The 71,566-nt window shown below is 41.5% G+C and overlaps 3 protein-coding genes, 1 long non-coding RNA gene and 1 pseudogene across 5 annotated transcripts; 4 read left to right on the top strand and 1 right to left on the bottom strand.

Moving 5' to 3' along the window:
• Nucleotides 1–1,492: 1,492 nt before the first annotated feature.
• On the bottom strand, nt 1,493–2,359 carry LOC146575786 (uncharacterized). The gene is made up of 2 exons (XR_014892327.1): nt 1,738–2,359; nt 1,493–1,658 (listed from the first exon to the last, which is right to left on the bottom strand). It is a non-coding gene; the product is annotated as an uncharacterized LOC146575786 (long non-coding RNA).
• Nucleotides 2,360–5,294: 2,935 nt separating this feature from the next.
• Nucleotides 5,295–14,408, top strand: LOC146575785 (adenylosuccinate lyase-like). The gene is made up of 12 exons (XM_085270652.1): nt 5,295–5,449; nt 6,977–7,180; nt 7,268–7,312; nt 7,619–7,698; nt 7,810–7,981; nt 8,080–8,126; nt 8,238–8,328; nt 9,237–9,306; nt 9,385–9,523; nt 13,262–13,442; nt 13,754–13,930; nt 14,076–14,408. The coding sequence occupies exons 1-12, from the start codon at nt 5,330–5,332 to the stop codon at nt 14,160–14,162; spliced, it is 1,413 nt and encodes a 470-aa protein (XP_085126778.1). The 5' UTR covers nt 5,295–5,329; the 3' UTR covers nt 14,163–14,408.
• Nucleotides 14,409–41,407: 26,999 nt separating this feature from the next.
• On the top strand, nt 41,408–47,204 carry LOC146575784 (adenylosuccinate lyase-like). The gene is made up of 12 exons (XM_085270651.1): nt 41,408–41,623; nt 43,100–43,303; nt 43,391–43,435; nt 43,750–43,829; nt 43,941–44,112; nt 44,211–44,257; nt 44,369–44,459; nt 44,570–44,639; nt 44,718–44,865; nt 46,056–46,236; nt 46,551–46,727; nt 46,872–47,204. The coding sequence occupies exons 1-12, from the start codon at nt 41,480–41,482 to the stop codon at nt 46,956–46,958; spliced, it is 1,446 nt and encodes a 481-aa protein (XP_085126777.1). The 5' UTR covers nt 41,408–41,479; the 3' UTR covers nt 46,959–47,204.
• A 2,852-nt stretch (nt 47,205–50,056) lies between these two features.
• On the top strand, nt 50,057–58,916 carry LOC146575783 (adenylosuccinate lyase-like; annotated as a pseudogene). Its single transcript, XR_014892326.1, has 12 exons — nt 50,057–50,228; nt 52,026–52,229; nt 52,317–52,361; nt 52,656–52,735; nt 52,847–53,018; nt 53,117–53,163; nt 53,275–53,365; nt 53,469–53,538; nt 53,617–53,764; nt 57,980–58,160; nt 58,475–58,651; nt 58,800–58,916. The product of XR_014892326.1 is annotated as an adenylosuccinate lyase-like (transcript).
• A 3,641-nt stretch (nt 58,917–62,557) lies between these two features.
• Nucleotides 62,558–69,080, top strand: adsl (adenylosuccinate lyase). Its single transcript, XM_085270649.1, has 12 exons — nt 62,558–62,768; nt 63,662–63,865; nt 63,953–63,997; nt 64,313–64,392; nt 64,504–64,675; nt 64,774–64,820; nt 64,932–65,022; nt 65,134–65,203; nt 65,282–65,429; nt 67,934–68,114; nt 68,426–68,602; nt 68,748–69,080. The coding sequence occupies exons 1-12, from the start codon at nt 62,625–62,627 to the stop codon at nt 68,832–68,834; spliced, it is 1,446 nt and encodes a 481-aa protein (XP_085126775.1). The 5' UTR covers nt 62,558–62,624; the 3' UTR covers nt 68,835–69,080.
• Nucleotides 69,081–71,566: the final 2,486 nt, after the last annotated feature.

The following is a 71,566-nucleotide window of genomic DNA, read 5'->3' as shown; positions in this document are numbered from 1 at the left end:
GGAGAATATGATAAAATTTGATAAATGATAAAATGATATATACATATATACATATGCATATACATTTTTTATTTAAGAAATGAATTCCACTGATGTGTTATTTAATTGGAATTTTGATTTTGCATGTGTGCAATATTAAGTTATATATACATTTATATAAGTTATATATATTGTTTAGTATTAAGCTTTGCTTGTTCCATATTCAGTTTTTCAGCAAAACTTGTTTGAGTCCATAAGAAAAGATTCCTTGTTATATTTGGAGGAAGATTTTTTTTCAATAAATATTAATGTTAGCCCGCGACTTTGATCCAGTTTTGAATTTTGGCCCACTGTGTATTTGCAAAACCCGGTATTTGAGTTTGACACCCCTGCTCTAGCAGATCATTACATGAAGGAGCCTTTTAAAAACAAGCGCATCCATGCTCACAGGTGTACACACGGGTGCTCACACACCCTTTTTGGCTCCTACCCCAAAGCCCATGCGCTGTCGATTTTACGTGCTGCACAATAATGTTTAATATTTAGTATTTACTGTTATTTTCCCATGTTATATTCGTGATGTTGTTTATTGTATTGCTCTCGTTTTCTTCTGCTTGTTTTCTTTTTTCTTTCTCAACAGGTGATCCAGGTGATTGATATATGTATTTTTGTTGTCTGCTTATTTAGTTGGTTTTTGTTTTTTTGCCCTTTATCTCTATCCCTCTTCTCCACTGTTTTTCCCCCCTCTTCCTTTCTCCCTTTTCTTTTCCTCATTCAAGTCTGTCCCGTATCTAGCAAGTGAAAATGAAAAATAAATAAAATAAACAATAAAAGGTGAAACAAATACACCATTACAGCAAGGCTGGGATGGTCAATTTGGTAAAGTAAATCCGTTGGGCATCTTTCTTTGCCTTTAGACAATAATTCTGATGGCAAAAGAACCAAACGGGACAGGCAAAAAAAAAAGAAAAGAAAAAGATACTAATAACGATTAGAGGGGTTGTTGACTCCTCCTCGATGTACAAGACCGTTTTCTTTTAGAGTTTCTGTCTGTCGACAGTTTTCTGCTACTGAGAAAACCTGTTGGAAAAGTAGCTCAAAAACTGAAGAAAAACTCTTTACTTTGGTCTGAGAAGGAGTGGCTGCACAAAACCAAAATACCTCACCGGGGTGTTTTAATGGTTTAAGTAGGACCGAGTTCTGAATATGTGCGCGGTGCTCTTTTCACTAAGGGATATTATTTTTTTTAAACACATACAAGGATGTAGCCTGCCTCCACCAAGCGCTATATAAATGCAATCCGTTATTAGTCGGATAATCTTAAAGGTTTTTTATTGCGTCTGTAATATAAGAAAGCAAAATAAATCCGCTATTGTAAAAGCACACAAAACCAAAATTACCTCATCCGAGGGTGTTTTAATAAAATCATTCGGGGCTGATTTCTGAATATGTGTGTCACGGTCTGGCTGGCAGACGGTGGGGATGTGGGGAAAGGAGGACCCAAAACGCAGAATCTGCGATGCAAACAGTGCTCTTTATTTACAGTGAAAAGCTGTAAACACAATAACTCCCCGTTGCTCCCTTGAACCCCGTGTGCGTGCTTCCGTCTGTGCTCGTGCTCCCCGCTGTTGTGTTTCCGCACACCCCGTGCGTGCTGCCTTTCTGGACCACTCTTCCTCCTGCAGGGAAACCGTAGAAGCAGCCGTCAACACTAACCCTCGGCGGGTATACAGCACTGACATATGCTGACACACTAACTTGGTACGATAACTCAATGATCCCGCGGCGGTGGGAGCTCCAACACTCTCCTAAGTAGCTCCCCCGACGAGCCTGATCACCAACAGGTGTGGCAGGAACTTCAGGTGTGGCCAGTCCTCCCGCAGGGCCACACCCATCAGGCCTGCAGGTGGCTGTGCTCCATCCTCCAGCCTCACCCGCAGACATACACACGTACACACCCACACCCTGCCTATACAGGGACACAGACTAACACAGCATTGTGCAGAAAAACACACACATCACCAAAAAATAATAATACTAATAACAACAACAACAACGGTCAAAACTGCTCACGGACCCCCGAGTCCTCCAGAGCCGGGTCCGTGACAATGTGCGCGGCGCTTCTTTTTTGTACACATACAAGGATGTAGCCTGCCTCCACCAAGCGCTATATGAATGCAATCCGTTACTAGTCAGATAATCTTAAAGGTTTTTATTGGGTCTGTAATATAAGAAAGCAAAATAAAGCCACTATTGAAAAAAGAAATAGTTATTTACTGTGGAAAAAAAGATCACATTGTCATAATAATGAAACAGAATTCTGACTGCTGTCTGTGGAAAACTAACTGCTGCTCTGTCTCTCTATACAGCACTGACTCAACAGAAATCTGCTGCGTCACCCCCATGCCTCAGGAACCCCTCCCTCTCTGATCCCCCCAGGAACCATACCCCTCCCCTCATGCTTATGGAACATATTACACACATCTGAAAACGACTAGACACTTCCGGAGTATTTCTGGTAGGGTCAAAAGGTCTAGGCTGAGGCCATCAATCATAAATATGTCCAATCTCGCCATTGCTGTTTATTGCAGCAACAGAAATGCTTTCCATACTGATTAAAAATGCTGAGTTTGGTAAGATATCTATCCTGGGTAAAGGATTTGGATTTGGGAATCAAAGCACCCCCAAAGATTTCTTACTTTTTTTGACAATATTTGCTGTTTGTGGGACACACTACTAAAATTATAAAAAGCATACAGTACATAATTGAGATGCAACATTTTAACAACAAAAGTTTAGATAACCCCTCCTCCCTCCCAAAATGGTTTGTTCCAGCTCGGCTCTCCCCTGCTCTGGCTCTAGCACCGTTGCTGCCAGAGAGATGGTGGCTGAGACGCAGCGAAGCGGAGGTGGAAGCACCTGCCTTAACACAGGACATATTAACTGCATTTAACCTTCAGTTACTCTTTATATAGTTAGGTAGGAGTCAGGCCATGTTTCTTTTTAGCTGAAAAACATTACACCCAGGTAACCTGCTGTGTTGAAAACGACTATGTTTGCTACCCTACAATCCGTCCTGCTCTGTAGTGAAATCAGCGACATTTGACCGTCCTGTTGCTCCCATTGAAATGTATATAGCCTATTTAAAGTCTGAAACTTAACACTGTCTGTAGCCTGCTGTTGTTACCACTGTCCTGTTTGAAATGGAATGAGAGAAACTGGTTAATTTGTCCTATGTGTATGTGCCGATATTGAACCCAAGGTACTAACTGCTAACTGGCTGGTGGCCCATTAACCTTATAACTCCTGGTGTGTGTGTGTGTGTGTGTGTGTGTGTACAGAGAGACACCCAGATTCATAATGGATATGAGGAAGTTTTTTAAAAAAAAAAAGGAGCCACATTTAGGTAAAAGTGTAAGATCAAATGATTCGTGAATAAAGGATAATGTTGATTCAATATTTATATCCTTTATTAGATGTACATGTGGTTTGGTTATTTGCCTTTTGGTTGAAAGTACACTGAGAGAGGACTTTTTTATTAGTGATCTTAATAGTATTTTCTAATCAATTTGAATACAATCTATTTGTGTATGATTGTCAGTCCAAAGAAAGAGAGAGGAAAGAGGGGGATGTACAAGGTCAGGAAAAACCAGGTAAGAAAACAGACAGGGAGTACTAACAGGCAAAACAGAAACTGTTAAACTGGCAAAGAAAAAAAACAACAACTAATTTTACTCATGCAATCTGGAAGTTGTGTTCTCCCTATATTAAAGCTGCTATACAGAATCTGCAAAACAAACTGGGTTGTCAGTCCTGGCACTGCATTACCATATTGAGCTTCAGTCAGAGGAAGTCACGGTTGCCAAAAACCTTTTGAAGCTCAAGAGTGAGGCTGGTGCCATTCCAGATATGCTAACATTGTACAATCTTCTGGATAATCAGATCTTCCCCACACTGAAAACTGTTATTCAGGTTGCCCTAACAAAACCAGTTAGCAGCTGTAGCTGTGAGAGGTCATTTAGTGTCTTGAGTCAGCTCCATACCTGGCTGAGAAGGACCATGGGTCAAAGCAGACTCCAGCACCTGGCTGTGATGTCAGTTGAGAAAGAGATGCTTGAGAGACTTGACCACCAAAATGTGATAGACAGATTTGCCAACCTCAAGGTGAGGCGACATAGGTTAAAATAAAAGAAAAAAATCTGGAGAGCCATAGTAGTATCTGCAGTAAAGATCTTTTCATACATTGTATACATTGTACCAGAGGCCAAGGTGTCTCAATTTTTCTAATTTTTTAATAATATTTTGTACATTTCAAGGACTCTTCTATTTTTGGAGTGTATTTTTTATGTATCTGCATTATATTATACATTCACTTTAAAAGTGAATCTCTGTCCAAAAAATGCACTCTGTTTACTTTTTACTCACTATGAGCATCATTCATTATTCTCCCACAATAATTAAGGTTGGGATATGTATTTTTTTAAAATTCCAATCCATTCTTCTTTTGCAGTAGTAGTCTTTAGCAGCATTTAAATAACCTTTATCAGATTTGATGGTTTTGTTACAGACTTTTCAAAAAAGTGTTTTGCTTTTCTTTCCCAAATGTGGGGATTAAATTGTGTTAAAATGTACAAAACAGTGATGCCATGTTTTGTGACGAGGACCCAGGCACAGAGAGACTTGATGAATTTAAGAATCTTATGATTTAATAAAGAAATTTGCAGACTTGCACAGAGAGGGTAAAATTATGATGACTGATAATGGAGATGAAGACAACAGACGATGAGGACAGGGAGGAACAGGGGTTTAAATGCACCAAGGAGACAGTCAGAGGGAACTCGGGAGAACGGGAGACATTTAAGGATGCAGGGACTAACAGAGACAGGGAAGAAGTCTCATCATGACGAGTAAAGTTTACCTTGCCTGGATGGGCAGCTCTCTGGGTGCTCAGCACCCCCAAAGCTCTGATCCTAGAATCGCCCCTGGGGTTAAATCTGAAATTAAACAAATGGGAGATCTTACCCTTAACACTAGATTTACCATTGTTGTGAGTGCGCGCTAGTGATGTGCATTTATACAGCCGTATTTCGCACATGACTATGAAAGGCGGAAGAGAAAGTAGTTCCTTTGAATGTAGACAATCCGAATGTTATAGTTTCTTTCCACTGTGTTCCTGTTAATGATAAACTACAAATTTACTGTAAATTACTAAAATATCGATATTTTAATGTGAGAATTGATTCCAGAACATAAATGATTGGTATCGGAGGAATCGATATTTCAGGATCGATCCGCACATCACTACTTAATATCCTGTCGCTACCCCGCAGTGTTCACTTTTCTAGCAACCATGGCCGGAGTCGGAGAGCTGTCCAGCTACGCCAGCGAAGAAATGCACTACAACTTCAGCGACAAAAAGAAGTTCATCACCTGGAGGAGGCTGTGGATTTTCCTCGCCAAAGCGGAAAAGGTTTGATATAATGATCTGCTGATACAAGCTTATGAAAGAAGTCCGCGACCTTTACAGAGCCCTATCAAGTTTCCTGCTCTAAACATAGTTATAAGGAGGTCTTACGAGTCGTGTGGATGCTACCCGGTGCTGACTGAGCAGACTGTTACCGTCTTTGTCTGGAGGTCATAGGTCATATTTTAAATGAACATTTGGCTACGTCCACACGTACCCGGGTATTTTTTAAAATGCAGATTTTTCTATGCGTTTGCACCTTTTGTCCACACGTAAACGGCGTTTTCGGTCATTGAAAACGGAGATTTTTTTTTTAAAAAAAACGCCTGCCAGGGTGGATATTTTCAAAAACTCAGTTTTTGCATTTAGGTGTGGATGAAGAAAACGGGAGAAAATGCAACATCAAAGTGTGCGCCACGTTATTTCGGTGAAATGAATTTCTACAATACTGTTAATTGTACTCTCTGCAGTGTCTAAATGCTTAAATATACACAGTTACTGCCCCTCTACACATAGGACTCGGTTCTGCTTCTATGCCCCATCTTTGTTTACTTCTAGACTTCTGATTGGCCAACATTTCTACACGGTAGGAATATATCGCCAACTGTTGCTTTGGCATGTTCCTAGCAGCGTTTTCCTTCATTTTTGCGTTTACGTGTGGACGGGATTATTTTTTTTGAAAACGGAAAATCTGTTTTCAAAAATACCCGTCAACATTATTATGAGATTCTAAAATTGAAAATCTGCAGTTCGTATTTTCTATCGCAGAGCCACGTGAGCTTCGACACGCATGCGTACATGTTCTGAATCATTTGAACAGCTGCTGCTCTCTCGACAGCGAATGTTCCTGTGAACGAAAAGCTCTTCAAGTGGGAAAATTAGTAACAGTTACTCTGGCTAAATGCTGTTGTGTTTGTGCTCTCTTCTCTACTGAGGTTTTATTTGACCAGTCTGACCTATGACCCCTTTGACTGGACAGAGGTACTTTATTATCTGGAACCTTTCTGTACTGCTGTAGGAATCACGTGACTACGGTGTCCCAACAGAATACAGTCCAGTCTAATCAGCATATTGAGCGCCTGTGCCGCCTCATGAGGACAGCACATGATGATCAAAACTGGAGAATAGAGATGCTAATAGACAGACTAATGACTAATGAACAGCAGGCTGTTTGCTATCAGCTTAGCAATGCAAGTCACTGACTTTTACCCAAACATCCTTTCCATCAACAGAAGAGCCAATACCGCAAATACATGTATTTATAATAAAACATGTATTTACATAAAAACGTATTTGCATTTGTAACTGTTGATAAATATCTTAAAAGTAAAGAACTGTATTATCAAGAGTCAAAAAGCTCCACATAAAAAGCTTATAAGTAAACTCTGAAAATGAAACTCTGCAGGAAATGGTTCAGAATTCATTCTGTAACTACAAGCACTTTTGTTTTGCCAGCTCTAAACTTTACGAGTTGCTTGTAGGAACTCTTCCTGTTTGTCATCATGTCTCTGTGTTCAATGTTCTCCTCCTCAGGCTCTGGGTCTGCCCATCACTGATGCTCAGATTGCAGAGATGGAGAGCCATGCAGAGGACATTGACTTTGCCGTGGCGGCTGAAGAAGAGCGAAAGCTGAGGCACGATGTCATGGCGCACGTCCACACCTTTGCACACTGCTGCCCCACAGCTGCTCCCATCATCCACCTCGGAGCTACGTCATGCTATGTGGGAGACAATACTGTAAGTAGGACTATTGCATAAATAAACCCAGCAGTGATGAGTTTTGACTCTTTAAAGCTTCTCATGTTTGTCGTTTCTCTTCTTCAGGATCTCATTGCCTTGCGTGATGGCTTCAACATCCTCTTGCCTAAGGTGAGACTCACCTGTTTGTCCAGAAATTCTATGAAAACAGTGCAAATTAATATCAAACAAGCTTGTCGGCTAGTTTTTTGTTTTTACAGTGAGTCCATTAAAAAAAACAGGGCATTTTCATTGAATTGAATTCATGAAAAAATATATTTAAAGATGACAGGACAGGCTATCCAACATATTGGTCACATTTATTATGCATCTTCACTGCTTCTGGGAGCTAAAGATCAAAGCTGGCTGTTTGTAGCCCACGATGTAAAATAAGTTTGACACCCTGATTTGATCATTAAAGGCTTGTTTTTCCTGCAGCTGGCCAGAGTCATCGACCGGCTGGCAAACTTTGCAGAGGAATACGCCGACCTCCCCACGCTCGGCTTTACACACTTCCAGTGAGTCCGACTGCAGCTGCAGTGTTTTCATAGGCCTTCATCAGACTGATGGAGCTGTCTAACTTTGATGTCAAACACACCCACTGTGCCCCTCTCCTGCTCTCTGTACAGGCCTGCCCAGTTGACCACAGTGGGGAAGCGAGCGTGTCTGTGGCTGCAGGATTTGGTGATGGATGTGAGGAACCTGGAGCAAGCCCGCGATGATCTTCGTTTCCGTGGAGTCAAGGGGACCACAGGCACCCAGGCCAGCTTCCTGCAGCTCTTTAAAGGGGACCATGACAAGGTATAAACAACCATAAGAACCATGTGGGTGATTTCTGAAGTCCCACAGCACCGTATTGTGATGACTTTTTAATGTCAGTTTTCCTTTTGTGCCACCAGGTGGAAGAGCTTGACAAGATGGTGACAGAGATGGCTGGCTTTAAGAAGTGAGTATCAAACTCCTGTCTCCAATGTTGACTGACATGTTTTTATAACATGGTCCAAGCAGGAACAGTTTGAAACACAGGCTATAACTCATTTGTTCCATTCTTATCCAGAGCCTACCTGGTGACTGGACAGACATACAGTCGCAAAGTGGACGTAGACTGCCTGTCCACCCTCACTAGGTTGGGAGCTTCTGTTCACAAGGTGAGGAAATGTCTCCATTTAGTGGTGGTTAAAGAAACTTGGGCCTTGAGCTCAAGCTTTTCAAAAAGCTGATGTAACTGAGTCTAGGGCTGCACGATAATCGTTAGAAAATCGCGATCTTGATTCATACTTATGTGCGATCTCATTTCCAAATGACAACGATTTAAAAAGGAAAAAAAAAAGACGACGACGATTGTATCGCATTTTGATCCGGGACGTAATCTGCATGAAAACAAGCGCTCACTCTTCCTGCTCAACACATGACAAGGGCGGAGCCTTATACCACGTGATACAGAAGCTGTGCCGTGTGATGCTAAAATTAGCAGGGAAAAAACAGCAGAGTGCACGTCAGGGATGACGAGAAAGTGACAGAAAATCCGTCCCGGTCAACCACCCAAACATCAATAGCGAGAACCTTATACAGCGCTTCCCTATACACATCGAACTCCCGCAGGCACAAAGAAATTACGGAGGCTATCACTTATCACCTGACCAAAGATATGGCTCCCATCAACACTGTGCAAAACGAGGGATTTAGGAAAATGATCAACACCCTAGACAAACGCTACACAGTGCCGTCCCGCAACTATTTTTCTATTGTTGCACTACCTGCTCTGTACACGCAGCGTCGAGCAACGGTGGAGACGGAATTTCAAGCAGTACAACAGTTTGCAGCAACAACAAAACGTGAGACATTTGTTGTTTTGTTTATTTATTGTTTTTATGTTCAGTCTCAACTGTTATGAAGTTGATGTGCAGTTAAAAAGTGCAATAAATATTTATACTGGAAAAGAAAATTGTGAGAGAATCGTGATCTCAATTCCAAGCCAAAAAAATCGTGATTATAATTTTATGCAAAATCGTGCAGCCCTACCTGAGTCTAAACTTTTTGCTGTCATCTGCTGTAGATCTGCACAGACATCTGCCTGCTGGCCAACCTAAAAGAGATCGAGGAACCTTTTGAGAAGGAGCAGATTGGTACGTTCGCTCATTCAAAAGCACTTTTTACCTGTTAAACTGTGCCTCAGCCTAAAGCTTTGCCCGCTCCTCTTCCAGGTTCCAGTGCTATGCCCTACAAGATGCATGCAGAACGCTCCTGTAGCTTGGCCCAACATCTGATTGCGTTGATGGCCGACCCCCTGCAGACTGCCTCGGGCCAGTGGCTGGAGAGGACACTGGATGACAGCGCCAACAGGTCAGCCCACACAGACACACTTACACTGCTGTGAATTTGGTATGATGCAGTTCTCCTCTGTGAAGTAGATATCACATCAGTGTGGAAGCGTACAATAAATAGTAGTGAACAATGATTCCCAATTACAGGGTTTGTACGGGTGCTTGAAATCCTTAAATGCTTGAATTTTAATATTGTCTTTTCAAGGTTTGAAAAGTGCTTGAACTTCAGATGTGGAGCTTAAACGTTCTTGAAACTGTATTTCACTCACCACAAATAACTCTGGATAGTTTTCTTATCAGATAGAGAAATTAAATGAGTTGCAAAGTGTAAAAGTAACATTTCTCCGCCCGGGCTGCCGTGCACCTCTGCATGTCAGTCCGTTTCTAATGTCTGACTCCGCCCCGCACAGTCAGGGATGAGTGCACTAACATGTTGGTGTTTTAATGAGTGTTCGATGGAAAACGACAATGGCGGAGTTTGCGCTCTTGAGACACATGACAGGAGAGTCCTAGTTAATAATTTTCGAGAATGTATACATGACATATGCCAATTTTTTTTTAAACTATTATTATTTTGCTGGCTTTCAAATTTTCTGGAGAAATGATTGAAATGCACTGAGTGTAATGCAGTATGGCAGCGCTATTACAGTAGTTATGGCATTGTGATTTATGGAATATGCTGTAAACTTAGCTAACATTACTTGGCAGTAGCAGTAATGTGAGTTTCTTCACTCAAGTGAAAGCTTTAAACATTAGCCTGATACTTAACTAGCCAGCTTAAGGAAATAATGGTAATAAGAGGCACTGATCCATATGGGCACAAAGAATGGCCACTTTTTTTTGTGCTACTGAAGTTCCCTGGCTTTCATTTAATCTGTTTATTGTGAACACCTACACTGGCTTCAAGCTCAGACTGAGGTCTGTGGGGCACTATCAGCCACTGAGACAACAGACAAATATGTTTTAATATATGAATATTTCATACTCTAAGGCTGCCTGTTTATTAAAGGGAGATGAACAATTCATTATGTTCAAAGCGTCTCCCAGTCAGTGCTGTTCTCCATGACTGTCTTACTGTGTATGATGTTATTAGCACAAACACTTTAAAGATAATCATTTAGGACTTTAACAATTATACAGACAACAATGTAGTTAAACAACTTACAGTTAGTTTTATTGGGAATTCACTTTAACCTGTTAGGCCTCCAGGGGTTTTCTGAGCTTTCTGCTTGAAAATGAAATGACTAAAATAAATGGAGTATTTCTCCACAGTTACAAACTGTGTGTATGCAATCTTGCTATCAAAATAAAGCTAACACTTGTGAGATGTCATCAGAGGTGTAAATATTACTGCAGATGATACTATGTTATAAGTTACTGTGACTCAAACATAGAAAAAAATGATTTTTAAAATTTTTTTTTTATATCTCACACCTAATTAAAGTATTTTAAAGCATTTAACACCTTTGAAAATATGCTTTGGTTCACATTCAACCCCAGAAAATCATATATCAATATGGATATTACCTGTCCACAGATTCATGGTGAGGTAACTGCTCTTTTAACGGTTTGGTGTCTTCACTTTGTTTGGTGGTTTTAGAAAATGGTCTGAAATTCAGGTTTCTGTGGACACTACTCATGTCAGCATTTATATAGTCGTATCCCTCATGTTAACCGATTAAACGCGATCTCCTCCCTTTTGCCCTCGTTTTGGGGGCATGAGTGCTTAACTAGTTAAAATAGTGTGTGTGTGTGTGTGTGTGTGTGTGTGTGTGTGTGTGACAAATGTCAATATCTGATGAGAAGACCTATTAATTTGGCCTTGCTCTGTATTATTGTGGTGTTTGGTGGGGGGGGGGTTTGGTTTGTTTTTTTTCTTAAAGTGGAAATGAATATCTCTAACAAGTCGATTTGTTCACATTTGCACTTCTTTTGGACATGACTGCTTCTATTCTCTCTTTTTAACATTTATATTTTTAATTTTATTCAACTTTTTTCAACAAAAATTTCCCATGTATTTCAATGGGGAGACCCTTCAAATTCTCCTACTTCCACATAGTTGACAAAGAGCCACCATTCAAACTTTAAAACGAAGCCAAGACATTGAACTATTCAACTTGTATTTATCTTTTCAATATCTATTATACTTTGACTTCAGTTCCAGTTTAAGTTTTATGTTTTTTCACCCGTTTCAGAGTTTATAATGGGTGTGTATGGGACGGAATGTTGGGGCTAGAGTGAGACAGCTCAACTGCTAGAGTGAGAGGAGCAAAAAAATTCATCTTAAAATCTTTTTTTAAAACTGCTGCTGTGTCCACAGCGTTTGCTCTACAGGTATAATTTTACCCTTAAAACGTGGCCATCGCTGTCCTTTCACCCAATGTGTTATTGTAATAGGTGTTATGGTTCTTTCATAAATGTCACCAATGCACAGCCTCCTCCCTCCAACTCTTCCATAGACTCTAATGTTAAAAGGCTCAGAAAGTTTGTCTGAAAACCAGAAGTACAGGCCGTCTTTACACTGTCACCACGTCCATATAATAAACTCCACAGGCATGAAAACTGAGAATTCAGTAGACTAGACATTGCTGCCGCTCACGGTGAAAGAATTTTGTCAATACGACTTGTACTTTTTAATTTCGGAACAATTCATTTGGGGCTGACTTTTCTGTTCATTTTAAGCAGCAAAAGTGAGGCGCATGTCTGTGTACGTGTGTATGGAGCCATTGGGTGCAGTCACTATAGCAACCAGGCTCACACCTGCCTGCCTAACGAGCTCTGTCTCACTGTGCCAAGATTCATCTGAAACACTTCTTTCAACTGCTGCTGTGTTTGCTCTACAGCCACATTTTACCCTCAAAACATAGACAATGTTGTTCTCTGTCCAACACAGTGTCTTTCAAAGCTCAGAGATGTAAACCTTGTAAACTGTGTGGATCAAAGTGGAGGGATCACATTTTAGTCATTCAGTGATTCAAAGAATAGGAACTTTTAATATTCATTCAGATGTTTTCTGACTCCAAATAGTCTTTTCTCATTTCTTAGGTTTATCTAATTTACATTTTAAACATTTTCAGCTCTTTTCCAACTTCTCTGTGGATGTCAGCTTTTAGCAGTTCAGCTTTTTTGTTTTTCATCTCATTCAACATTTTTAACTTCAGCAATTAATTCATTTCAGTGCATACATTAAGATTCAAGCATTCATACTGCAGTTTCTTCAGAAAATTCACTTTCTAGTTATTAAATGGTCTTCCTAAGGTGGTGCTAAGTGAAACATGCATTAATTTATTTATTTATCTATTTTTTTTTTTTTTTTTTTTGGTAATGTACTGGAAACGCTTTAAAATGGACCTAGAAAGTGCTTAAAGTGTTTGAATTTGACCCTGAAAAATGCATATGAACCCTGCAATTAGGAGTGAGTAGCCCACGTGGAGTGCCACAGTGACTGCCCACTGTTTTTAAAAGGGGATTTCTCCTTCATTTTCCCACTGACACTTAAGGAAATCCATGAGAGTTTGAGGCCTTGAACCAAGTCAAACAGCTAAGAGGAATTGTGGCCATAAAGGGAAAACTGAGGGGGGGAGAAAAGAAATCAAGAGTAAAAGACGATGTACATAATTGCGTTTAATGGTTAAAGAACTACACATCCTACAATGCATTGCACATTGTTACCCAGGATTCAGTGGTTGAGTAAAAAGCTGTTACTTGTGATTACTGATGGTTTCTTTCCTCTCTTCTCTGCCTTGCTCCTGTGCAGGAGGATCTCCCTGCCCGAGTCCTTCCTGACAGCAGACATCATCCTCAGCACACTGCAGAACATCACAGAGGGTCTTGTGGTCTACCCCAAAGTCATCGAGAGACACATCCGCCACGAGCTGCCCTTCATGGCCACAGAGAACAATATTATGGCGATAGTGAAGGCAGGAGGCAACAGACAGGTAGGAGAAAATACCCTGTGAGGAATTCTCTGTGAGTCAGAATGGACACATTAATAATAGTTTTGAACATAACTGGATGAATGCATTTTTGCTTGATCAGGAGAGATGGTTTACTGGGCAGAAGATGCCAGTGGTAACCAGAAAAACAGATGACTGAAGTGAGATCATCTTACTGACTAGTAACCAGTGTTTTGACCATTTAAATGAAGAAGCTGATTACCAATAACCAGACCTGACATGGAGACCTAACAACATGGCTGTTAAAGTCAGCTCCACCTTAATGTTTCTGTTTTTTCCTGTGTCTCCTTCAGGAGTGTCACGAGAAAATCCGTGTTCTCTCCCAAGAGGCAGCAGCTGTGGTCAAACAGGAAGGTGGAGACAATGACCTGCTGGCCAGAATCCAGCGAGACCCCTACTTTGCACCCATTCTAGGGCAGCTGGATGCTTTGCTGGACCCCAAGACCTTTATTGGGCGTGCTCCACAGCAGGTACAGCATGAACAGCCTTATTTTTGTTCAGTCTGACAACAGATGAATGTTTACAGCCAAGCTGCAGCTCCCCTATTACTGCAGCTGTGTCTGTTGCCCCCCTTTGATGATAGTTTGTTTTCTTGTTCCTGCTCCTCTTCTTCAGGTGAAAACGTTCCTGGCTGAAGAAGTACGCCCCCTACTGGAGCCGTATAAGGCCAATATGGACGTCAAGGTTGAGCTTGTGCTTTAAAACATCAGTGATGTCTTAAGCTGGTTTTATGGTCGAGCAGAGTTTGCTGTCCACTCCACTCTAGGGACTGACCGTCTGTCAGCCTGGAGCGAGCTCTGTTGTCAGATGGAGGCAGCGCACAAAGTGTGTGGTACAACCAGCGTGTGGGCCGCTCTTGCTTGTACTGTTGTTGGTCAACCAGCCGCGGTGGAGAGTGAAGTTATAACAGATGAGATGAAGCGAGAGCATTAAAAACAGTAAAATGTCCACTGCAGCCACTGTGTGTGTTTGTTTTTATCTTTGAAGTTTACACAGACGGGCCATGAGACCAGCATTACTCACACTGACATGGGGAACACTTTGAGTGGCACATTTTGCAAATATTCTGAAGTAAATTCTGCGACCTTTAAATAGCCCTATCAAGTCCCCTGGTCTTAATAGACTGTTAGCGCACAGTAAAAAGAAATGGTGTATAAGTCAGGAAACACTCAGCAGTTCCAGAGTTGGATTTTATCAAAATAATATCAAGAAAAAATCATAAGGAACCCCATGTGTACCCTATACAGCAATACACTGAAAATTCGAAAAATTTTCATGAGGTTTTTTAATATTAGATAAATGCAACTGATAAGCACAGATTTTTCATTATTCTTATATGCTTGGGTCAGCGCTAATGGTAGCAAAGCTCTTTCTCTGCAGGGGTCTGGAAAGGATTTTCCATGGTGTGGAGCTGGGTCTCCAATTCAGTGAGCCTGACCTCCAGAACTGTAAATACACAACATTCCTTTCAAGTATCATTATTGCCTAACAAGGCAGAGAAGTAGCAAAAGATCTGACACACTGAGGAAAATACAGGACAAACAAGTGAAGGAGCCACTGGCTCAACTACAATCTGTGATAAGCTAGAAAATTCAAAAGGACAAAGTGAATGAATAATGTGAATATAATTACCAGGTGATTGAACAAGTTTGACTTTTTGCTGGCAATGTGGACCAAGCTCTCATAACGTGCCAGAATATCTTTTGGAGCGACCTCAGAGCTGTGGCATCACTCGGCATCATTTCATGGACTCTCCATAAACAGCTGTGAGAGCTTGTCAGCTTGGTGCTGAGGCCACAAAGAAGAAGCAGAGCCGTTTCACATAGAGAAGTCTACGAGATCAAAGGCTGACTTGTTGGCAAAAATGGATTAAAATTACACGAAATAACACTGAGGTGTTATTTTTGCAGTCCAGTACAAGAGCACCTGGCTGCAGCCACTGGGAGCATCATATTGCGACCTCCACACTAACCGGAATCACGTAACTTCGAAATAAATTTGGTTCTAAGTGTTTTTGTTTTGCTTTTCTATAATTGTACAAACTAACAATTACAGCGCATATCTTACTAATTGAAAAGATATGTACACGTATAGGTGGTTAAGAACAAAGCGGCCATCGAACAAAAGAACACTATAGGTCAGAAATAAAATAAAGCAGCATCAAAAATTCAAGTAAGGTGTGAGCTTTAAGTTACACTTGTCTAATGAAACCTTCAATAGAAGGACTTCATTTTTAAAGCCAGCAAAAAATCAGAGTAATTTTCAAGAAGCGACATTTATGAATGAAAAATTTTGCAACTATAAATAAGTTAAGTTTTTTATTTTCTGTTTGTAGGCAAAATCTAATTACTTGAAAGGTTATAGAAGGGCGGTCAATATTTTTAGAGGTTAACCAGTACTGAAAATCATCCCAAAAAGATCTGGAACTTTCACATGAATAAAAAAGGTGCTCTGTAAAGAGTGCATGCGTTCGTATCTACAGGGTGGGCCATTTATATGGATACACGGTAATAACATGGGAATGGTTGGTGATATTAAAGTCCTGTTTGTGGCACATTAGTATATGTGAGGGGGCAAACTCCTCAAGATGGGTGGTGACCATGGTGACCATTAAGAAGTCGGCCATCTTGGATACAGCTTTTGTTTTTTCAATAGGAAGAGGGCCATGTGACACATCAAACTTATTGGTAATGTCACAAGAAAAACAATGGTGTGCTTGCTATTGTTAAAGTGATTTTCTTTTGCTTTAGGTGGAATTGGAAAAGAAAGATACTTAGTCAAAAACCTCGAGTTCTAATCTTTAAACAAATATTTTCTTTTTAATTGAGAAGGAAAAAGTTGTTTGGTTAGAATTGTCCTTAAAAATGTATTATTGCATGTCTTTCCTTTAAATTGACGATCATCAATAATTAATGACGGTTCACGAATTATAGAGGAAGAAGAGGTTAAACTGGCTTAAGCCATCTGAGTCATTGCAGGGGGAATGGCTTTCACAACTTCAATGAATTTACTTTGAGTACATGATAAGCCATAATTATCTATGAATTTATTATACGATACTACATTGCCGTCATTGTCTAAAAGGTGTAAAACCGTCCAAATTCCATGATCCATCCAATTCTTATATAGTTCTATACTGTGTATTGTGTATTTTGTTGTACAGTTATTTTATTTTCAACTTTAATTTATATATCTTATCTTATTCTTTCCCAGTTAATTTTACCCTTCATTCTCATTTGTGTTGTACAGTTATTTCATTTATAACCTTAATTTTTTATATTTTATTCCTTCCTAGTTAAATTTACACTTTTTAATTTTTCATATTTATTTCCTATCTTATTCATAGCCTTTTCCTTTTTTTTTTTCTTTAGGTCACGAGCAGTTGTCTAAGCATTTCATTGCATATCGTACTGTGTATGACTGTGTACGTGACAAATAAAAATTTGAATTTGATTCCTCGACTGATGTTAAATCGTTTAGACCAGGGGTCTGCAACCTTTAACACCCAAAGAGCCATTTGGACCCGGGTTCCACGCAAAAGAAAACACTGGGAGCCGCAAATACTTTTTGACATCTAAAATGAAGATAACACTGTATATATTGTTTTTTACCTTTATGCTTTGTGTGAACAACCAAGGTGTGTTACTTATGAAATCCATGAAGTGCTACAGAGAAAATTACATTTTATTTATGTAATTAACACATTTTGAACTCCTAAAGAAATATAACAAAAGGAAAGACACCAGCTGAACTAAAATGATCCAGCAAATAAAAACTGTTGTGAGCCGCCACCCTCATATAGCCTTTGGGCTTTTGGAGCCTTGACCTGACTTTTAAAAAATAATTGGAAAAAAGCACTATGCTGCTAAAAGATGAAAAATAGATATTTGCAAAATTCTGCCTAAATATGTATTTTACCTGGTTAATGTGTGTGGAGGGCGTGGTCTGCAGCGCCACTGCAGGGGAGGCGGACGCACCTGAGCGGGACCCGCAATCACGCCTCGCCGCCTTAACATCTGTGCTATCTATGCTGTTGTGTTGGTATGTGTCGGGCTGTGAGCTGCAAAGCTACAGCCGGCTGTATGCGTAAAGCAACCGTGTGTGAAAAGTGGTCAATAAAGAGATGCTGAAAAGTGTGTTTATACAAACATCGTCGGGTCTGCCGTGATATGTTTACAATGGGACTTCTGCTCCTGAACCTCTGCGCACAGCGTCTGCAAATCCGGGCTGTACGAAGTCAGTTTCATCTTTACGCAGGACAGTAAGCTGTCATCTGTGAGGCGTGAGCGGTGTTTGTTTTTAACATAGTTCACGGTGGAGAATAGCTGCTGACATAATGTGGATCCGAAGATAATTGGCCTACCTGGGGTTGAAAGTCTCGATAAATGCACAGCGTTTCGGCAGGTATGTCGGGTTCCGCCAGTGTGACGCTTATTTTGAGCGATGAAAAAATAATAGAATATAATTTTATTTTTATATTTCAATATCACAATAATCTTCCAGAACTACAAGTTAAAAAAGAACTAACATAATCCATGATCCATGATCCATGAATCCATGATCCAAGATGGCGCCGCGTATGGATGCCCTGGTGCTTCAGTGCGTTACTTCTGTTTTGTTTTTGTGCATAACTTCTGTGTCTGGGCACTCCTCTGGATATTCTTACACCAGAGAAGAGCTTCTTAACCACAGGACTACAACACCTGTGGATTTACTTCCAATATTTGTCGCATTTGCGGCAGATTTACTGCAGACTCTGATCAGGTAAGCGAGCCGGCGCACTCGTGCGTCTGAGGAGACGTGGACTGCGAACTGCTCTTCCTGGGATCTTCCTTTCCAATGTACGCTCACTCAGGAATAAGATAGATGAGCTGGCCCTGATGAGAAGCATGAACAGAGACTTTGCCTCCTCCTGTGTCTTATGTTTTACGGAGTCGTGGCTCTGTGAGGACATCCCGGACAGCACGCTAAAGCTGGAGGGCTTTCATCTGCTGTGCACGGACCGGCAGGCCTCTCTCTCTGGTAAGACCAAAGGTGGAGGTGTCTGCTTCTACATTAATAGTGGCTGGTGCACAGATGTAACAGTGATTGCTCAGCACTGCTCTTCCTCTCTGGAATACCTTTTTATTCACTGCAAGCCGTTTTATTCTCCGCGGGAGTTTGCTTCATTCATCCTGGCCGCTGTTTACATCCCGCCAGATGCGGATGCGCAGGCAGCTCAGTGCGCACTCGCGGAGCAGATACTGCACATGGAGCGGACATTCCCGGACTCTCTCATCATTGCTCTTGGGGACTTTAACAAAGCCAATCTGAGCCATGAGCTTCCCAAATACAAGCAGTATATTAAATGCCCGACCAGAGAGGAGAGGACATTAGACCACTGTTACAGCACGATCAGCGGGGCCTATCGTGCGGTGCCCCGCGCTTCACTTGGACTTTCTGACCACGTCATGATCCACCTAATCCCCGCGTACAGACAGAGGCTGAAGCTCTCCAAACCTGTCGTGAGGACCAAAAAACTGTGGAGCAACGAGGCTGTGGAGGAGCTTCGCACGTGTTTGGAGTCTACAGACTGGGACACAATGAAGGCTGCTTCTAACAGCTTGGACGAGTTTACGGACACTGTCACCTCCTATATCCACTTCTGTGAGGACAGCATTGTGCCATCACGCACCAGGGTGAGTTATAACAATGACAAACCCTGGTTTACTCCTAAACTCAAAAAGCTGTGGCTGGAAAAGAGAAAGGCGTTCAGAAGCGGAGACAGGGACTGCTACAGAGAGGCCAAGTACAGGTTCACTAAAGAAGTGGACATTGCTAAACATCAGCACTCTGAGAAGATGCAGCAGCAGATTTCAGAGAATGACTCGGCCTCTGTGTGGAAAGGTTTTAGGAATATCACAAACTACAAGCCTAAAACCCCCCACTCCACTGATGACTTGCTCTTGGCCAACTCCCTCAACGACTTCTACTGCCGTTTTGACGAGCCATCAGGCAGCCTTCACACCTCCAACGGCCCCAACAATAGAGGCACTTTGGACACTAATTCCCCCACCTCTCCCCCCTCCATAGAGCCATCACCACCTTCAAACACTTCACCTACAACACCCCCCTCCTCACCCCACACAAAAGAGGATTTCACACCACCTCCTCCCACCACAACTCTTCATATTCATGAAGCAGATGTGAGGAAGCAGTTTAAGAGTCTGAATGCTCGGAAAGCTCCCGGCCCAGACGGTGTGTCTCCTGCCACCCTCAGACACTGTGCACACGAGCTGGCCCCAGTGTTTTCTGGCATTTTCAACTCCTCACTGCAGGCATGTCATGTGCCTGCCTGCTTCAAGTCCTCCACCATAATCCCTGTCCCCAAGAAACCTAGGATCACTGGACTAAATGACTACAGACCCGTGGCTCTGACATCTGTGGTCATGAAGTCATTTGAGCGCCTGGTTCTCTCCTATCTCAAGACCCTCACGGCCCCCCTCCTGGATCCCCTGCAGTTTGCATACAGAGCCAACAGATCTGTAGATGACGCCATCAACATGGCCCTACACTTCATCCTGCAGCATCTGGACTCTCCAGGAACCTACGCCAGGATCCTGTTTGTGGACTTCAGCTCTGCCTTCAACACCATCCTTCCAGACCATCTCCGAGGCAAGCTTTCCCAGATGAATGTGCCTGATCCCATCTGCCGGTGGATCACTGACTTCCTGACGGACAGGAAGCAGCATGTGAGGCTGGGAAAGAATGTCTCGGACTCTCGGACCATCAGCACCAGCTCCCCTCAGGGCTGTGTTCTTTCTCCTCTGCTCTTCTCCCTGTACACCAACTGCTGCACCTCCACCCACCAGTCTGTCAAGCTAATCAAGTTTGCAGATGACACCACCGTTATTGGACTCATCTCGGACGGGGATGAGTCTGCCTACAGGAGGGAGGTTGAACGTCTGGTGTCCTGGTGCAGCCACAACAACCTGGTGCTGAATGCCCAGAAGACAGTGGAGATTATTGTGGACTTCAGGAAGCACACAGCTCCACTCCCCCCCATCATCCTGTCTGACACCCCCATCACCTCTGTGGACTCATTCCGCTTCCTGGGTACCACCATCACTCAGGACCTGAAGTGGGAGCCCACCATCACCTCCGTCGTTAAGAAAGCCCAGCAGAGGATGTACTTCCTGAGGCAGCTGAAGAAATTCAACCTGCCAACACGGACGATGATGCAGTTCTACACCGCAATCATCGAGTCCATCCTCACCTCCTTCATCACTGTGTGGTACGCTGGAGCCACTATCAGGGACAAACAGAGACTGCAGCATGTTGTGCGCTCTGCTGAGAAGGTGATTGGCTGCAGACTCCCATCTCTGCAGGACCTGTACACCTCCAGGACACTGGGGCGTGCAGCTCGGATCTTAGCTGACCCTTCTCACCCTGGACACAGTCTGTTTGACCTGCTCCCCTCAGGAAGGAGGCTCCGGTCCATTCGCACCAGAACCTCTCGCCATAAGAACAGTTTCTTCCCCTCTGCTGTTGGACACATGAACAATAAACGTACGACTGTTCCCACCACTAACACATGACCCTACGCTGTGTTCACTGCATCATTCCATGTTTGGCACTGATCACCACCTGCACTCATGTATATATCATGTATATATCTATCTACTTAGCACTTTTAATTCTTATTCTTATTTTTATTTTCATGTCTATTTAAGCGTAATTTATGACAGTATGTTTGCACTGAAGCACCGCAGCAATTTCCTAATGTTGTAAACCTGCTCAACATTTGGCAATAAAACCCTTTCTGATTCTGATTCTGATTCTGATTCTGAAAATACACCTCAGCTAAATACTTCTAATTTATTTTCCCAAACCACGCGGAGCCGCGCTATAAGGACTAAAGAGCCGCATGTGGCTCCAGGGCCGCAGGTTGCCGACCCCTGGTTTAGACGTTCCAAAAGGTAAAGAAATAGAACTATTGATGTCAGAGTATAATAAAGAAATTAAATCTATGAATTTTTTTTACCAAAACCAAAATACTGTAAAGCTTTTAAAATGAAAGGATGTTCAACCGTATCAAATGCTTTATAAAAGTCTAAAAAAAGAATCACACCATCATCTTCAATTAAGTGATTATAATCCAGTAGATCTAAACCAATCTAATATTATTGTGGACAGAACGATTCTTAAGGAACTAATAATCTGATCTAATCCGTCCTTTAATCAGTTTGCAATAACATGAGCAAGAATTTTATAGTCTGTATTCAATAGAGTAATTGGTCGTAGATTATCGATTAATCTTTTATCTTTACAAGGTTTGTGAATAAGGGAGATAAGACCCTGTTTCATTGTCGTTGCTAATGTTTCATTACTAATGATTTCCCTAATAGAAAAATTATTTTATTTCTTTCCGGAAGAATTTATAAAATACAGGGAGTGCAGAATTATTAGGCAAATGAGTATTTTGTCCACATCATCCTCTTCATGCATGTTGTCTTACTCCAAGCTGTATAGGCTCGAAAGCCTACTACCAATTAAGCATATTAGGTGATGTGCATCTCTGTAATGAGAAGGGGTGTGGTCTAATGACATCAACACCCTATATCAGGTGTGCATAATTATTAGGCAACGTCCTTTCCTTTGGCAAAATGGGTCAAAAGAAGGACTTGACAGGCTCAGAAAAGTCAAAAATAGTGAGATATCATGCAGAGGGATGCAGCAGTCTCAAAATTGCAAAGCTTCTGAAGCGTGATCATCGAACAATCAAGCGTTTCATTCAAAATAGTCAACAGGGTCGCAAGAAGCGTGTGGAAAAACCAAGGCGCAAAATAACTGCCCATGAACTGAGAAAAGTCAAGCGTGCAGCTGCCAAGATGCCACTTGCCACCAGTTTGGCCATATTTCAGAGCTGCAACATCACTGGAGTGCCCAAAAGCACAAGGTGTGCAATACTCAGAGACATGGCCAAGGTAAGAAAGGCTGAAAGACGACCACCACTGAACAAGACACACAAGCTGAAACGTCAAGACTGGGCCAAGAAATATCTCAAGACTGGTTTTTCTAAGGTTTTATGGACTGATGAAATGAGAGTGAGTCTTGATGGGCCAGATGGATGGGCCCGTGGCTGGATTGGTAAAGGGCAGAGAGCTCCAGTCCGACTCAGACGCCAGCAAGGTGGAGGTGGAGTACTGGTTTGGGCTGGTATCATCAAAGATGAGCTTGTGGGGCCTTTTCGGGTTGAGGATGGAGTCAAGCTCAACTCCCAGTCCTACTGCCAGTTTCTGGAAGACACCTTCTTCAAGTCGCTGATTTGTTTTTGTTTTGTTTTTGAATGTTAGAAATGTATATTTGTGAATGTGGAGATGTTATATTGGTTTCACTGATAAAAATAAATCATTGAAATGGGTATATATTTGTTTTTTGTTAAGTTGCCTAATAATTATACACAGTAATAGTCACCTGCACACAGATATCCCCCTAAAATAGCTAAAACTAAAAACAAACTAAAAACTACTTCCAACAACATTCAGCTTTGATATTAATGAGTTTTTCTGGGTTCATTGAGAACATGGTTGTTGTTCAATAATAAAATTATTCCTCAAAAATACAACTTGCCTAATAATTCTGCACTCCCTGTATGGCAGTCAAGCCATCCTGACCAGGAGCTTTGTCCATTTTCAGTTTGTTTAAGGCTTGATCTAAGTCATCCAATGATATATCAGAATCACAAATTTCTCTGAATACAGAATTGATTTTTGGAATATAAGGTTCAATCTGATAAAAAAAGTAAGCGAATCAGTAATATTTATAAATAAATATTTAGATGAGTATAAATTAGAATAAAATTTATGTATTTCTTCTGCTATAGTCTTATGATTTGTGCATTCTTCCCCATTTAAAATTAATGTATTAATAGATTTCTTCTCTTGCCTCCATTTCTCCAGATTGTAGAAATATGAAGTACTTTTTTCACCTTCTTCTATCCATTTTGTACGAGCTCTAATGTATGCTCCACGAGCCTTTTTCTTGTATAAATCATCTAATTGAGCCTGTAAAGACAAAAAGGATTTCTTATCAGCCTCTGACATAAACTGTCTATTACAATAGTTATTTATATTGTAAAGTAATTTACTTTCAAATTCCTTTTGTTGTCTACTTTTCATTTTACTAAACGTAATTGAAAATTCTCTAACTTTAAATTTAAAAAATTCCCATCTGTGTGTGTAAGTACCAATTGGTCCATCATTGCAAATTTTATGGAGGAGCTCTTTAACTATCTTACAGTTTTTTTTTAATTGGTTTGGCGCAGTTTTCACAAGTAATTGGTACATTTTCAAAACTCTCAGTACTTATATCACAACATATCATCAAAAGTGCACCTTTTTCTTCACACCTCCTCTATTCACCCTGCTCACTCCTCCCCACCCCCAACAACAGCATCCAATACACACTCAACACAAGGCTCCAGTCTGTGTCTCTCAACCACCCAGGTTAGGAGGGAACTGAGGAGGATTAAAGCCAAGAAGGCAGCGGGTCCAGACGGCATCAGCTCAAGGGTCGTCAGGTCCTGCGCAGACCAACTGTGTGGGGTGATGGAGCATCTCTTCAACCTGAGCCTGAGGCTGGGAAGAGTCCCACAGCTCTGGAAAACCTCCTGTGTTGTACCAGTGCCAAAGACTTCACGCCCCAAGGACCTCAACAGCTTTTCTTCTCTTATGTCAGAGCCAGCTACAGGTGGCTCTGACATCCCCCCTGATGAAGACCCTGGAGCAGTTGGTCCTGGCTCAGCTTCGGCGCCTGGTGAGCTCATCATTGGACCCACTTCAGTTTGCCTACCAACCTGGCATTGGAGCGGATGATGCCGTCATCCACCTCCTACATCGTTCCCTCTCTCACCTGGAGACCGCTGGGAGCACTGTGAGAATTATGTTCTTTGATTTCTCCAGTGCCTTCAACACCATTCTTCCCATGGTCCTGAAGGACAAGCTGGAGAACTCTGGAGTGGACCATCACCTCACTACCTGGATTTTGGACTACCTCACCGACTGACCACAGTATGCGAGGGCTCAGGGCTGTATGTCGGACAGGGTCGTCTGCAGTACGGGGGCCCCACAGGGAACGGTCTGGCGCCGTTCCTCTTCACCATCTACACTGCAGACTTCTCCCACAATTCCACCCAGTGCTTCCTGCAGAAGTTCTCTGATGACTCTGCAATAGTCGGCCTCATCACTGATGGGGACGACAAGGAGTACAGAGGAATGACCCAAGACTTTGTGGACTGGTGCCAGCTGAACTACCTCCAGATCAACGCCAGTAAAACCAAGGAACTGGTGGTAGACTTCCGCAGGCACAAGCATTCTCCACTGCAAACACTGAACATCCAAGGTATGGACATTGAGGCTGTGGAGAGCTACAGGTACCTTTGTTCATCTGAACAACAAACTGGACTGGACTCATAACTCAGACGCCCTCTACAGGAAAGGGCAGAGCAGGCTGTACCTGCTGCGGAGACTCAGGTCATTTGGAGTGGAGGGCCCACTCCTGAAGACCTTCTATGACTCTGTGGTGGCCTCAGCCATCTTTTATGGAGTGGTCTGCTGGGGCGGCAGCATCTCTGCTGGGGACAGGAAGAGACTGAACAGGCTGATCTGAAGGGCCAGCTCTGTTCTAGGATGCCCTCTGGACCCAGTGGAGGTGGTGAGTGACAGGAGAATGGCAGCTAAGCTGTCATCCCTGTTGGACAACATCTCCCACCCCATGCAGCAGACTGTGACAGCACTGAGCAGCTCCTTCAGTGGGACGGAGAGATTTCGCAGGTCTTTCCTCCCCACTGCTGTCAGACTCCACAACAAAGACTTTTGCGGCTGATCAAACCCTCATACGTGCAATAAGACTGCTATATGTGCAATTCTTTCTCTGACAAAGTTGTATTTTTGTATTTTCTTAATCAGTTGTATATAGTATTGGTATTCTATTTTATTCTATTGTATATATTATTCTATTTTTATTCTATTATATATAGTATTTTATTTTTTACTTTATTTTATTGCATTCCAGTGTTTTCTAATTTCTGCTGCATAACTTTGCACTTTTGCTGTAACAAAACAAATTTCCCACCTGTGGGACTAATAAAGGTCATCTTTATCTTTTATCTTTTCAAACATTTCAGCATGTTTTCAATTGTGTTAGTACAATTCACATAATGACAAAATATCCTTTTCACTACACAAAATAAGTGTTTCATCTAAATAAATGTTTCGTTCACAGTTATTGCCTTTCATAATGTTATCACTATAAAATTTTTGATTTGCATCTCTTATTAGTCAGTTTAATACAGTTGTCTGTCATTTAATGCAACTGATCTTAATGTTTAATCAATGAATCATTCATTATGTCCATGGATTTTCAACTTGACTGATTGTTGTCTGGTCATTTGTAAGTTACACATTGCTGTAATAGCTTTCAATATAGAAATACTAATTCCTAATTGTTTCCCCCTGATCATCACAATTAGTTACCATATACAGTTTTTTTTAATTGGTTTGGTACTATTTTCATAACTAAAGTGTGCATTTTTAAATCTCTCAGTACAAAACTCACATGTGATCACATTTGTAACACCACTAGTCATTCTTTAAAATCTGATGTCATGATTTCATTGTATTTGCACATATTTTCATTCCACTTAATCATTGTTTCAGAACACATGATCATTGTGATATATTTTGAGAACATTTGCTTTAATCACCCAAACAAAACAGTAAGATCTTTTTTCAACTTAGTACTTTTACCAATCATTTCATTCAGGAGCAAATAATACAAGGTAAGGGTTTCAAATTGTCCTTGGTGATGAATGAGTGTAACTGAACTGTAAAACTTTACACAGCAAATATTACACTTATGTTCAGACATAAAATATATATATATATAAATATATTTTTATATTTATCACTTTTATACAATTAATCAAGCCGGTCATTAACATTGGGCCATAAGTTTTCATCAACATCACAGTGGATGTCTTCGTTGTTCAGGCACCGTGGGAAAAATCTCCTGACATGACGAATCCAGGCTTGACATTGCTCAGCAGTTATATCACCACAAGCTTCACACATGGCTTGAAGAAGGGAGACATGCTCATGGGGATGGCGATCATACACCTTCCACCTCCATGTAGAGAAGAATTCCTCAATTGGGTTGAGGAAAGGGGAATATGGTGGAAGATAGAGGGTCATGAAGCGAGGATATGTTTGAAACCATTCCTGAACCAGCTGTGCATGGTGGAAGCTGACATTGTCCCATACAACAACATAGACGATGTCTTCTCCCTGACAGGCCTGCCCCAGTTCATTTAAAAAAAAAACTATCAGGTGTTCAGTGTTGTATGACCCTAGAACTGGTCTACAGCCTACCACACCATCTTCAGATATAGCTGCACACATTGAGATGTTCCCCCCACGTTGTCCAGGGACGTGGATGGTAGCCCAATAAGGTTACGTCCTCTGTGCCTAGTTTTTGCCAGATTGAAACCGGCCTCATCAACAAAAATATACTTGTGATGATTCACAGCAGCGTCCAGCTCCATCACCCTCTGTTACAGTAATTGCATGCCAGTTTAGTGTTGTACCTGAATATATTCTGAACGCAGTTGTTTCACCTGGACATTGTTCCTCTCAAAAGGAACTTACAAATGACCAGACAACAATCAGTCAAGTTGAAAATCCATGGACATAATGAATGAGTCATTGATTAAACATTAAGATCGGTTGAATTAAATGACAGAAAAATGTATTAAACTGACTAATAAGAGATGCAAATCAAAAATTTTATAGTGATAACATTATGAAAGGCAATAACTGTGAACGAAACATTTATTTAGATGAAACACTTATTTTGTGTAGTGAAAATGATATTTTGTCATTATGTGTATTGTACTAACACAATTGAAAATATGCTGAAATGTTTGGAAAAGGTGCACTTTTGATGATCTGTTGTGATATAAGTACTAAGAGTTTTGAAAATGTACCAATTGCTTGTGGAAACTGTGCCAAACCAATAAAAAAAAAACTGTAAGTAGAACTGTGTTTGAGACTTTGCACTGTTCAAATATGGAGCAGGATAGACTTGTAGGGAGAGGAAATCTTCATCGAAGAGGTGGTGGTGCTCCTCGACAGAGAGGTGGGCATAGACAAAGCGAAAGAGGTGGTGGTGCTCCTCAACAGAGAGGTGGTCTTCAGAGAAATGTAGGCAGAAGACAACCCACCATCATCTCTAATGAAGTCTGGCCCATCATTGTTGACCATGTGGTTAACAGAGGCTTTACCATGGCTGACGCTGCCAGGTTGGTACTAGAGGTGGGAATCATCATACATCCCACGATACGATATTATCACAATACTTAATGCACGATACGATATTATTGCAATTTTTTTTTAAATATTTTGCGATATTCAGATTCTGTACATAAAGGTAAACTTTATCAATATTCATTTTATCTAATATCAAAGTCTCGCACTCAGTCTTTCTCTCATTTCAGTCAGTTTTATTGTTGACAAACTGAACGGTTTGTATTACAGTCTAGTCCAACTTAACTGAATGCAACCGTCTGGTACAATTATAGCTATTCTGAACTATGCAATTTATGAAAACTATGCAGCTCATTCAGCAACTGAAGAATTTGAAAGTAAATTAAAACAAAATATAATTTTACATTAAATAAATTAAAACACATTTGGACAGTGAAGGGAATGTCAGGATTCTTGCTCAGAAAAAGGAGCTGATCAACATGCTCTGAAGTCGGAGCATGTTCCAGTCCGCAAAAACTTTTTTTGTAACAAAATATCGATTTCTGCTGTCCCTGTATCGATACATTTTTAGCAAACAAAATATCATGATACTACACAGTATCGATTTTTTCCCCCACCCCTAGTTGGTACAGCCTAATTTACAAAGGTCAACTGTCAGCTCTATCATTAGAACTTTTCGCCAAGAAAACCGGTATGTCTGCTATAGCAACTTCACTTCTAAAATATAGTACTCTATTGTATAGATGAACAACATGTAATTGTCAGTTTACAGTAATGTAATTTGTAATACTTCAATATTGACAGTATATGATTGTCCTCAGAATTAACAGGAAACAACCTGGTGGTGGTCGCCCACGTGTTTTGACTGACCAGCAGGAGTTGGCTGTGGTGGAAATGGTCAGGGCAAGGAATGACATACGGCTGTCTGAAATCAAACAGGCTATTGAGAACAGCAATGACACCTTTGCCAATGTGCCATCAATTAGCCTTCCAACCATTGCCCGGCTTTTGAAGAAGCCCCTAACCCTCAAGAAACTGACAACTATTAGTTGTAAAAAAAAAAACCTAACTAAATTATCACTTAAGAGGGTGATGGAGCTGGACGCTGCTGTGAATCATCACAAGTATATTTTTGTTGATGTTAGGTGTGGCTGTGTGCAGGCAGGAATAGGACCCAAGGTGCAGACTCCGGAGACAGACGTGAACTTAAAAAGGCTTTAATTTGATACTCCAAATATAACATAACTGAAAAAACTCAAAACAAACTTAAACTAGAGAAATGACAGAACACACAGCTAAGAAAACAGTAGATCGCGACACAGACACAGAGAAACACTGGGCTTAAATACACAGAGGGAGCAATCATTCATTTCATTCATTCATTCATTTATTTATTCATTTTCAGGCACAACAAATACCTATATTGAACATAAAATACACAAAACAAAAAACAAAACTTGCCTGAAAAAGGAGTGGGACGAAGAAAACTTATTAAATCCCACCCCTATACTCACTCATCAACAAAAAAAAAACAATAAACTTCCCGCAGCTACGCCCATCATTGCATACAGACCCATCAACAGCCCCGGGCAGATACAAGCATCTAAGCGGCAGCTCGCAACCAACAATTAGAGCCTTCATAACTGAATACAGAATATATAAATTATAAATTGCATTACCACAGGTAACAGGCAGTAATAACTACAAGTAACAAACACACATACATATACATACATATATATCTACACACACAAGTACATATATGTACATACATACGCACACTTTATTTTTTATTTTTTATTTTGGAATCCATACCAGCAATGGTAAGAGGACAGACATTACAGAGCACACTAAAACCCATCATTGAGTATACTGTGACCAGACCAACTGTTTGTAGAGAAATTTAAATCTATGAATATTTTTGCATTGTTTCAATTGTAAACTCAGACTGTTCCAGATTTTCACACCACATACAGTCACACAAAAGCCTTTACGGGTTGTTCGAGTTCTGGGTAATTTGAATTCTCCAAAGCCTCTCACATTATAAACCTTTTCTCGAATTTCAAATCTAGTTTGTAAATTTGCCGGTAAAAGTTTAGTAAAAGCTTTATACAAAATTATGGATGTATTGTAATTAACCAGATCCTGGAATTTAAGTAACTTTGCCTGAAGAAAGAATTTGTGAGTATGATCTAGATAACCAGCCTTGTGAATAATACGCAGTGCTCGTTTCTGTACTGTGACTAATGGATTAGTTGTATTTTTATATGTATTTCCCCACACTTCCACACAATATGTAAGATATGGAAGAACCAGGGTACAGTACAGAGTACGAAGTGCATCTTTATCAAGGAATTGTTTCACTTTGTTCAAAACTGCGAGGCTTCTGGAAATTTTGGTTTTTATGTGTCTGACGTGGGGTTTCCATGAAATTTTGTTATCAATTATAACTCCCAAAAATTTGTTTTCACTCACATTATCAATTGGTACACCTTCAATGATAATTGGTAATTCTATATTATATTTTAAATTACCAAAAAACATTGCTTTAGTTTTATTTATATTTAATGATAATTTATTTATGTCCATCCATTTTTTTATTAATTTTAGCTCCCTGTTTACAGTCATTACAAGATCAGTATAATCATCGCTACTGAAAAATATGTTGGTGTCATCTGCGAACAGTATGAGTTTAAGTACTTGAGAAACATCAAAAATATCATTTATGTATACATTGAAAAGTTTTGGTCCCAACACTGACCCTTGGGGAACACCACATGTAATACCAAGTTTCTCTGAATGGTAATGCCCTATGCTAACATATTGTTCCCGACCTGTTAGGTAACTTTTTAACCAGTTACCAGCTTTCCCTCGAATACCATATCTTTCCAATTTATCCAGTAAAATTGAGTGATTGATTGTGTCGAAGGCCTTTTTGAGGTCAACAAAAATACCAACTGCATATTTATTTTTATCCAGTGTATCAGTAATTTCTTCTACTGCCTCAATTATCGCCATTGAAGTGGTTCTTTGCGTTCTGAAACCATACTGACCAACATTTATTATTTGATGTTTTTCAAGGAATTTTTCTAATCTTGAATTAAAAAGTTTTTCTAGAATTTTTGAGAATTGAGGCAGTAGAGAAATAGGCCTATAATTGGTAAAACTGTGTTTGTCATTACTTTTATATAGTGGTATTACTTTCGCAATTTTCATTTTTTTTGGAAAACAACCGGACTGAAATGATAAATTACAGATATATGTTAAGGGACTAGCAATATTCAGAATAACCTGTTTAACTACAGACATATTTATGTCATGATAATCCATTGAAGACTTACTTTTACATTTTAATGTGATATTTATTACTTCTTGCTCATTTGTAGCTGAGAGGAACAGTGAAAAGGGATTTGATTTTATATTACTGATATTTTCATTTTTATGACACGGGATGTCCGCTGCTAGTTCAGGGCCAACATTTATGAAGAATTTATTGAACCCATCGACAATATTACTCATGTTGTGATTTTCACCATTTGCATCAGTAAAATATTCAGGATATGATGTTCCAGAAGATCCTTGTTTAATTAAGTTGTTTAACACATCCCAAGTTCCTTTTATATTGTTTTTATTTTCATATAATCTTCTTCTATAATAAAGTTGTTTGCTCGTTCTTATAATATCAGTCAATTTATTTCTATATGCTTTATATCTTTGTTCCACTTCTTTTGTTTTTACTTTGATAAACTGTTTATACAGATTGTTTTTCTTTTTGCAAGCATTAATAATTCCTTTTGTGAGCCAAGGACTTTTTATCTTTTTTTTCTTTGTCATGTGTTCGTTTACAGGACAATGTTTATTGTACCACATAGTAAAAATATCTAGAAAATTATCATAAGCCTTGTCCACATCTGACTCTTCATACACATACGAGCGCGGCTTGATTTTAATACCGCTGATGACCACGTCGTTCGTACGGGTGTACTGCTCCAGCTCATCCACCCGCCGCTCGAGATCCATGATCCGTCTGTCCTTCTCGGCATTTTGGAGGCGTAGCTGTTTTACCTCCTCCAGAAGCCCCAGAAGCAGCTCCTGCTGTGCCCTGACTGCGGCCACATCTCCGCACAGCGCTCCGAGGGAGGTTTTAATGTCCTCAACCTCCTCTGGTGTTGGGCCTTTCTTGGGTGGCATACTGAAGCGAGAGCACGAGGCGGCCACCACGAGGGACCCGGAAGCGGAATTTCTGATGATGGCGCCTGGCTAGGCCTGCTGGCTGATGGTGGAGCCTGGCTGGGTCTGCTGGATGTGGCCTGCTGGCTGATGGTGGAGCCTGGCTGTGGCCTACTGGCTGATGGTGGAGCCTGGCTGACTGATCACCACTACCAAGTGCAATCAGGGAATGGGTAACAGGAGGGAAACACAGCTGGGACAAATCAGAACTGACGAGACCAAAGAAGCATAAACTGAACACACTGAGATAAGACACAGACCTTCAAAGTAAAACAGGAAACGCATAACACAGACTGAACAAAGACACAGGCTCATAAGCAGGCACTACAAAGGGAACAGAGACGTGGGAACAGGGCAGACACAAACACTGACTGAACACGGGGATATAGGAACTTAGGATACACATAGACGCGAATTAGACAAGGGGATGCAGGTGATAGGGGAGACAGAGCAACTAAAGAAGACAGAGACATAAGCCATAAGACAGAACTCAAAGAAACCAAAAACTAGGAAGTATAAATAATATCATAAACTCAAAAACCCTGGGTCGACGACCCAGGCATCCTAACAGTTGATGAGGCTGGTTTCAATCTTGCAAAAACTAGATGCAGAGGACGTAACCTTATTGGACAAAGGGCTACCATCCTAGTCCCTGGACAACGTGGGGGAAACATCTCAATGTGTGCAGCTATATCTGAAGATGGTGTGGTAGGCTGTAGACCAGTTCTAGGGTCATACAACACTGAACACCTGATAGTTTTTTTTTTAAAAATGAACTGGAGCAGGCCTGTCAGGGAGAAGATATCGTCTATGTTGTTGTGTGGGACAATGTCATCTTCCACCATGCACAGCTGGTTCAGGAATGGTTTCAAACATATCCTCGCTTCATGACCCTCTATCTTCCACCATATTCCCCTTTCCTCAACCCAATTGAGGAATTCTTCTCTACATGGAGGTGGAAGGTGTATGATCGCCATCCCCATGAGCATGTCTCCCTTCTTCAAGCCATGTGTGAAGCTTGTGGTGATATAACTGCTGAGCAATGTCAAGCCTGGATTCGTCATGCCAAGAGATTTTTCCCACGGTGCCTGAACAACGAAGACATCCACTGTGATGTTGATGAAAATTTATGGCCCAATGTTAATGACCGGCTTGATTAATTGTGTAAAAGTGATCAAAATAAAATAAAATAAAAATATATTTTGCTTATGTAAATGACTTGTTGTTTTTCTCCCTTTTTCATGTGTGTGTGTGTGTGTATGTGTATGTATATGTGTGTATATGTATATATATAAAAAAAAACACCCAGCACGCCCCTGCGGGCGGTTTATCCTTCAAGCTCGGGTCCTCTACCAGAGGCCTGGGAGCTTGAGGGTCCTGCGCAGTATCTTAGCTGTTCCCAGGACTGCGCTCTTCTGGACAGAGATCTCCAATGTTGTTCCCGGGATCTGCTGGAGCCACCCGCCTAGCTTGGGAGTCACCGCACCTAGTGCTCCGATTACCACAGTGATATATACATATATATATATCTATATCTATATATCTATATACCGGCATATATATATATATATATATATATATATATATATATATATATATATATATATATATATATATATATATATATATATATATATATTTTTTTTTTTATGTCTGAACATAAGTGTAATATTTGCTGTGTAAAGTTTTACAGTTCAGTTACACTCATTCATCACCAAGGACAATTTGAAACGCTTACCTTGTATTATTTGCTCCTGAATGAAATGATTGGTAAAAGTACTAAGTTGAAAAAAGATCTTACTGTTTTGTTTGGGTGATTAAAGCAAATGTTCTCAAACTATATCACAATGACCATATGTTCTGAAACAATGATTAAGTGGAATGAAAATATGTGCAAATACAATGAAATCATGACATCAGATTTGAAAGAATGACTAGTGGTGTTACAAATGTGATCAAATGTGGGTTTTGTACTGAGAGACTTGAAAATGCACACTTTAGTTATGAAAATAGTACCAAACCAATTAAAAAAAACTGTAACATACCCATCATCAATTAACAGATCTGCATTGAATTTCCAAAAATCTTTTTTAAATTGTGTTTTATTTTCAGGGTGAAGTTTAAGAGTAATAATACTGTGATCTGTCAACGAAATTTGGTTCATAAGTGTTTTTTAACACTCTGGGTTTAGTAAAAAAAAAAAAATCACCATCCCTTCAGCTTGTTCGTGGCCAAAAGTGTCCATGTGTTATGTATTTGTTTCTTTACATTTACTGCATAAAGGTTTTTTCATAAATATAAACTAGTCATTACTAGTACAATGCACTTATTTGAAGACAACCTCAAAACTCACCACCACTACTGGAAATTATTGTACAGTGGTCCCTCACAATGACGCGGTTCACCTTTCGCGGACTGTTTCAATTATTTATTTATTTATTTATTTTTACAGTACATTGTGTTGTGCGTTGATTGCTGTGGACCATTGTCAATCAACCTAGTACAGTGTCTCCTGTACAGCAGCGGTCCCCAACAGGGCCACGGACAGTACCGGTCCGTTGAGTTGGTTTCCCTGGGTCTTTTCCCGTGTTGTGGTCGTGTGTTTTATTTTGAAAGAACTATTTACACGTTACCATAGCGACCAGAGAGTATCAAGAAGCTGAGAGGAGGATGTTACTCTCAATGTTGTTGGCGCGTTTCAGGAGGACGCTGCTCATACAGTTACACAAGTACACAGCCGAATTCGTGTTTATTATTGTATTTACAAAATACCACCGTTTTTGTTTGTATCATTTTATTTTGTTGTATTTATCTGCAACACCTTAAAGGCCGGTCCGTGAAAATATTGTCTGACATTAAACTGGTCCGTGTTGCAAAAAAGGTTGGGGACCACTGCTGTACACTCAGGGCTGGACTGGGACAAAAAATCGGCCTGGGCATTTCGACTAGAGACCGGCCCACCAGGTATTATAGGAAAAACCATAAAGCCTTTGAATGAAAGCAAACGCTGTTGTCACAGTGATGTACACTGTCTTGTTGGTATATATGTATCAATCTAATAAACTTAAACCTACACCATCCTCCCTATTCTGGTATTCTAAACAGTACCCGAAAGTAGTCTGCTTGAGTCTGCTTGAGTTAACCTCCTGAACTATGTAGAACACATGGTGAAAACCTGAAATTAAGACAGAGAAGACTAGAGGTGAGACATGATAATTACTAACTACTGATGACAGATTTAGATATGTTTTCATAAACCATTCATTTGCCACATCTATAAACAGCATGGCAGGGCAAAATATTTTTTCTAACATGGCAACCTTTAAAAAGTGAAAGGAGACAGAAAGACAGGTGAGAAAGAAAAACTTAATTGACTTTTTGATGGCATTTTACACACAGTACTGGTACAGTATCTAGAAAATGTGGGGAAATGCTGGCATCATAAACAGTACTTAGCTACTTCTGAAGAAATTATGATGGGACCCTAAAAAAAATTACTATGTACAATAATGGATTTCTATACATTTTACATCAGGTGAAAACGTTTGTTGTAAGATTCAGAGCGATAAACAAACAAGAGAGAAAAGCCGATCAGCTGATCACTGATCAGTTTCATGATTGAAGTAGAAATAGGAGAGGGAGGGCGAGAGACTGAGAGAAGAAGAGGCAGCTGTGCAGCAAAGACACAGAATAACTCCAGCTTTGTGTCTTTTTCATTGTAGCTGAATTACGGGACAAACTGTTCCTTTTCACCTCAATACGAAACGTGCAATATTTTCTCTGAATACGAAACGATTCCGTTTTTTACGGGACGGTTGGAAACTCTAATAACTAACCTTATAAATAAGATAAAACAAGTTCAACATCAGTAATATCATAGCACCCGCCCAGCAGTATAGAAACTCCGTCGTGCTAGCTAGTACGCAGTACGAGTTATTGTAACTGACTGTAAAAAGTCAGCACAACGAAAATAAACTCCACCTAAACTTGGTTTATATCTGACCCAGACAGACTGCAGGTCGTAACTTCTTACCTGAAGTTCAGTTCACCGCCTCGGGTCTCTGCTCCTCCTGCCTTTCTGTCATCCACCTGCCAGTGTGTTGCATCTGCTGGCCTCCACCACTTGCTAATGTTACTGAATCTGTAGAAACTCCGCAATAGCCACCACCAAACAATTGAGTTATTTTTACACATCTCCCTTCATCTGGCCAATCCACCACCTTTCAGTGTTTATACCGTTACGGAAAAAAACGAAGAAAAAAACCCCATCGGCCCATAAAAACAAAAAATCACCATCGGCCCACCGGGCAAATGCCCGGTATGCCCAATGGCCAGTCCAGCTATGCAGGAGGGTCAGATGAGTGGAGACTATTATTGAGTTTCCTGTTTCTGATGTGTGGGGGAGGTCTTATCATGGCACACATCTGGTTGCATGGGGGAAAACAAAAAACTCATCATCTAATAGAATATTGCTGATGTGTGAGGAGTGTGACTGGTGGATGAAAGTTTTGGAGATTTACTGATGCATTTTCCTTTGGTACCACGTTGAACCTGCGAATTAGTTGTGTTTTGATCTATCATTCTAAGAGAGTATGCTTAGACAACTTCTAAAAAGAGGCCTTCATATTTTTTGATTTTTAACAGTGCACTGAGATTTTTTGTTTGGCAATTTTCTCTTTTTCAAGCAGGCCTGCAAGATCGGAATCGAAAGCGCTACACAACCTGTTGAAGAATCGCAAGTGAGTTTCTCCAAAATTAAAATGGGCTCGGGAGAAAGCCACTTTTTTGGGACAATCAGAAAACAAGTCCCTGTCAAAAAGGATTCAGCGAGGTAATCCAGTCTAAATTTTTTTTTAATTTGAAATGGCGTCACTGCTGGCAGTAGAAACTTATTGCGTCACGAGAGGTTCTACTGTCAGCAAAAAAAAAAAAAAAAAAAATAGGGACTGACTGGACTGACAAAAGCTTGACTGACTTGACACCAGTATGCAAGATTGCACCTCCACCCAGAGTGACAAAAGGGTGGATGTATGTATGTATGTTTCTTTTTACAGGAGCGGAAAGGTGATAGCAACAGGTTGCATGGGCTTTTGGGCCGTGCTGACTGAAGCTTTTAATTGCCACTTTCTGTGTCTGTGAATTTACCAGCAGTGTGTTATTCATGAACTTGTATTGTTTACAATGCAAATGTCACTGTGAGAAAGTGTGCATACAGATGCGCTGCGCTAACATCTACATCACTTTTTCCACAGCAAAGGGTTAATCGTGGGATCTAATCACATGATCTACAGCAGGACACACCACTGGCTAATGTTTTCTTCTTACGACGGGGCCTGGAGTGAAGCTACCCGAGGGGAGAGGTCCTGGAATTTTTAAGAGACAATGCGCAACTTTATTGTGCATATCTAATTGTGTTAAGTTAACATATGGTAAAAGAGGGTTTTCCGGGGAGCTTTCATTTTTAAATTGCAGAGACTGTGACATGAGGAATATGGAAGAAGCGACTGGGGTGCAAATGCAGACCATGACTGGGAGAGAAGGCTTCAAGAGGACCAGTGAGAAGCAGGGACCATCTCCAGGACAACTGACAAACGACAGTGGGCTGCACCACTGGGTTTCCAAAAGATTGTCACGAGGAGATTTTGAACAGCAAAATCTTAAAATAAAATGAAAGAGTTTCTACATTGACGTTGAGGAAGACTACAGGAGTGTACGACTTGCTCTGCTCCTAATCTACAGCCGCGTTGGAACAGAAATCGAGGGATGGAGAGAGCATGCCAAGCTCCAAAGGTGACAGCACAGAGGGAGATCAGTGTTGGAATTATGACTCTGTAAATGGCACAGACACCAGGAGCCATGACCATGACTGGGAATGACCACCTAATGCTGTCTCACTTTGCCATGCAAAGTACTTTGACACTCTGGAGAAGGCCTTTCCTCTGTGTCATTGTTGTTTCCATTTGCATGTGAGAGCTTAGATTGTGGGGATGATTAAAGATGAACAAAGGGTGGTGGGAGAAAAGTGAAGTGAGGATACACAGTGTGAAACTCCTTTAAGTGAACAATAATGTTGATGTGATATACAGAATGTCAGGAAAGAAATTCTGGTATTAATGTGATTCTTTGATTTAAGAATCAAAGGGTGGGATTGTATAGGAATTTATTTTACTTATGTATTAATCACATTATTTTATTGTATGATGCCTTGGTGCCACTGGATTTTAACATGTCTCACACTCATACAGTAAGACAAATGGTGGGGGTCTAGTAAGGAAGTTGGGGGAAGCAGACAACTCCACAGGAAGAATCTTTTGTGTCTTTAAGGACTCTGGTAGGTAGCAAGAGAGTGTGAACCTTAAGGTGTGAAACAGCTGTGTACTGTCTTTTGTTCCTGGAGAAGATATTTAACTGAGAGCCATGCTAGGCTCAGGGAGACTGCTGACCGTCTGCCCCACGGTCATGCAGGCTCTCCACCAACTTGGTTGTCTGTTTCTTTGTGTTTTGATTAAAGAATGTTAGCTACCGCTCACCGCTCGTCTGCAGGCTTTATTTAATCGAAAACTTCCACAACAGCAGTCAACCTCTTTTTATTTTGCGCTCTCACTTCCTTTTAATGTCATTCCTTAGTTCCAATGTCTTTAAATACTAGGGGCTTAAGAGACAGTGTTAAAAAAAAGATCAATATTTTTGTTCTGTAAAAATGTAAATGCAAACTGTATACTGCTACAAGAAACACACTCTGTGGAGGCAGATGAAAATTTTTGGTCTAGTCAGTGTGGGGAAAGAATAATTTTTTGTCACGGTACGAACAAATCAGCTGGGGTAGCCTTACTATTTAAAAACTTTCGTAATAAAATTGAAACTCATAGGAAAGACAGTCTGGGCCATTGGCTAATTTGTGTACTCAAAGTGGATAATAGCTTTTTGATCTTATGTAATGTTTATGGTTACAACAATGTAGCTCAGAACAAACTTTTATTAACTGAGATCACCAGTCACCTAAAAGAACTATTCACAAATACTCCACAAACAATCTTATATTAGGTGGAGATTACAATATGGTTCATGACGAATGGCTTGATAGATCACCCTCTAAATTCCATTCCCATCATATAAATTCATTTTTACACAACTTCTGTCTAAATCTCAACCTAATAGATCCTTGGAGATTAGCAAACCCACTTGTTCCGTCCTTTTCGTGGTTCAAGCCTGATGGTTCGGCTAAATCGAGTATCGATTTCTGGCTAATCTCAGACAGTTTAATGCAGAATAGTGTAGATGTGGGTGTCTCAGCTGCGCCTTTAACCGACCACTGTGTGACACATTTCAGTGTTACTCCTCAAATTAAAAACTCTCATAATAAAGGTTACTGGAAGTTTAACTCATCCCTGCTTACCAATGAAAATTTTAGTAACGAAATACTTTGACAACTAGAACTTATTTCAGCTAATGGAAACACAAGTTCTTACACAGAAAAGTGGGAATTCTTTAAGTTTCAAGTACGTCAAATCTCAATTAAACACAGTAAAATAATAGCTCATCATAACAAGCAAAAAGAAACTGAAGTTATCAGAGAACTTAATCACATCTGCTCGAAACCCTTTTTTAATGACGATATTTATACTAAAAAGGCTAAAGGAGCATATCTGAGATCCCGAGCCAAGTGGATGGAGGATGGCGAAAAAAGTACAGCATATTTCTGTAGATTAGAAAAGATAAGACAAGAGAGAAACGCCAAAAACAGTCTATCAATTGATAGTCGGCTATGCACTCACCCTCAATTAGTATCTAAAGAAATCTTTACCTTTTACAGTAATTTGTACTCCTCTTCATACTCTAGACCAGACCTTCCCAAAGTGTGGGGCCCACTAGGGGGGGGGGGGGGGGGGGCGCAGCATGAAAAGGGCAATAAAAAACAAAAAACGCTAGGACACTGCTAGCAGGGGCGCCTCTACAAACGCAAAGCAGGAGATGAAGCATAGCTGAATATGTTTCCAAACCAACTTCATTCTAAGCCAAAGACTAGAAAATATGGTGAAGCATATCTTCCCTTTGGTTTCACCTGCACAAGTGCCGAGGTAGGTCTCCCCTGCAGAATTGGTTTTCCCTGCATCGGGAGCAGCACTGGGCTGTTCAAATCACGGACAAACAGTATCCCACATTCTTGGTTTTTAGTTCACAAACACTTGTTGTAATGACTAACTACTCCTGACATTTTGGAGATGTTAGCTCTTTATACAGTGAAGTTACAGTGGGATACAAATAACATCAGGCTGATCCTGCCACGATTTGTTTCCCCGGTTCAAATCACGGACAAACAGCATCCAACAGTTGCGCGAGCATTTTTCTTGTAAAACAAGGGGGGCCCAGCAGAAAAAGTTTGGGAACCACTGCTCTAGACCATTGGCTGAGGCATTTTTTCAATCTATCAAACACCTGATTCCTAAAATTGATGAAAATTTTAAAAAGACCTGTGAGGGCAAAATTACCATTGAAGAGTTAGATAAAGCCTTAAGTGCTTTACCCAAAGATAAAGGCCCAGGTTGTGATGGTTTGACCAATAACTTTTACAAACATTTTTGGGTTCATATTAGAACCCTTGTGTTTGGAATGCTTACAGAAATATTAGAAAATGGTTCTCTCACACACACTATGAAACAATGTGTAATTACACTCATACCAAAACCTGGGAAAGATCCGACTCTTCTTGATAATTTAAGACCAATTACTCTATTAAATAATGATTAGAAACTTCTAACACATATTTTTGCAAACAGGTTAAAATCAGGCATAACTCAAATTATTTCTGACACTCAGTCTGGATTTATAAAAGGCCGCTCAATCCATAATAATATCCGCCTTATTTTGGACTTGATTGACTATCTCGCCATTGCTGTTTATTGCAGCAACAGAAATGCTTTCCATACTGATTAAAAATGCTGAGTTTGGTAAGATATCTATCCTGGGTAAAGAGCTCTCCATCAGCCAGTTAGCTGATGATACAACCATTTTTCTAAATAACCTGAATAAAATCCCCAAAATTCTGCAGATTATTGAAACTTTCTCAAAAGCTTCAGGGTTAAATCTGAATTTAAACAAATGTGAGATCTTACCCTTAACACTAGATTTACCATTGTTGTGAGTGCGCGCTAGTGATGTGCGGATCGATCCTGAAATATCGATTCCTCCGATACCAATCATTTATGTTCTAGAATCGATTCTCACATTAAAATATTGATATTTTAGTAATTTACAGTAAATTTGTAGTTTATCATTAACAGGAACACAGTGGAAAGAAACTATAACATTCGGATTGTCTACATTCAAAGGAACTACTTTCTCTTCCGCATTTCATAGTCATGTGCGAAATACGGCTGTATAAATGTGGAGGAATCGCTATTTCAGGATCGATCCGCACATCACTACTTAAGATCCTGTCGCTACCCGCCGGTCTGTAGCCTCACAGTGTTCACTTTTCTAGCAACCATGGCTGGAGCCGAAGAGATGAATAGGTATCGCTCACCTCTGGTGTCCAGATACGCCAGCAAAGAAATGAGCTACAACTTCAGCGAGAAAAAGAAGTTCACCACCTGGAGGAAGCTGTGGATTTTCCTCGCCAAAGCTGAGAAGGTTTGATATAATGATCTGCTGCTACAAGCTTATGAAAGAAATCCGCGACCTTTATCAAGTTTCCTGCTCTAAACATAGTTATAAGGAGGTCTTACGAGTCGTGTGGATGCTACCCGGTGCTGACTGAGCAGACTGCTACCGTACAGTAATCAGTGTCTTTGTCTGGAAGTCATAGGTCATATTTTAAATGAACATTTGGCTGTGTCCACACGTACTCGGGTGTTTTTGAAAACGGAGATTTTTCTATGCGTTTGCACCTTTTGTCCACACGAAAACGGCGTTTTCGGTCATTGAAAAATGAGATTTTATTTGCGTGTGGACGAGGAAAACCGACAGAACGCAGCGTCAAAGGTGTGCGCCACGTTATTGTTTCGGGAAAATGAATTTCAACAATCCTGTTACTGTTAATTGTACTCTCTGCAGTGTCTAAATGCTTAAATATACACAGTTACTGCCCCTCTACACATAGGACTCGGTTCTGCTTCTATGCCCCATCTTTGTTTACTATTTCCCACCGAGGCTTCTAGACTTCTGATTGGCCAACATTTCTATCGCCAACTGTTGCTTTGGCATGTTCCTAGCAGCGTTTTCCTTCATTTTTGCGTTTACGTGTGGACGGGATTATGTTTTTGAAAACGAAAAATCTGTTTTCAAAAATACCCGTCAACATTGTTATGAGACTCTGAAACTCTGCAGTTCGTATTTTCTATCGCAGAGTCACGTGAGCTTCGACACGCATGCGTACATGTTCTGAATCATTTGAACAGCTGCTGCTCTCTCGAAAGCGAATGTTCCTGTGAACGAAAAGCTCTTCAAGTGGGAAAATTGGTAACAGTTAATCTGGCTAAATGCTGTTGTGTTTGTGGTATATTCTCTACTGAGGTTTTATTTGACCAGTCTGACCTATGACCCCTTTGACTGGCGCGAGGTACTTGACTATCTGGAACCTTTCTGTAGTGCTGTAGGAATCACGTGACTACGGTGTCCCAACAGAATACAGTCCAGTCTAATCAGCATATTGAGCGCCTGTGCCTCCTCACGAGGACAGCACATGATGATCAAAACTGGAGAAAAGACATGCTGACAGACTAATGACTAATAAACAGCAGGCTGTTTGCTATCAGCTTAGCAATGCAAGTCACTGTGACTTTTACCCAAACATCCTTTCCATCAACAGAAGAGCCAATGCTGCAAATATGTGTATTTATAATAAAACATGTATTTACATAAAAAACGTATTTGCATTTGTAACTGTTGATAAATATCTTAAAAGTAAAGAACTGTATTATCAAGAGTCAAAAAGCTCCACATAAAAAGCTTATAAGTAAACTCTGAAAATGAAACCCTGCAGGAAATGGTTCAGAATTCATTCTGTAACTACAAGCACTTTTGTTTTGCCAGCTCTAAACTTTACGAGTTGCTTGTAGGAACTCTTCCTGTTTGTCATGTCTCTGTGTTCAATGTTCTCCTCCTCAGGCTCTGGGTCTGCCCATCACTGATGCTCAGATTGCAGAGATGGAGAGCCATGCAGAGGACATTGACTTTGCCGTGGCGGCTGAAGAAGAGCGAAAGCTGAGGCACGATGTCATGGCGCACGTCCACACCTTTGCACACTGCTGCCCCACAGCTGCTCCCATCATCCACCTCGGAGCTATGTTATGCTATGTGGGAGACAATACTGTAAGTATGACTATTGCATAAATAAACCCAGCAGTGATGAGTTTTGACTCTTTAAAGCTTCTCATGTTTGTCGTTTCTGTTCTTCAGGATCTCATTGCATTGCGTGATGGCTTCAACATCCTCTTGTCTAAGGTGAGACTCACCTGTTTGTCCAGAAATTCTATGAAAACAGTGCAAATGAATATATTAATATCAAACAAGCTTGTCAGCTAGTTTTTTGTTTTTACAGTGAGTCCATTAAAAAAACAGGGCATTTTCATTGAATTGAATTCATGAAAAAATATATTTAAAGATGACAGGACAGGCTATCCAACATATTGGTCACATTTATTATGCATCTTCACTGCTTCTGGGAGCTAAAGATCAAAGCTGGCTGTTTGTAGCCCACGATGTAAAATAAGTTTGACACCCTGATTTGCATCATTAAAGGCTTGTTTTTCCTGCAGCTGGCCAGAGTCATCGACCGGCTGGCAAACTTTGCAGAGGAATACGCAGACCTCCCCACGCTCGGCTTTACACACTTCCAGTGAGTCCGACTGCAGCTGCAGTGTTTTCATAGGCCTTCATCAGACTGATGGAGCGGTCTAACTTTGATGTCAAACACACCCACTGTGCCCCTCTCCTGCTCTCTGTACAGGCCTGCCCAGTTGACCACAGTGGGGAAGCGAGCGTGTCTGTGGCTGCAGGAATTGGTGATGGATGTGAGGAACCTGGAGCGAGCCCGCGATGATCTTCGTTTCCGTGGAGTCAAGGGGACCACAGGCACCCAGGCCAGCTTCCTGCAGCTCTTTCAAGGGGACCATGACAAGGTATAAACAACCATAAGAACCATGTGGGTGATTTCTGAAGTCTCACAGCACCGTATTGTGATGACTTTTTAATATCAGTTTTCCTTTTGTGCCACCAGGTGGAAGAGCTTGACAAGATGGTGGCAGAGATGGCTGGCTTTAAGAAGTGAGTATCAAACTCCTGTCTCCAATGTTGGCTGACATGTTTTTATAACATGGTCCAAGCAGGAACAGTTTGAAACACAGGCTATAACTCATTTGTTCCATTCTTATCCAGAGCCTACCTGGTGACTGGACAGACGTACAGTCATGAAGTGGACATACACTGCCTCGCCAGGCTTGCTAGTTTGGGAGCTTCTGTGCACAAGGTGAGGAAATGTCTCCATTTAGTGGTGGTTAAAGAAACTTGGGTCTTGAGCTCAGGATTTTCAAAAAGCTGATGTAACTGAGTCTAAACTTTTGCTGTCATCTGCTGTAGATCTGCACAGACATCCGCCTGCTGGCCAACCTAAAAGAGATCGAGGAACCTTTTGAGAAGGAGCAGATTGGTACGTTCGCTCATTCAAAAGCACTTTTTGCCTGTTAAACTGTGCCTCAGCCTAAAGCTTTGCCTGCTCCTCTTCCAGGTTCCAGTGCTATGCCCTACAAGAGGAACCCCATGCGTGCAGAACGCTGCTGTAGCTTGGCCCGACATCTGATTGCGTTGATGGCCGACCCCCTGCAGACTGACTCAGTCCAGTGGCTGGAGAGCACACTGGATGACAGCGCCAACAGGTCAGCCAACACAGACACACTTACACTGCTGTGAATTTGGTTTGATGCAGTTCTCCTCTGTAAGGTATTACAGTAGTTATGGCATTGTGATTTATGAAATATGCTGTAAACTTAGCTAACATTACTTGGCAGTAGCAGTAATGTGAGTTACTTCACTCAAGTGAAAGCTTTAAACATTAGCCTGATACTTAACTAGCCAGCTTAAGGAAATGATGGCAGAGGCACTGATCCATATGGGCACAAAGAATGGCCACTTTTTTGTGCTACTGAAGTTCCCTGGCTTTCATTTAATCTGTTTATTGTGAACACCTACACATTAAACAACTTAAAAATGATAAATGGCTTCAAGCTCAGACTGAGGTCTGTGGGGCACTATCAGCCACTGAGACAACAGACAAATATGTTTAATATATGAATATTTCATACTCTAAGGCTGCCTGTTTATTAAAGCAGTGGTTCCCAGACTTTTTTTGCTAGGCCCCCCTTTGTTTTACAAGAAAAATGTGCGTGCCCCTCCCCCGCACGCACTCATCCTCCAACCCCACACACCCATATTTTGCTCCATTGGAGTTTATTTCACACCTCAAACATCTAGTAAACAGTTAAGCAAATAAAAGTAAAAAATTAGAGGTAGTAAGGAAATAAACTACTAACTCTTTTGCTACGTGCACTCATACAGTTATTTTTGAAAACGCAGCTGTTTCGTCCACAAGTAAACGGCGTTTGGAATCATCGAAAACAGATTTATTTATTTTTTTAACACCCTTTTTTTTGGGTTTACGTATGGACGAGGAATACAGAGTTCGTCACGCAACGTCAAAGGTATGTGCCTTTTGTCACATCACGCGGTGTGCTACGTTATTGTTTTTTGTTTATTGTTTTTTGTGAGGAGACTGTTTTTAAAAGGGAATTTCTCCTTCATTTTTCCCACTGACACTTCAGGAAATCCATGAGAGTTTGAGGCCTTGAACAAAGCCAAACAGCTAAGAGAGGAATTGTGGCCATAAAGGGAAAAAAGAAAAGAAAGCAAGAGTAAAAGACGATGTACATAATTGCGTTAATGGTTAAAGAACTACACATCCTACAATGCATTGCACATTGTTACCCAGGATTCAGTGGTTGAGTAAAAAGCTGTTACTTGTGATTACTGATGGTTTCTTTCCTCTCTTCTCTGCCTTGCTCCTGTGCAGGAGGATCTCCCTGCCCGAGTCCTTCCTGACAGCAGACATCATCCTCAGCACACTGCAGAACATCACAGAGGGTCTTGTGGTCTACCCCAAAGTCATTGAGAGACACATCCACCACGAGCTGCCCTTCATGGCCACAGAGAACATTATTATGGTGATAGTGAAGGCAGGAGGCAACAGACAGGTAGGAGAAAATGCCCTGTGAGGAATTCTCCTCTGTGAGTCAGAATGGACACATTAATAATAGTTTTGAACATAACTGGATGAATGCATTTTTGCTTGATCAGGAGAGATGGTTTACTGGGCAGAAAATGCCAGTGGTAACCAGAAAAACAGATGACTGAAGTGAGCTCATCTTACTGACTAGTAACCAGTGTTTTGACCATTTAAATGAAGAAGCTGATTACCAATAACCAGACCTGACATGGAGACCCAACAACATGGCTGTTAAAGTCAGCTCCACCTTAATGTTTCTGTTTTTTCCTGTGTCTCCTTCAGGAGTGCCACGAGAAAATCCGTGTTCTCTCCCAAGAGGCAGCAGCTGTGGTCAAACAGGAAGGTGGAGACAATGACCTGCTGGCCAGAATCCAGCGAGACCCCTACTTTGCACCCATTCTAGGGCAGCTGGATGCTTTGCTGGACCCCAAGACCTTTATTGGGCGTGCTCCACAGCAGGTACAGCATGAACAGCCTTATTTTTGTTCAGTCTGACAACAGATGAATGTTTACAGCCAAGCTGCAGCTCCCCTATTACTGCAGCTGTGTCTGCTGCCCCCTTTGATGATAGTTTCTTTTCTTGTTCCTGCTCCTCTTCTTCAGGTGAAAACGTTCCTGGCTGAAGAAGTACGCCCCCTACTGGAGCCGTATAAGGCCAATATGGACGTCAAGGTTGAGCTTGTGCTTTAAAACATCAGTGATGTCTTGAGCTGGTTTTATGGTCGAGCAGAGTTTGCTGTCCACTCCACTCTAGGGACTGACCGTCTGTCTGCCTGGAGCGAGCTCTGTTGTCAGATGGAGGCAGCGCACAAAGTGTGTGGTACAACCAGCGTGTGGGCCGCTCTTGCTTGTACTGTTGTTGGTCAACCAGCCGCGGTGGAGAGTGAAGTTATAACAGATGAGATGAAGCGAGAGCATTAAAAACAGTAAAATGTCCACTGCAGCCACTGTGTTTGTTTTTCTTTGAAGTTTACACAGACGGGCCATGAGACCAGCATTACTCACACTTAGGGCTGGGTATCGTCACTGATTTCTAGAATCGATTCGGATTCACAAGGTCCTGCTTCAATTCTATTTAAATCTGGGAAATTTTGCCTCAGACAGTCAGAAATGTTATAATTCAGATCAGTACATTTACATATTTTTGTATCTATAAAAATGATGCTGACACTCGCAAGACTTTATCAAAGGTGTAAGCATCACAGCAGATGCATTTGTGTCAAAGTAGCTGAAGATAAAACATGAAGGTGATTTTTCTGGCCTGGGATTTCATAAAAATATTCTGCAGTACATCAAAAATGAAAGAACCATTAATCAACATGAACATTACCTCTGAAGTTACGGCGGTTTTATTAGAGACACGGCTGAGCGTTTTGCATTTTGCATAATTTTAAAAAGTTTACATTTGTTCAGAAGCCTATTGAACAGCACAAATTACTTTTTCTTTTCGGAAGTAAGTAAAAGGGAAAGAAAAGCGCCCGACAGCGCTGTAAACAACGGTAGACTTGTGCGTAACAAGCAAGGGAATAATGCAGAAAACCGATTATTAGACGGGAAACTGTTCACGTATACTGAGAGAGCTGTGCATGAAGTGTGGTGGAAGGAAAAACAGCAAAAGTAAGAGGGAGTCCATGACGATGCTTATGTGAAGCTTAGTTTGGATCTTCTTTTGCTGCTGGTTCGGTCAATATTGTTTGGAGAGAGATAAAACTAACAGCTTTAGAATCAGCGCAAAAAGGGCGTAAACACAAAGCGCGGACCCGCCGAAACATCAGAATCGGCGAGCTGTCGGCTTTCAGCCCCGACCGTGTCCGTGCCGTCAGGTAAGAAAGGCAACATCTCACTGATTCTGTTGTTAATACCGTATTTTCACGACCATAAGACGCACTGTGCTAAAAGGCGCAGTCTCAGTTATGTGTGCCATTACTGTATTTAACACACACATAAGGCGCACTGGACCATAGGGCGCATACAAGTACCGTATGCGTATTTAAAAATAAAGCGGGAGCAAACCTGAATTCGGTACCTTACTCACATTTCTATTGCCGGTAATCGTCATCATCAACAACACACAAGCATACAAGTGTGCATATTTAAAAATAAAGCAGGAGCAAAACTGAGTTTGGTACTCACATTTTTATTACCAATAATCGTCATCATCAACAACACACAAGCATACAAGTGTGCGTATTTAAAAATAAAGCAGGAGCAAAACAAAGTTTGGTACTCACATTTTTATCATCAATCAAACCCATCGAAGTCCTCATCCTCTGTGTCTGAATTGAACAGCTGCGCTAAATCTCCATCAAACATGCCAGGTTCACTGTCTTCACCGTCAGAGTCACTTTCCGTGCCGTGCGGCTCCTCGGAAACGATGCCGGCTTTTGCGAAAGCTCGAACAACAGTGCCAGCAGACATGTTAGCCCAAGCATCTACAATCCATTGGCAAATTGTGGCGTAACTCGCCCGGCGCTGCCTTCCACTCTTAGTGAAACTGCGTGGAAAAAACCACCTGGTCTCCTTACATACACCTCCCTCAGCCACTCTTTCATCATTTCCTCATCCATCCAGCCCTTTTCATTTGCCTTAATGATGATTTCTGCTGGAAACTTCTCTTTAGGCAAAGTCTTTCGCTTAAAAATCACCATAGGCGGCAGTTTCTGTCCATTAGCATGGCAGCCAAGCACAACAGTAAAAGAAGACTTTTCATACCCCGTTGTGCGTATCGCTACCGTGCTGGTCCCCTTCTTCTCCACAGTGTGACTCACCGGGATGTCAAAAGTGAGCGGGACCTCGTCCATGTTTGTGATGTGGCTGGGCTGGATGTTTTTGTCGCCGATGTGTTTGCTGCAGTAGGAGCGGAAGATGGCCAGCTTTTCCTTATAATCTGCTGGAAGTTGCTGCGCTACCGTAGTCCTGGTCCGGATGGAAAAATGGCACCGTTTCATAAAACGAAAGCACCAAGACGGACCTCCTTGGAAATGTTCAATGTTCATCTCTTCAGCTAGTGAAACTGCTTTTAGCTGAATGGTGACCGTCGAAACGCTTCTCCCGCTCGCTCTTTGCTCGATGATTCACCGCTCGAGTCTTTCCTCCAACTCGGGCCACCTCGCCTTATGTCCGCGGAAACTCAGCTGCGTTTTCTTGACCTGCCGGAGCTTGTTTTCCAGCTTCCTCCATTTGCGAACCATCGATTCGTTAATCTTAAATTCTCTCGCCGCTGCTCGATTTCCATGTTCCTCCGCGTAGCTGATGGCCTTCAGTTTAAACTGTGCTTCGTAAGCGTGTCTCTTTGCCATTTTCAGGGTTGTTAAAACAACGATGTCCTGCATAATGCACATACCTGTTCTTTTATACAGGTATGTGCGATTGTCCCGGTATATACCTTTAACGTTCTCATGGTGTTCTCTACTACGTCCTCCTTACAACACATAGGGCGCACCGCGCTATAGGGCGCACCGCGCTATAGGGCGCGCCGCACTTTTTGAAGAAAATCTAAGACTTTTAAGTGCGCCTTATGGTCGTGAAAATACGGTAATAAATTACTTAAAGCAACAAAACAACCTGAATCAGAATCAGAATCGTGTTTATTGACCAAGTATATGTGCAGACACATACAGGGAATTTGGTTCCGGTAAATGGTGGCTCTCAAGCACAGTAATGTAAATCACACACACACACACACACACACACACACACACACACACACACACACACACACACTCCTGAAGAGCCGGTTCGGTTCTCTAAAAAGAGCCGGAAATCCCATCACTAGTCGCTACCCGGCCTGTAGCCGCACAGTGTTCACTTTTCTAGCAACCATGGCTGGAGCCGAAGAGATGAATAGGTATCGCTCACCTCTGGTGTCCAGATACGCCAGCAAAGAAATGAGCTACAACTTCAGCGAGAAAAAGTTCACCACCTGGAGGAAGCTGGATTTTTCTCGCCAAAGCTGAGAAAGTTTGATATAATGATCTGCTGATACAAGCTTATAAAAGAAGTCCGCGACCTTTATCAAGTTTCCTGCTCTAAACATAGTTATAAGGAGGTCTTACGAGTCGTGTGGATGCTACCCGGTGCTGACTGAGCAGACTGCTACCGTACAGTAATCAGTGTCTTTGTCTGGAAGTCATAGGTCATATTTTAAATGAACATTTGGCTACGTCCACACTGTTACGTTCCCCTGAGGGGTCTAGGCAGTGAGGGGGAAGTAACAAAATGTAAGTCAAAAAGAGAGCAGCTCACTAGCTGCAAACAGCACACACGCACACAGCTCACTAGCTGCAAACAGCACACACGCACACAGCTCACTAGCTGCAAACAGCACACACGCACACAGCTCACTAGCTGTAACCACTCACATGGCACTCTGGGCAGAGCTCACCTTTCCCTGGGCTTAAATCTCTTTAATTACTGACGAGAGTCAGCTGCACAAAAGGGAAAAGGTGGCACCTCAGGCAGAAGAGGTAGTGGGACACGCCCACACAGGTGTTTTTGAAAACGGAGATTTTTCTATGCGTTTGCACCTTTTGTCCACACGTAAACAGCGTTTTCAGTCACTGAAAACTGAGATTTTTAAAAACGCCTGCCAGGGTGGATATTTTCGAAAACTCAGTTTTTGTATTTATGTGTGGATGAGGAAAACTGAGAAAAAGGTGTGCGCCATTTTTGACGTCACACTGTGCGCCACGTTATTTTCGGTGAAATGAATTTCTACAATACTGTTAATTGTACTCTCTGCAGTGTTTAAATGCTTACATATACACACACAGTTACTGTCCCTCCACACACAGGACTCGGTTCTGCTTCTATGCCCCATCTTTGTTTACTATTTCCCGCCGAGGCTTCTAGACTTCTGATTGGCCAACATTTCTATCGCCAACTGTTGCTTTGGCATGTTCCTAGCAGCGTTTCCCTTCATTTTTGGGTTTATGTGTGGACGGGATTACTTTTTAAAACGGAAAATCTCGTTTTCAAAAATACCTGTCAACATTATTACGAGATTCTAAAATTGAAACTCTGCAGTTTGTATTTTCCATCGCAGAGCCACGTGAGCTTCGACACGCATGCGTACATGTTCTGAGTCATTGGAACAGCTGCTGCTCTCTCGACAGCGAATGTTACTGTGAACGAAAAGCTCTTCAAGTGGGAAAATTATTAACAGTTACTGTGGCTAAATGCTGTTGTGTTTGTGCTCTCTTCTCTACTGAGGTTTTATTTGACCAGTCTGACCTATGACTCCTTTGACTGGAGAGAGGTACTTGATTATCTGGAACCTTTCTGTACTGCTGTAGGAATCACGTGCCTCCTCACGAGGACAGCACATGATGATCAAAACTGGAGAAAAGACACGCTGACAGGCTGACTAATGACTAATAAACAGCAGGCTGTTTTTTATCAGCTTAGCAATGCAAGTCACTGACTTTTACCCAAACATCCTTTCCATCAACAGAAGAGCCAATACTGCAAATATGTGTATTTATAATAAAACATGTATTTACATAAAAACGTATTTGCATTTGTAACTGTTGATAAATATCTTAAAAGTAAAGAACTGTATTATCAAGAGTCAAAAAGCTCCACATAAAAAGCTTATAAGTAAACTCTGAAAATGAATGAAACCCTGCAGGAAATGGTTCAGAATTCATTCTGTAACTACAAGCACTTTTGTTTTGCCAGCTCTAAACTTTACGAGTTGCTTGTAGGAACTCTTCCTGTTTGTCATCATGTCTCTGTGTTCAATGTTCTCCTCCTCAGGCTCTGGGTCTGCCCATCACTGATGCTCAGATTGCAGAGATGGAGAGCCATGCAGAGGACATTGACTTTGCCGTGGCGGCTGAAGAAGAGCGAAAGCTGAGGCACGATGTCATGGCGCACGTCCACACCTTTGCACACTGCTGCCCCACAGTTGCTCCCATCATCCACCTCGGAGCTACGTCATGCTATGTGGGAGACAATACTGTAAGTATGACTATTGCATAAATAAACCCAGCAGTGATGAGTTTTGACTCTTTAAAGCTTCTCATGTTTGTCGTTTCTGTTCTTCAGGATCTCATTGCATTGCGTGATGGCTTCAACATCCTCTTGCCTAAGGTGAGACTCACCTGTTTGTCCAGAAATTCTATGAAAACAGTGCAAATTAATATCAAGCTTATTTTTTGTTTTTACAGTGAGTCCATTAAAAAAAAACTAACAGGACATTTTCATTGAATACATGAAAAATTATATTTAAAGATTACAGGACAGGCTATCCAACATGTTGGTCACATTTATTATGCATCTTCACTGCTTCTGGGAGCTAAAAATCAAAGCTGGCTGTTTGTAGCCCACGATGTAAAATAAGTTTGACACCCTGATTTGATCATTAAAGGCTTGTTTTTCCTGCAGCTGGCCAGAGTCATCGACCGGCTGGCAAACTTTGCAGAGGAATACGCCGACCTCCCCACGCTCGGCTTTACACACTTCCAGTGAGTCCGACTGCAGCTGCAGTGTTTTCATAGGCCTTCATCAGACTGATGGAGCTGTCCAACTTTGATGTCAAACACACCCACTGTGCCCCTCTCCTCCTCTCTGTACAGGCCTGCCCAGTTGACCACAGTGGGGAAGCGAGCGTGTCTGTGGCTGCAGGATTTGGTGATGGATGTGAGGAACCTGGAGCGAGCCCGCGATGATCTTCGTTCCCGTGGAGTCAAGGGGACCACAGGCACCCAGGCCAGCTTCCTGCAGCTCTTTAAAGGGGACCATGACAAGGTATAAACAACCATAAGAACCATGTGGGTGATTTCTGAAGTCCCACAGCACCGTATTGTGATGACTTTTTAATGTCAGTTTTCCTTTTGTGCCCCCAGGTGGTAGAGCTTGACAAGATGGTGACAGAGATGGCTGGCTTTAAGAAGTGAGTATCAAACTCCTGTCTCCAATGTTGACTGACATGTTTTTATAACATGGTCCAAGCAGGAACAGTTTGAAACACAGGCTATAACTCATTTGTTCCATTCTTATCCAGAGCCTACCTGGTGACTGGACAGACGTACAGTCGCAAAGTGGACATAGACTGCCTGTCCAGGCTCGCTAGTTTGGGAGCTTCTGTGCACAAGGTGAGGAAATATCTCTATGTAGTGGTGGTTAAAGAAACCTGGGTCTTGAGCTTCAAAAAGCTGATCTAACAGAGTGTACACTTTATGCTGTTATCTGCTGTAGATCTGCACAGACATCCGCCTGCTGGCCAACCTAAAAGAGATCGAGGAACCTTTTGAGAAGGAGCAGATTGGTACGTTCGCTCATTCAAAAGCACTTTTCGCCTGTTAAACTGTGCCTCAGCCTAAAGCTTTGCCCGCTCCTCTTCCAGGTTCCAGTGCTATGCCCTACAAGAGGAACCCCATGCGTGCAGAACGCTCCTGTAGCTTGGCCCAACATCTGATTGCATTGATGGCCGACCCCCTGCAAACTGCCTCAGTCCAGTGGCTGGAGAGGACACTGGATGACAGCGCCAACAGGTCAGCCAACACAGACACACTTACACTGCTGTGAATTTGGTATGATGCAGTTCTCCTCTGTGAAGTAGATATCACATCAGTGTGGAAGCGTACAATAAATAGTAGTGAACAATGATTCCCAATTACAGGGTTTGTACAGGTGCTTGAAATCCTTAAAAATGCTTGAATTTTAATATTGTCTTTTCAAGGTTTGAAAAGTGCTTGAACTTCAGATGTGGAGCTTAAATGTTCTTGAAACTGTATTTCACTCACCACAAATAACTCTGAATAGTTTTCTTATCAGATAGAGAAATTAAATGAGTTGCAAAGTGTAAAAGCAACATTTCTCCGCCCGGGCTGCCGTGCACCTCTGCATGTCAGTCCGTTTCTAATGTCTGACTCCGCCCCGCACAGTCAGGGATGAGTGCACTAACATGTTGGTGTTTTAATGATCGTTTGATGGAAAACGACAATGGCGGAGTTTGCGCTCTTGAGACACATGACAGGAGAGTCCTAGTAAATAATTTTCGATTATAACTATTATTATTTTGCTGGCTATCAAATTTTCTGGAGAAATAATTGAAATGCACTGAGTGTAATGCAGTATGGCAGCGCTATTACAGTAGGTAGTTATGGCACTATCAGCCACTAAGACAACAGACAAATATGTGTTAATATATGAATATTTCATACTTTAAGGCTGCCTGTTTATTAAAGCAGTGGTTCCCAGACTTTTTTTTGCTAGGCCCCCCTTTGTTTTACAAGAAAAATGTTCGTGCCCCTCCCCCGCACGCACTCATCCTCCAACCACACACACCCATATTTTGCTCCAGTGCAGTTTATTTCACACCTCAAACATTTAGTAAACAGTTAAGCAAATACAAGTAATCTGCAATAAATTACAGGTAGTAAGGAAATAAACTACTAACTCTTTTGCGCTACGTGCACTCATACACGGGTATTTTTGAAAACGCAGCTGTTTTGTCCACAAGTAAACGGTGTTTGGACTCACCGAGAACAGAGATTTTTTTAAAACTCCTTTTTTGCGTTTACGTGTGGACGAGGAATACAGAGTTCGTCACGCAATGTCAATGGTATGTGCCTTTTTTCACGTCACGCTGTGCGCCACGTTATTGTTTACATGAGATGAATAGCAGAATGGCAGATAGATTAACAGTATTTTGTCTCTGACTATCTTCAGGTTTTACACGCTTACATATACACACACAGTTACTGTCGATCCATTTAGAAAGGCAGAGGCGTCACGGTGTGATTATTTTACGTGTAGCTGGTTTGTTTTTTTGTTTGTTTGTTTTTCCTGTGTAATAATATTACACAGGAAATATTATTTTCTTGTGTAATAATATTACACAGGAAATATTATTTTCTTGTGTAATAATATTCAACATTTCACAAGCGCATGGCACAACATAGAAGAGCCACCTCCACAGGACAAGGCTCAGCAGTCCATCTGCATCTTAAGGATAAAGGACACTCTTTCGAGGATGCCAATGTTCACATTTTGGACAGAGAGGACAGATGATTTGAAAGAGGAGTGAAAGAAGCCATCTATGTCCACTGTGAGTGACCATCTTTGAACAGAGGTGGTGGTTTACGACACCAACTCTCTGCCATCTATAATCCAGTTTTGAGATCCCTTCCCAGACGCCTTAACGCCCACTCACATCCTGGGCCATCTGATCTCAGGAATTCGCATGATAAGGTGGGGCCAGGTTTCACAATGAACACACCCGAAACTCTGGCTGATTGGGACCCACACCCAGTTTCACACCTTGGCTCAGGCGATTAGAGGATCATCAGGGGGTCCTTTTGTCCCTCTGTGGGGGGTCACTCCCACTAGGTTTATATCTGGGACTCTCCACCATTTGACCTTAGAACTGAAGAAGCTTCTCGGATGAGAGGTGAAACGTCTTCAAGTAACTTAAAGAAGTCCAGACGCTTTTCTTTGCAAGCTCCTTTGACTACGATGACCTGGATGACTGAGAACCTTCACAGAAATATTCAACATTGCTATCAATACATTTTTCAAAAAATGCCTCTCTGTGCAAAATGGGTTTAAACACATAAACAGCTGTGGGATCCTGTTTGTCTGTGATTTGAACCGGGGGAACAAATTGTGGCAGGATCAGCCTGATATTATTTGTATCCCACACTAACTTTACTGTATAAAGAGATAACATCTCCAAAATATCAGGAGTAGTTAGTCATTACAACAAGTGTTTGTGAATTAAAAATCAAGAATGTGGGATACTGTTTGTCCGTGATTTGAACAGCCCAGCGCTGCTCCCGACAAAGGGAAAGCCAATTCTGCAGGGGAGACCTACCTTGGCACTTGTGCAGGTGAAGCCAAAGGGAAGATATGCTTCACCATATTTTCTAGTCTTTGGCTTAGAATGAAGCCAAAAGACTAGAATGAATATGTTTCCATTCCATAGCTGAATGGAAACATATTCAGCTATGCTTCATCTCCTGCTTTGTATTTCTGTAGGCGCCCCGTGCTAGCAGTGTCCTAGCGTTTTTTTTTTTTTTGTTTGTTTGGTTCCCCCCCCCCTTTTCATACCGCGCCCCACACTTTAGGATGGTCTGTATTAAAGGGAGATGCACAATTCATTATGTTCAAAGCGTCTCCCAGTCAGTGCTGTTCTCCATGACTGTCTTACTGTGCATGATGTTATTAGCACAAACACTTTAAAGATAATCATTTAGGACTTTAACAATAATACAGACAACAATGTAGTTAAACAACTTACAGTTAGTTTTATTGGGAATTCACTTTAACCTGTTAGGCCTCCAGGGGTTTTCTGAGCTTTCTGCTTGAAAATGAAATGACTAAAATAAATGGAGTATTTCTCCACAGTTACAAACTGTGTATGCAATCTTGCTATCAAAATAAAGCTAACACTTGTGAGATGTCATCAGAGGTGTAAATATTACTGCAGATGATACTATGTTATAAGTTACTGTGACTCAAACATAGAAAAAAAATGATTTTTTTTTTTTTATATCTCACACCTAATTAAAGTATTTTAAAGCATTTAACACCTTTGAAAATATGCTTTGGTTCACATTCAACTCCAGAAAATCATATATCAATATGGATATTACCTGTCCACAGATTCATGGTGAGGTAACTGCTCTTTAACGGTTTGGTGTCTTCGCTTTGTTTGGTGGTTTTAGAAAATGGTCTGAAATTCAGGTTTCTGTGGACACTACTCATGTCAGCATTTATATTGTCTTATCCCTCCTCGTGTTAACCGATTAAACGCGATCTCCTCCCTTTTGCCCTCGTTTTTTGGGGCGTGAGTGCTTAACTAGTTAAAATAGGAGACAGATGTTTTTTTGTTTTTTTGTGTAGCGTAGGACAAATGTCAATATCTGATGAGAAGACTTATTAATTTGGCCTTGCTGTGTATTATTGTGATGTTTGGTGCAGTTTTTTTGTTTGGTGGGGTTGTTGTTGTTGTTGTTTTTTTGTTTTTTTTTCTTAAAGTGGAAATGAATATCTCTAACAAGTTGATTTGTTCACATTTGCACATCTTAATTTCTAAGAGAAATGTGTTTTTGTTTTTTTTGAGTTTGTACACTGTATGCATTTAAGACGACCATTTCCTTTTTCAGTATTTTTGTGTGGTGCATTTTTCTGTTTTTAACAAAAGGGGAACAAAAGAAGTTTAAGTTGACCTAAGATGATTTATTTTAATTTTTACATGATCTTCCTAAGGTGATGTTAAGTGAAACATGCGTCATTGAATTTTATTTTGGTAATGTACTGGAAATGCTTGAAAATGGACCTAGAAAGTGCTTAAAAAATGCTTGAATTTGACCCTGAAAAATGCATATGAACCCTGCAATTAGGAGTGAGTAGCCCAAGTGGAGTGCCACAGTGACTGCCCACTTTTTTTTAAGTGGATTTCTCCTTCATTTTTCCCACTGACACTTCAGGAAATCCATGAGAGTTTGAGGCCTTGAACAAAGCCAAACAGCTAAGAGAGGAATTGTGGCCATAAAGGGAAAATGGAAGAAAACCTAAAGGGGGGAAAAAGAAAAGAAAGCAAGAGTAAAAGGCGATGTACATAATTGCGTTAATGGTTAAAGAACTACACATCCTACAATGCATTGCACATTGTTACCCAGGATTCAGTGGTTGAGTAAAAAGCTGTTACTTGTGATTACTGATGGTTTCTTTCCTCTCTTCTCTGCCTTGCTCCTGTGCAGGAGGATCTCCCTGCCCGAGTCCTTCCTGACAGCAGACATCATCCTCAGCACGCTGCAGAACATCACAGAGGGTCTTGTGGTCTACCCCAAAGTCATCAAGAGACACATCCACCACGAGCTGCTCTTCATGGCCACAGAGAACATTATTATGGCGATAGTGAAGGCAGGAGGCAACAGACAGGTAGGAGAAAATACCCTGTGAGGAATTCTCCTCTGTGAGTCAGAATGGACACAATAATAAAAGTTTTGAACATAACTGGATGAATGCATTTTTGCTTGATCAGGAGAGATGGTTTACTGGGCAGAAAATGCCAGTGGTAACCAGAAAAACAGATGACTGAAGTGAGCTCATCTTACTGACTAGTAACCAGTGTTTTGACCATTTAAATGAAGAAGCTGATTACCAATAACCAGACCTGACATGGAGACCCAACAACATGGCTGTTAAAGTCAGCTCCACCTTAATGTTTCTGTTTTTTCCTGTGTCTCCTTCAGGAGTGTCACGAGAAAATCCGTGTTCTCTCCCAAGAGGCAGCAGCTGTGGTTAAACTGGAAGGTGGAGACAATGACCTGCTGGCCAGAATCCAGCGAGACCCCTACTTTGCACCCATTCTAGGGCAGCTGGATGCTTTGCTGGACCCCAAGACCTTTATTGGGCGTGCTCCACAGCAGGTACAGCATGAACAGCCTTATTTTTGTTCAGTCTGACAACAGATGAATGTTTTCATCTAAGCCACAGCTCCCCTATTACTGCAGCTGTGTCTGCTGCTGCCCCCCTTGATGATAGTTTTTTTTTCTTGTTCCTGCTCCTCTTCTTCAGGTGTCAAAGTTCCTGGCTGAAGAAGTACGCCCCCCTACTGGAGCCATACAAGTCTAATATGAACGTCAAGGTTGACCTTGTGGTTTCAACAGTGACGGGCAAATGAAGCTATCTGAGGTATTGAAGGTTATATTGAAAAACTGTTCATTACTCAAAGCTTTTCACACACTGTTGTTTGGTGACATCTGGTGGCCAAAAATATGAAGAGCGGCTTGAATCTACAACTTATAATGAACTGCTTCATTATGATTGGCCACTTTACAGCGCTGAATTGACAGCCTCTGTGTAACATGAGGCTGATATGGTGCTTTGAACATATATAATGCTTTTGGCTGGGTGAAAAAAAAATGCTATGCTAACCTTCATGAGGGCATCTGCAACTTGAACACGGAAGTCAAGAAGTGGCATATACTTCTTCTCCTGCTTCTGGGTGAGATGACGGCGATAGAGGAGCCAGCCATTGACCAATGATAGGTCAATCAAGTAGTACAAGATGCGCAGGTACCAACAACTTGGGCGGATGTCAATGTGATAGAGAGCTGCAAACATGTCTGCTAAGTCTACTCCTCCCATATTGTGGTTGTACACCTTGACAATGTGGGGTCTGTCCACTTCCACATATTCCTTCTTCTCTTTCGACCACCTTCTGCATCTCTCAACAGGTTCAGGGCCAATGAAGGATGATGCCAGTAAAACTGCCTTGTTATCATACCACTTCACGATGGACTTCCCACTTTTCTTTTCATATTTCACTTCATACGCACCACGCCCATCCTTTGAGAGTTCCTTGTCACTTTTGAGGGTACATCCACGGAGACGGTTACGATTGATGGTAGAAGCTGTTAGAATTCCCATTTTCTTCAGTTCCACAACGAGTTCAGGGGAAGTGAACCAGTTGTCGAAGAAGCACTTGTAGTTTAGACCTTTTGGAACTTCTGACACGAGACGAAGCACAACTTCTCCGGCAACACCAAGTCCACGCTCATTGGTCACAGTCCCTTTTCCAGTGTATACTTCAAAGTCATAGACTAGTCCAGTGACACCTGCACAAGTAAAGACCTTGATTCCCCATTTTTGCGGCTTTTTCTTGATATACTGTTTCATTCCAATCTTTCCTTTGAAGGGGATCATCAGCTCATCAATGGAGTGGTTCTCTTCTCTTCAGTTCTGGGCCATTCTTCATAGCTGCATACAGGTTAGATTGGTGAGAAATATGTTCAAACACGGATTTGTCCATGAACTGATCACTTTGGACTTGGTATTTCGTCTGGTGGAGGTGAGAATGCAGGTCCTCGGAATGAAGAGTCTATGTCAGCTGCTGGGGGTTTCCTCTGCCTGGTTTTGCTCCTTGTTGACAGGAGCTGGGCCTTGCTGAGGTGCATTGTCATCTGGGACCTCAGTGTCACTGTCTGCATGTATGAATTTCAACATCAAGGTGGTTGGGATTAGCTTTTGCTATTGCTGCCAGTGGCTCATCATCATCAAGGCTGGAGTCAGACTCGTATGCTTCAGGAGTATCCTCAAAATCTGGATCAGCAATTTTATCATCTGAAATGGATTCTGTGTCAGATAAAGCCCCATCAGGAAGGCAAATCAACTCAATGGCTTCCCTCACTGAGTAAAATTTTCGTCTGCCTGCCATAACACACTGCAAATCCTGCAAATAGAGTATTCTGTAAGATAGTTTGCCAAAAAATGCCTTAACACATTGATCTGTAGTAATATATGTGCCATGGAATTAGGCTACATCAGTTTTCATTACTGCACAGTAAAATGAACATCGTATTGTGCCATTGTTTTTGATCAAATCTGCTTCAGATTGTTTGTAACTTCACTCTAAATTATTTAATTTTCCAAAGGATATACCCTCAGTGACACCTCAAAGTAATATGTAAACATTGGTGATATGAAAATAACCCTAGTATGAACTGTTGCTCAAAATATAGGCAAACTATTAGATAAAGCATGTGGCATCCAGTGGTACCTATCTGGCCACACATTGCAAATCTGCTACGTTGAAATAAAGCTGCCCCAGGGGAAAAATCCAGAAGAGATAAAATCCACTAATTGGCATTTACTGTATCTATATACACTCATGATTCTTCTGATGCAGTTTTGGTTTCAAATTAATGGAGGTTGATAGTGATACTTACATGAAATTGACGCCAAGAAAATCAGTGTCAGTGAACCCAAGGAAGCAGACGTGTTGGAAGTGGGATAACACTGCCATCTGGTGAGCAAGTGGGAAACTTTTTGTTGCTAATGCACAACCAAGTCCTGTAGTGGTACTTCTGAGTAAAAAAATCTCATAAAATATGTATGTGGGGTAATCAGGTTGTTAGTTTTTAACTGTTGCAAATCAGCAACGTCTGCCTCGAGAGGGTTAATCTTTTTCTCTTCCACAGCATGTCTTCATCCTGTCTTCCTTCTCTCACCCCAACCGGTCGCAGAGGATGGCCGCCCCTCCCTGAGCCTGGTTCTGCTGCACGTTTCTTCCTGTTAAAAGGGAGTTTTTCCTTCCCACTGTCGCCAAAGTGCTTGCTCATAGGGGGTCATATGATTGTTGGGGTTTTCTCTATATGTATTATTGTAGGCTCTACCTTACATTATAAAGCACCTTGAGGTGACTGTTGTTGTGATTTGGCGCTATTTAAATAAAATTGAATTGAATTGAAAACTGAATATAAATAGTTTTTCAAACAACAAAGAACAAATTTTATTTTCCAAAATTAAAACAACAGAAGGCAGTTGTTTCAAAATTTTCTTGAATATTATAGGTATTTAAAAAAAGCTCAAGACACTACAATAGGCCAGCAGGAAGAAATTCACAAATTGAAGGAAGCTGTAGATCCACATATGATAAAGCTGAAATTTTTGTTGAAATAGTCCTGATTTATCTGTTTCTTTTGGGGACACTCGGCAGTTCCAGAGTTGCATTTTATTAAAATAATAATAAGAAAAAAAAATAAGGAACCCCGTGTATACCCTATACAACAATACACTGAAAATTTGACAAATAAAATAGATGAAATTGCATTTTTTGTGAGTTATTTAATATTAGATAAATGCAACTGATAAGCACAGATTTTTCATCATTCTTATATGCTTGGGTCAGCGGTAATGGTAGCAAAGCTGTCCTTGCCTGCAGGGGTGCGGAGCTGGGTCTCCAATTTAGTGAGCCTGACCTCCAGAGCTGCAAATATGCAATATGCCTTACAAGTATCATTATTACCTAACGAGGCAGAGAAGTAGCGAAAGATCTGACACACTGAGCATTGAGGAAAATACAGGAGCAACAAGTGAAGGAGCCACTGGCTCAACTACAATCTATAATAAGCTAGAAAATTCAAAAGGACAAAGTGAATAAATAATGTGAATATAATTGCCAAGTGATTCAACGAGTTTGACTTTTTGCTGGCAATGTGGACCAAGCTCTCATAATGTGCCAGAATATCTTTCTGGAGCTGTGGCATCACCCTCAGATGCCACAGCATCTTGTGGCATCATTTCATGGACTCACCATAAACAGCTGTGAGAGTGCCACTAGGGATGCCACAGCTTGGTGCTGAGGGCACAAAGAAGAAGCAGAGCCGTTTCACATAGAAAAGTCTACGAGATCAAAGGCTGACTTCTTGGCACAAAATGCATTCAAATTACACGAAATAAGGTAGGTGTTACTTTCGCAGTCCACTAGGGGCCAGTAATGCAACTGTAAGTTTGTTCAACTGCTATAAAGAACCCCAGAGGAAGAAGAAAAAGAGCGGGGCGGGGGAAAGAAGCTGAAGACCCTGTCGCTACCCTGCAGTGTTCACTTTTCTAGCAACCATGGCTGGAGCAGAAGAGATGAATAAGTATCGCTCACCTCTGGTGTCCAGATACGCCAGCAAAGAAATGAGCTACAACTTCAGCGACAAAAAGAAGTTCACCACCTGGAGGAAGCTGTGGATTTTCCTCGCCAAAGCTGAAAAGGTTTGATATAGTCCGCGACCTTTACAGAGCCCTATCAAGTTTCCTGCTCTAAACATAGTTATAAGGAGGTCTTAAGAGTCGTGCGCATGCTACCCGGTGCTGACTGAGCAGACTGCTACCATACAGTAATCAGTGTCTTTGTCTGGAAGTCATAGGTCATATTTTAAATGAACATCTGTCAACATTATTATGAGATTCTATAATTGAAAATCTGCAGTTTGTATTTTCCCATCGCAGAGCCATCGTGAGCTTCGACACGCATGCGTACATGTTCTGAATTATTTGAACAGCTGCTGCTCTCTCGACAGCGAATGTTCCTGTGATGAACGAAAAGCTCTTCAAGTGGGAAAATTAGTAACAGTAACTGTGGCTAAATGCTGTTGTGTTTGTGCTCTCTTCTCTACTGAGGTTTTATTTGACCAGTCTGACCTATGACCCCTTTGACTGGAGCGAGGTACTCGATTATCTGGAACCAATCTGTAGTGCTGTAGGAATCACGTGACTACGGTGTCCCAACAGAATACAGTCCAGTCTAATCAGCATATTGAGCGCCTGTGCCTCCTCACGAGGACAGCACATGATGATCAAAACTGGAGAAAAGACATGCTGACAGACTAATGACTAATAAACAGCAGGCTGTTTGCTATCAGCTTAGCAATGCAAGTCACAGTGTGACTTTTACCCAAACGTCCTTTTCATCAACAGAAGAGCCAATGCTGCAAATATGTGTATTTATAATAAAACTTGTATTTATATAAAAACATATATTTCCATTTGTAACTGTTAATAAATGAATATCTTAAAAGTAAAAAACTGTATTATCAAGAGTCAAAAAGCTCCACCTCCATTCCTGTTTGTCATCATGTCTCTGTGTTCAATGTTCTCCTCCTCAGGCTCTGGGTCTGCCCATCACTGATGCTCAGATTGCAGAGATGGAGAGCCATGCAGAGGACATTGACTTTGCCATGGCAGCTGAAGAAGAGCGAAAGCTGAGGCACGATGTCATGGCGCACGTCCACACCTTTGCACACTGCTGCCCCACAGCTGCTCCCATCATCCACCTCGGAGCTACGTCATGCTATGTGGGAGACAATACTGTAAGTATGACTATTGCATAAATAAACCCAGCAGTGATGAGTTTTGACTCTTTAAAGCTTCTCATGTTTGTCGTTTCTCTTCTTCAGGATCTCATTGCATTGCGTGATGGCTTCAACATCCTCTTGCCTAAGGTGAGACTCACCTGTTTGTCCAGAAATTCTATGAAAACAGTGCAAATGAATATATTAATATCAAACAAGCTTGTCAGCTAGTTTTTTGTTTTTACAGTGAGTCCATTTAAAAAAAGCTAACAGGACATTTTCATTGAATTCATGAAAAAATATATTTAAAGATGACAGGACAGGCTATCCAACATGTTGGTCACATTTATTATGCATCTTCACTGCTTCTGGGAGCTAAAGATCAAAGCTGGCTGTTTGTAGCCCACGATGTAAAATAAGTTTGACACCCTGATTTGCATCATTAAAGGCTTGTTTTTCCTGCAGCTGGCCAGAGTCATCGACCGGCTGGCAAACTTTGCAGAGGAATACGCCGACCTCCCCACGCTCGGCTTTACACACTTCCAGTGAGTCCGACTGCAGCTGCAGTGTTTTCATAGGCCTTCATCAGACTGATGGAGCTGTCTAACTTTGATGTCAAACACACCCACTGTGCCCCTCTCCTGCTCTCTGTACAGGCCTGCCCAGTTGACCACAGTGGGGAAGCGAGCGTGTCTGTGGCTGCAGGATTTGGTGATGGATGTGAGGAACCTGGAGCGAGCCCGCGATGATCTACGTTTCCGTGGAGTCAAGGGGACCACAGGCACCCAGGCCAGCTTCCTGCAGCTCTTTCAAGGGGAACATGACAAGGTATAAACAACCATAAGAACCACGTGGGTGATTTCTGAAGTCCCACAGCACCGTATTGTGATGACTTTTTAATGTCAGTTTTCCTTTTGTGCCACCAGGTGGAAGAGCTTGACAAGATGGTGACAGAGATGGCTGGCTTTAAGAAGTGAGTATCAAACTCCTGTCTCCAATATTGGCTGACATGTTTTTATAACATGGTCCAAGTAGGAACAGTTTGAAACACAGGCTATAACTCATTTGTTCCATTCTTATCCAGAGCCTACCTGGTGACTGGACAGACGTACAGTCGCAAAGTGGACATAGACTGCCTGTCCAGGCTCGCTAGTTTGGGAGCTTCTGTGCACAAGGTGAGGAAATGTCTCCATTTAGTGGTGGTTAAAGAAACTTGGGTCTTGAGCTCAGGATTTTCAAAAAGCTGATGTAACTGAGTCTAAACTTTATACTGTCGTCTGCTATAGATCTGCACAGACATCCGCCTGCTGGCCAACCTAAAAGAGATCGAGGAACCTTTTGAGAAGGAGCAGATTGGTACGTTCGCTCATTCAAAAGCACTTTTTACCTGTTAAACTGTGCCTCAGCCTAAAGCTTTGCCTGCTCCTCTTCCAGGTTCCAGTGCTATGCCCTACAAGAGGAACCCCATGCGTGCAGAACGCTGCTGTAGCTTGGCCCGACATCTGATTGCGTTGATGGCCGACCCCCTGCAGACTGCCTCAGTCCAGTGGCTGGAGAGGACACTGGATGACAGCGCCAACAGGTCAGCCCACAAAGACACACTTACACTGCTGTGAATTTGGTATGATGCAGTTCTCCTCTGTGAAGTAGATATTACATCAGTGTGGAAGTATACAATAAATAGTAGTGAACAATGATTCCCAATTACAGGATTTGTACGGGTGCTTGAAATCCTTAAAAATGCTTGAATTTTAAAATTTTTCCAGGTCAAGTTATATAAGAATCAGTCCATTCACTGTCTGAACAGAGTTTCGTCATGTTACTTTTGCACTTTTTTGCATGTTCTGGCACATGTTGTTATTACATGGCTTGATTAAGGTACACATTAGGCTGATATCTGGGGCCAGAGCTGAAACTGTTCTTGGCCAGCAGTGTGTCTACAACTGGCCCGTGGCTGCACACCACCTATGGATGGCCCACACACCACAAAGAATGACTGCCTTTTTGGTGGCCCAGCTCAGGTTTGCCAGAGGTAATCCACACATGGGCCAGCACAGGACCACCAGTGTGTATGCAACTGGCCTTGTGCTGGCCCATGTGTGGGCCACCTCTGGCAAACCAGGTCTGGTCCACCAAAGGGCCGTCATTCTTTGTGGTATTCGGGCCATGTGTAAGTACATTGTGTGGGCCTGATCCGGGCCATACCAATTTTGCTATGTGGGATTATGTTCAAAGCCTGTTCCAGTCAGTGCTGTTCTCCATGACTGTCTTACTGTGCATGATGTTATTAGCACAAACACTTTAAAGATAATCATTTAGGACTTTAACAATAATACAGACAACAATGTAGTTAAACAACTTACAGTTAGTTTTATTGAGAATTAACTTTAACCTGTTAGGCCTCCAGGGGTTTTCTGAGCTTTTTTTTTTTTTTTTTTGTTTCTTCAAGTGGAGATGAATATCTTTATAAGTTGATTTGTTCACATTTGCACATCTTAATTATTAAGAGAAATGTTTTTTTTTTTTGAGTTTGTACACTATATGCATATAACACAACCATTTCCTTTCTCAGTATTTTTATGCAGTGTGTTTTTCTCTATTTTAAAGGGGGGGAAAAAAGGACATTTAAGTTGACCTAAGACAGATCTTCCCAAAGTGTGGGGCCCGCAGAGCCATTGCAGGGGGGGCGCGGTATGAAAAGCAAAAAAAAACCAAAAAAAAAAACCCAACGCTTGGACACTGCTAGCAGGGGGCGCCCACACTAACGCAAAGCAGGAGATGAAGCATCGCTGAATATGTTTTCCCACGCTGGGCTCTCCAAATCACAGACAAACAGTATCCCACAGCTGTTTATGTGTTTAAACCCATTTTGCACAGAGAGGCTTTTTTGAAAAATGTATTGATAGCAATGTTGAATATTATTACACAGGAAAAAACAAACCAGCGACACGTAAAATAATCACACCGTGACGCCTCTGCCTTTCTAAATGGATCGACAGTAACTGTGTGTGTATATGTAAGCCTGTAAAACCTGAAGATAGTCAGAGACAAAATACTGTAAATCTATCTGCCATTCTGCTATTCATCTCATGTAAACAATAACGTGGCGCACCGTGTGACGTGAAAAAAGGCACATACCATTGACATTGCGTGACGAACTCTGTATTCCTCGTCCACACGTAAACGCAAAAAAGAAGTTTTAAAAAAATCTCCGTTCTCGGTGATTCCAAATGCCGTTTACTTGTGGACAAAACAGCTGCGTTTTCAAAAATACCCGTGTATGAGTGCACGTAGCGCAAAAGAGTTAGTAGTTTATTTCCTTACTACCTGTAATTTATTGCAGATTACTTGTATTTGCTTAATTGTTTACTAAATGTTTGAGGTGTGAAAGAAAAACGCAATGGAGCAAAATATGGGTGTGTGTGGTTGGAGGATGTGTTTATGCGTGTGCGCGAGAAGGGGGGGGTCGCGAACATTTTTCTTGTCAAACAAAGGGGACCTAGCAAAAAAAGTTTGGGAACCACTGACCTAAGATGATTTGTTTTAATTTTTACATGGTCTTACTAAGGTGATGCTAAGTGAAACATGCATTATTTTATTTTATTTTATTTTATTTTATTTTTTTTGGTAATCTACTGGAAAAGCTTGAAAATGGACCTTGAAAGTGCTTGAATTGGACCCTGAAAAATGCATATGAACCCTGCACTTAGGAGTGGGTGTCCCAAGTGGAGGGCCACAGTGACTGTCCACTTTTTTTAAGGAGACTGTTTTTAAAAGTGGATTTCTCCTTCATTTTTTCCACTGACTCTTCAGGAAATCCATGAGAGTTTGAGGCCTTGAACAAAGCCAAACAGCTAAGAGAGGAATTGTGGCCATGAAGGGAAAATGGAAGAAAACCTAAAGGGGGGAAAAAGAAAAGAAATCAAGAGTAAAACACGATGTACATAATTGCGTTAATGGTTAAAGAACTACACATCCTACAATGCATTGCACATTGTTACCCAGGATTCAGTGGTTGAGTAAAAAGCTGTTACTTGTGATTACTGATGGTTTCTTTCCTCTCTTCTCTGCCTTGCTCCTGTGCAGGAGGATCTCCCTGCCAGAGTCCTTCCTGACAGCAGACATCATCCTCAGCACACTGCAGAACATCACAGAGGGTCTTGTGGTCTACCCCAAAGTCATCGAGAGACACATCCGCCACGAGCTGCCCTTCATGGCCACAGAGAACATTATCATGGCGATAGTGAAGGCAGGAGGCAACAGACAGGTAGGAGAAAATGCCCTGTGAGGAGTTCTCCTCTGAGTCAGAATGGACACATTAATAATAGTTTTGAACATAACTGGATGAATGCATTTTTGCTTGATCAGGAGAGATGGTTTACTGGGCAGAAAATGCCAGTGGTAACCAGAAAAACAGATGACTGAAGTGAGATCATCTTACTGACTAGTAACCAGTGTTTTGACCATTTAAATGAAGAAGCTGATTACCAATAACCAGACCTGACATGGAGACCCAACAACATGGCTGTTAAAGTCAGCTCCACCTTAATGTTTGTTTTTTTCCTGTGTCTCCTTCAGGAGTGCCACGAGAAAATCCGTGTTCTCTCCCAAGAGGCAGCAGCTGTGGTCAAACAGGAAGGTGGAGACAATGACCTGCTGGCCAGAATCCAGCGAGACCCCTACTTTGCACCCATTCTAGGGCAGCTGGATGCTTTGCTGGACCCCAAGACCTTTATTGGGCGTGCTCCACAACAGGTACAGCATGAACAGCCTTATTTTTGTTCAGTCTGACAACAGATGAATGTTTACAGCCAAGCTGCAGCTCCCCTATTACTGCAGCTGTGTCTGTTGACCCCCTTTGATGATAGTTTGTTTTCTTGTTCCTGCTCCTCTTCTTCAGGTGAAAACGTTCCTGGCTGAAGAAGTACGCCCCCTACTGGAGCCGTATAAGGCCAATATGGACGTCAAGGTTGAGCTTGTGCTTTAAAACATCAGTGATGTCTTGAGCTGGTTTTATGGTCGAGCAGAGTTTGCTGTCCACTCCACTCTAGGGACTGACCGTCTGTCTGCCTGGAGCGAGCTCTGTTGTCAGATGGAGGCAGCGCACAAAGTGTGTGGTACAACCAGCGTGTGGGCCGCTCTTGCTTGTACTGTTGTTGGTCAACCAGCCGCGGTGGAGAGAAGTTATAACAGATGAGATGAAGCGAGACTGATAAAAACAGTAAAATGGGGGGGGGGGCGGCTATCCATAACGTGAAATTTCAAGTTGTGTATTTCAAACTAATTTCAAGCTAAAATTTAGTCATGGCTCTGCCAATCAGGAAGGTCTGTTGAAGGTATGTTGTGCTTTTCTATTACCGGGAAGAAGAAGGTGGAAAGCATCAGCTGCACAATACTCCAGCTGCTGGTCATTAATGAGTTAACCACTGTATTTTCACACTGGATTTACAACTGATGAAATCTTGTGTTGCTAAAAGAATCACATGACATTATCAGCACAACAGTAATTTGTTCTTGTTGACTATACATTGATAGGCAACTGGTGCTATTGCAACCTGCCTGGTTGTTTCATTTGTCATTGACGCAGTATTATTGTTTGCTTGAAATAAATAAAACATAAATGCTAAAACTGTTTGGGGTGAATTTATTAAAGCTATGCCCTCTTTATAGATGGGAAGCAAACGTTCTGAGTGCATGATGGGGTTTAACAACATTCGTCATCAGCTGTATCCTTTTGTGTCCAAATCTATCATAACACTGACTCGAAGTCCTTTAAACAGATGAAGTCAAGTTGCTTTATCTCACACTCCACTACATAATTTGCCAGTAATCCATTTTTTGTGTCTATTATGCATTTTTTGACTTGTTCATCACCATAATAATGTTCTCTGTGGCCATGAAGGGCAGCTCGTGGCGGATGTGTCTCTCGGTGACTTTGGGGTAGACCACAAGACCCTCTGTGATGTTCTGCAGCGTGCTGAGGATGATGTCTGCTGTCAGAAAGGACTTGGGCAGGGAGATCCTCCTGCACAGGAGCAAGGCAGGGAAGAGAGGAAAGAAACCATCAGTAACGACAAGTAACAGCTTTTTACTCAACCACTGAATCCTGGGTAACATTGGGCGACCTTGGCTCAGGAATCGCATCTGTAACCGGAAGGTCGCCGGTTCGATCCCTGGGCTCTCTGTCCTGGTCGTTGTGTCCTTGGGCAAGACACTTTACCCTACTTGCCTACTGGTGTTGGCCAGAGGGGCCGATGGCACGATATGGCAGCCTCGCTTCTGTCAGTCTGCCCCAGGGCAGCTGTGGCTACAACCGTAGCTGCCTCCACCAGTGTATGAATGTGAGAGTGAATGAATAGTGGTATTGTAAAGCGCTTTGGGTGCCTAGAAAAGCGCTATATAAATCCAATCCATTATTATTATTATTATTATTATTATTATTATTATTGTGCAATAAACACTGTATCACAATCATGAGTCTTAATTGTAGAGATTTACACCAACTCTGGACTCCATATTCATCAACACAATCTATCATGACGTCATTTGAAGCTCAGCCAAGCATGTCTCACTTATAGCTGGTTAAATGTTTTAGTTATAATCTCACCACTTCAACCAGTAATCTACTACTTCCAGCTGGTAAACCATTTAACAGCTTTGAGTGACCAAATTCACCTTTCATGATGTTTACTTAATAAATAAAACAGTGTTTGCACTTTTATCTTGCTTTTAGTTAATGTTAACCCATATTGCCACTCATAGCTATACTTTTAGCAAATCATACTTTTTTCTTTTTTTTTTAACCACCCAGTCATGGTTTATTTAACCAATACCATTTTCAAATTTGTTGACTTTCACTCAGGTGTTCAAACATTTTTTACAGTAGAGAAAATTTCTTCATGTAAAACCTGGCTAACGCAGAAGCTAAACTTGAGCTACCTAATCCTAATTAAGAATCATTGTTCCCTACTTATTGTATGTGTCTACATTAATGCAACATCTTTTTCAAAGTTCAGAGTTATAGCATCACATCAAATTCACAGCTGTGTAAATGTGTCCGTAGTATCTGTACAGTCAGGACCTGGTAGCATGCACATGATTATTAAGACCTCCTTTATTCTCTGCAGACCCAAGAAAAAAGACATGTGGACTGCATCATATTTTCCTACACTCTCATCTGGTTGGGGCTTCCTTTTCTTGATTTCTGGAGAGAACGTATTTATCAATTCCTCGGTCAAAAGGAGTTTGAACTCCAGGTACTGGGAGGAGTTCTTTTTAGAATTTCAGAGTTCTCTCTGAAGCCACGAGTTGGAGTAAAAGCTTCGCATGTTTGTTGTTTGTTTTCTTCTGAATCTCATTGCACTGCATGATGGTTTCAGCATTCTCTTGTCTTAAGGTAAGACTCACCTGTTTGCCCAGAAGTCACACAGGTGAGTTTGACATCCAGTTATGCATCCCTTAGATTTTGGAGTAGCAACAGCAGTATTCTTTCTTCTTCTTTTTTCTCCTGACAAAAACAAGACGATAGTTAAATACTAATGTACGAGGACAAAACCTGTGATGAAACTATCGCTGATTTAAAAAAGAGATGAGAATGTTCTACAGGGATGAGATCCAATCAGAATTGAAAGTGTGTAGAGAAGCGGGGTGATTTTAGAAGTTAGCCATGCACAATTTGATCTGTTGCCAACAAACAGGGTGGTGGAAACTCCTATGCTC

Source organism: Mchenga conophoros, linkage group LG4 (assembly GCF_057382185.1).
Source record: "Mchenga conophoros isolate Kocher_MC1m ecotype Shallow Benthic linkage group LG4, M_conophoros_male_GT1.1, whole genome shotgun sequence".
Lineage (NCBI taxonomy): Eukaryota > Metazoa > Chordata > Actinopteri > Cichliformes > Cichlidae > Mchenga > Mchenga conophoros.
The sequence above is the reverse complement of the archived record's forward strand: the minus strand, read 5'-3'. Positions and strand labels throughout refer to the sequence as shown.

Bases quoted from the DNA above. Each gene is read 5' to 3' on its own strand.
- LOC146575784 (XM_085270651.1), top strand. From the start codon at position 41,480: ATGGCTGGAGCCGAAGAGATGAATAGGTATCGCTCACCTCTGGTGTCC. The intron at 44,866-46,055 runs GTCAGCCAACAC...GCTCCTGTGCAG, and splicing joins CTGGATGACAGCGCCAACAG to GAGGATCTCCCTGCCCGAGT. The intron at 46,237-46,550 runs GTAGGAGAAAAT...TGTCTCCTTCAG, and splicing joins AGGCAGGAGGCAACAGACAG to GAGTGCCACGAGAAAATCCG.
- adsl (XM_085270649.1), top strand. From the start codon at position 62,625: ATGGCTGGAGCAGAAGAGATGAATAAGTATCGCTCACCTCTGGTGTCC. The intron at 63,998-64,312 runs GTGAGACTCACC...TTTTTCCTGCAG, and splicing joins TCAACATCCTCTTGCCTAAG to CTGGCCAGAGTCATCGACCG. The intron at 64,676-64,773 runs GTATAAACAACC...TTGTGCCACCAG, and splicing joins TTCAAGGGGAACATGACAAG to GTGGAAGAGCTTGACAAGAT.
- LOC146575785 (XM_085270652.1), top strand. From the start codon at position 5,330: ATGGCCGGAGTCGGAGAGCTGTCCAGCTACGCCAGCGAAGAAATGCAC. The intron at 5,450-6,976 runs GTTTGATATAAT...TCTCCTCCTCAG, and splicing joins TCCTCGCCAAAGCGGAAAAG to GCTCTGGGTCTGCCCATCAC. The intron at 8,127-8,237 runs GTGAGTATCAAA...ATTCTTATCCAG, and splicing joins GAGATGGCTGGCTTTAAGAA to AGCCTACCTGGTGACTGGAC.